We start from the raw sequence: 52,525 nt of genomic DNA, 5'->3' as shown, positions 1-52,525 counted from the left end.
CTGTATGAAAGTAAAAGACATCCGTGTGATCCTCATCCTCATCAATCATTCATTCATTCATTCATTCATTCATTCATTCATTCCTAGTATATAGATCAGTAAGTAAGTAGATGGGGCAACGTTCTCTCATCTCACTTGTTCCAACTTCCAAGTGGTATTTGATGTATTATCAACAGATATTGTTTATTAGAGACTTAGTATACTCAAATATAATATTTGATCTTACCTTTAAAACCAAAATGTCTGTTCCATCCAAATATTTTTTCGTATAATGCATAAGACTGACCAACTCTCTTTTTCTTTTTCTTTTTCTTTTTCTTCTTGGAGTTGATAAGATGACAACTTTGAATTTACATTAATAAAAAGGATTAAACAATAAAGAAACATTTACATTTGAATTTTGGAATGAGATTTCAATTAATAAAACATATATTTAAATAAAGCATGGGTTAAAATGTGATTATTTTAAGCAGTTCTTTTAAAAAATAGAATAGAACAAAATGCAAAACGACCCTCCTTTTAATTAATTTTTACTTTCCTATTTTTCTTATTTATTTGTTTATTTTTGATTGATTTGATTTTTCTTCTTGTTGGTAATAGAATTTGATTTTGCTTCTCTCAATTTACTAATACCTATTCATATTTTATCTTTTCTTTTCCTTGGTCGTAGAAGAATATTGTTGGACAAAATAAAGGAGAGGCTTTCGCTAGAAACTCAACAATCTATAATTAAACATTTCTCTGCCCATGTTGCCTAATTAAAACGTATTAACCAAGTACATTACTCATTAGTACTTTGACAATTAAATATCAATCATATTATAATCACTATCAAATAATAATCAAACTCGTATAGTAATCAAACAACAATCATATGTCAATTGGTATCATTAGCAATAGTATCAAATAGTAATTTGATCTAACTAACAATTAGTATCAAGTAGTAAGTAAACAATAATTAGCAAACCATTAATGTTATTGACAATTAGTATTAATCCGATGACAATTAATATCGGAGTAATTAAACAACCATCTTATAACAATCAATATATTTGACAATTACATAACAATTAGTGTCAAATAACAATCAAATAATAAATTGGTATAACATAGCAATCTGATAACAATCAATATCACTAGACAACAATAAAATAATTAAGAGTATAATTGATGATGGATGACTACTTGCCTTTGTCATGTGATTGATACCTTATTGTGCATTTTTATCAAATAACTAACTAATTAACAAAATAAAAGGCTTTCATATTGGAGTTAGATGAAAATCAAATGACTATGTATTATACTAATTAGTTAGTCGATCTAATAACTAACTAATTGACAAAGATAGAAATAAAACTAATGGTTTACTTGTATACAAGCATTTCATACAAGTATCATAAAATGAAATATTTAAAATTGGACACATTCTTTCAAAGAGTGATGCTTTCCTCCTAATCATAAACACAATTTTGATTCTTAGTCACTTAACTCCCCTCACCTTAGAACGTGTAGATCCTATACTTAGCTTCCTTCTTCGCAACATGTACTCTAGAACGCAAGCTTCAGAGTGGCATGACCTATGTGAAATTAAACACGAACTTAACTTGTCTTTCTTCAACTCGTTGCGTTGAGACCATGCGATAAGTGATGTGCTATGGCCATGACTATGTGAATAAAAAAAATGTGATAGATATAAATATAGAAAACTCAAAATATGGTGTATTAATAGCTTTGTACAAATTAAATCTTATAATTTTTACAACATAACATTAACTTAACAACACTCTTAAGCCCCTAGTTCATGATATGATACAATTGTAACTAAGGACGGGAGGCAACAGGGCAGCAACAGCTTCGTGTAACACCTCGTGGACCTCCTTGCTTCATGGGGAATGAAACTTAAAATGTAAGCCAGATGGTTAGTGAGTGACATTATTTTAGAAGACATTTTAAGTAATACAAGTCAACGCATAAAATTCTTTCAATTCAAAACTAGCAACGTATACACATTATAAAACTAGAAAAAAAAACCACATTAGTTTTGCTCTGTTCCTAAAAGCCTAAATATCACATCCTCCACACTTATGACTACTGAAGTGGTCGGTACATGTACTGCCAACATTCTAGTGGAACCTATGTTCAATATCAGATGCTCCGGTGAACTAGCTTGAATGCATACCTACTCAACATATTCAACTATAGCCAAGAAAACCAACACAACGCTCGGTATGTCCACACTCATATACTCATATGTCCACATATAGTAAGCTTAGTACTAGAAACAATAATAATGGTTTGCAATACAACAAAACTCAGAACAACATACACAACATTTAACATGATCATTTGCTTTCATAAATTGTAACAATCTTGTCACATGCTTCTCACACTTTGAACCTAACATAGATAAATGAAATGCTTAACTCATACAAGAATAATTACAACTTTAACATTGTAAAGAGAAGTCCCTCACAAAAAAAAGTTTATTTCCCTTTTCTTCCCCTTCTAATGCCTACTCAAAACTCTCCAATGTCTTATCCTTCTCAAAACGTCTAACTCTCTTTAGAATGCAACTGTTTTTACTTAATGTCATGCCTTGTCTAAAACCACTTTATGCAACTAGGGAAAGACGTGATCGACGTATAGACATTCTACCTATACCTTTCCGCAAAATGACACATAGAACACCTAGTGAGCGGAATAAATGAACGTCAAAATTTAATGCGAAAGAGTTCAATTGCAAAACACAAAGATATCATTGATAGTGAATCAAAAGTACGTTAACATGAGTACAAGCTTTCTCAAGTTCAAAACAGAAGGTTTTTCAAAATAACAATCTTGACTCCTTCGTCTAACTCTACATGCTATGCAATTTGACAGTAGCCACTACCAAGTGATGCATTCAAAGCGTACGTCAGGCAATCGTAGTGGCAAGTTCGATGTTGGATGTCCTTTCCTACTAGGGGAGAATAAAAAAAAACATTTGATAGGTTCAACGAAAAACATCTAGTGAATGGGATTCTTTATACAAATCAAACGTGATCTTGAAGTGGTGCAATCATTTTTTTCAAAATGTGTGATATAAACATCTTGTGCTTTAATAATACATTAAGTTCAAAGCAACTCCTCCTCGTAGGTTAGGTAGCAATACAATTCAAATTCCTTTAGTAACATTCATAAATTGCATGGAAAGAAGTTTTCCTTTTTACATCAAGTTTAAGGCTCACATCATGTGCAATCACTATGCTCGTTAGTTACATCTTTGTACCATTTCCTCGACTCAAGTGTTTACCACACTCTTTTGCTAAGTTGCAGCTATATAGAGAGGTCTCAAGGCATTTAGCAAGTTTCCATCAATCTCAGTCCACATAATGCGTCTTCCAATGTCATATTACACAACAAGCAAATGACATCCCATACCATAACACACAACAAGTATGAGGTATTCTATTCCAAAACACATAATAAGAATAAAGCATCTTATCTCAAATCACATAGCAAGGATAGAACACACAACAAGTGCAAGGCTTCTCATGCATATGTTACAAAAGTCATCTTAATTCAAGTAAAAACTTACACATTTTAAAATCTATGTATTTGGAAGCATAAGAGAAATATAATTTATATTTGAGGTTTAAAGGGAAACATATTAAAAGAATTAAACAAGTTGGAAATCCCTTTTTATTTTGAAAACATTTTTAAGAGAGAACCACTAACAAATAAGTTGGCTTCATTGCCTACTCCTTAGCCTTGAATCCTTCTATACTTCACTTTGTTTTAAGCTCTCGAGGATGTCTGGAAAACTTGGAAATCCTCTTAATTCTTTCTCAAACGATCGTAAGGTGGAAACAACTTCAAACATCGTCGAGCTTCACCTATTTATAAGCCCTTCTAGTGGCATTTTTCATGCAAAAGTGATAAATTTTGTCTGACGACGAGGGTGGACTTAGATTGGCAGTGAGGTCAAATCAATCGCTGACCTACTGACGCAAAGGCTCTGTCGCCATTTTCAGGTGAAGTGAGCCCAATGCCTAACTACTCATCTCGTCAAATTTTCCAATAAGCCCTATTTTATCGCATAGACCGTCTTTGCCGCATAAAGCATTGCCGCATAAAAGGTAGAACACGTTCAGAGTCTTACATAATAATTATAAGATAATTGATTTTATATAATATCATTCATGTGTTGTTAAATTTTGATTTTAAATACTTTTTCTCACTAATGTTACTTCAAATTTTAACCCAATTATATTATTGGTGCTTTTTCAAGTATATCAAAATATTGAAACTATTTACAAAATATAGTAAAATTCATCCAACTTTCTACATCTCATTTAAAATTTTTGCTATATTTTGTAAATAGTTTCATTTTTTTTTTTATCTATAACAATTTCCTTATTTTTATTTTAGGTTAATTTACATATAGAACAAAATATGAAAATATTTACGACCCATATAACAAAAAAAAAAAAAAAAAAAAAAAAAGCCAATGAAGCCACCATTGTTTTGTCATAGATTCTAGATTTTTCCTTGTTTGTTTTGAATTTTTTTGGCATGAGTATTGAATTTATGTGCATCTTCTTCATATTATTTGTCTCCCTCCACTCCAAATGTCACACCACGTGACCAAATGGAGGGTGTGCCGCCTAGACATTCAACACATGTCTCTCATGAGACAACGCGTTAAATGCCTAATAAGCTAAATAACTCTTCTCCTTGTCTCTTTGCAAAACTCTTTCATTCATCCTTAGAGATCTTCACATCTTTTCCAGCAGAAAACAACTCAAAGAAATATAAAACCACAATGGAATAACTTAACTTCTTCTCTTTGTTAACTTAACAGACTTACATAAGTATAAAATACAATTTACACTTTACTTTACATAAAATAAACCGACTTTGATCATCTCACATTCTTCTTCTTTCCACCAAGTTACAACCTTTCTTGTTGGGCTGGATAAGACTTTGATCCCATTCTTCTTCCCTTTGTCATCCACAGTCTATCTCAAGGACATCTTCTGAGATCCTTCTTTCTCTTCTTTGCCGCTTCAATCGCTACTTTGAGGTGAGGTGCTTAGAGATGTGAAAGCTCTCTTTACCTTCCTTACCTCGTCCACTCAACACCCTCAAGTTAGAAGACAATCTTCAAGGCTTTTTTTTCCTACTTTAGTTCTTAAGCTCTTATGCTCTCTCTTCCTTGTTTAGTTGAGGTTTGGGTGTTAAGGAGTGACAACCTTACCAACTGACTCCTTATAAACGTATGATGAGATGCCATGGCTAGCACGCCATGTAAGACTGTAAAGTAACTATGCCTTTCCTCCTTAATTATGCTACAATGACTCAAAACCAACTTTTGCATGGCCTCAACGCTTGACAACCTAGGGAGGGGAAACACTTGAAAAATAAGTCAAATGGACTTAGTTGAGTGACGTGTTTTAAGAAAACATTTTTGGAGAAAAACTCATAGAATCCACAAATGGACTTAGTGAGTGACAAGTTTTAAGTACGTCGCATCAAACCACAATCAATAACACACATTGCATCATTCACAATAATTCAACAATTACACAGCGAGCGCTACAACGCCATACACTAGAATCATTTTGTAATGTAACAAGCTCAACTCTAAAACCTGGGATTCTCCTATAGCCTAGATCTGGGATTCGCTCTCACCAGTATCACTCGAGTTACTTGGAATTTTCACCAACCTCTAGCGACAACCAATCATTCTCAAACCTAGGAGTCAGACTAAACCAACATCTCATCACCATCTTACTCAGACATTGCACAACGAGTGCTACAACACCATACACTGGATTTATTCCATAACAAGTTCAATTTTGAGACTTGAGATTCTCTCTCCGCTTAGACCTGAGATTCACACTCACTAGTATCATGCAAGTTACCTGGGATTTCCACCAACGTCTCGCCACATTCAATCATTCTCAAATCTGGGAGTCACACTCAACCAACATCTTATCACCCTCTTACATTCATGCGGTAACAACGACTCACAACTTACTCTTAGTACATATTATCACAAATTAGTAAGACTACTTATAAGCATAATCATAGAGGAAAGAATACTCAAAAGATCACGCTTATAGAACTTCTCTTTTTAAAATGAGAGCCAAAGTTTAGAAGTTACATTAAAAAATTTGATTCATCATTCACAACCATTTATATGTATTGTTATATCACCTTTAGAAGAATACTCATATCTATTCACAAAATAACGTTTAATCGTTCACAATCATTCATAAATCAAATCTTATCAATTTTAGCAATAAAACATATAAAACATATTTTATTATTCACAAAAGGGTAACCAATCATCGAAAAACGTTTATAAATTACGTTTATTACTTTCAACCAATACTTGTAAAACAATATTTTGCTCACAAACAAAACGTATAATCTATTTTGTCAATCACAGAAGATATTTAACCTTAACTTCTTTCTTCTCGGCTTTTGTCTTCCTCCTCTCGTTCGACGGTTGAAGGAATATAATCATTAGTTCAACATTCAAAACCTTCTCCTCTCACTTTCATTAGAAAACCTAGAGTCTCTCAAAACAAAACTTCCATTTTTCTTTTGGTTTTCGACTTTATTTATAAAGGTCTTTCACATCCAATGGTTACTTCTGCACTTTACACATGCCACCTTACTAACACGCCATGCTATGCCACCAACTTGAACTCGACATGTAATCTAATCATTAGCGGTGATTTGACTTTCTCTTGAGACGCACACTTTATCTCTTTGGAAAGTCAAACTCTATATTGTCTGATTGTCATTTTCTCTTCCCAAAAAGTCATTGTCGTTTCTTTTCCTATAGCGAGTTGTCAAGTCACCATGCATGACAAGACATTTACTTCCTCATCTCAATCTCTTGGGTGTATATACTTCTTATGGCAATATCATGTTAAATGCCTAACTCTTGGCGCCTAATGTATGCTTCTTTCTCCCCGTCGCTACTATCACGTTCACACTTTCTACGCTTTTCTTTTCTGATCGCCTACTCCCTTTTCGTATTTCTTCTCGCAGAATGTTTCAACACTTATTTGAAACATTCTTCCTTGAAGGGTCCTTCACCATAGGACTTCCTTTTTTTCAGATCATAGTCTCACATTATTACTTCTCCTTCTTCATATTTTCACTTCTTCTCTTTTGTGATTTCTTCATCTCATCTTTCAGAATTTCCTCTTTCTTTCTGTCATCTCTTATCTTCTTTTTTTTTTTTTTTTTCTGTCACTACACGATGTGTATCCAAATCTACACAATCAGTCGTCTATCCCAGACAGGTAGTGATAATGATAGAAAGAGATAAATCACTCTCATTATCTATCCTAAATAGATAAATGATAGACCTAAATGATCGTTTACCAATATCTAAATGATCTTGGTTCAAGTTCGTGTACCAAGAATCTAGATTTGGTACAAGATAGTCTATCAAGATCGTTTAGATTTGGTACATAGTACAAGATCATGTACTAAGATTGAAACTATTGTTTATTTTGACATATAACGACCGTGTATATAGATTCGACGATGGTTTAGATGATTTTATACGACTATTTATGCATGAAGCTTTCTCGTCATTGTTTAGAGTTTATTATTCGATCATTTAAATTTGAGTCATTTTTTTTCTATCAGTTACAATGAATTACATGATCATACGATCATGTATAATGATCTAAACCATTAGTACATTACCGTTTAGAAGAAGATTACTAGTGCACTGATTAATCGCGTGTTGACTAGGATATTTTTGGTATTTGACATTGTGAGTATATAGGCTTTTATCGGTTTGCTATATTTTTTTTAAAAAATCCTTTATTATATTATATAAATGTGGTTGTTATAAAATAAACAAAATTTATATAAGGTAAAATTCTAACTAATTTGAAAATGCAGTAAAAACAATAAATTTAAATTCAAAATAAGATATAAACATACTGTGCAAAACTCAAAATTGAAAATTTATAAAATACTAAAATAAACATATTAAAAATTAAAAATTAAAAATTAAATAATACAAAAAATTAAATTAAATGAAACATATAAACATGTAAATATGTATATATATATATACACACGAAAAAATTAATAAATAAATGTATATAAATAAATATAGCTAAAATTTAAGATTAAATTTTAAATTTGAATCAAATAATACATTGGAAAATTTACATTTCAAAATTAAATTAAACATAAAAAATATGACAAGTTAATAAAGAAAGGAAAAAAATGAAATAAATTAAGAAACATAGAAAATAAAAATAGATAAAACTAAGGGGCATTTTTAAAAATAGTAAAATATATTAAAATATTTATAAGATATAACAAAATTTTGGATTTTATCATTGATAGTCTTCTGTCCATACAGCTTATTAATGACTTATTAATGACAAAATTTATTATAAGTAGTAAATATTTTGTCCTAAACCCTAACTCCTAAATTTGCTATTTTTGAAAAATTATAATAAAAAAAAAAGATTATTTACCATCCAAGAAAAAAAAAACCACTAAAAGGAAATTCTATTAAACTCAATTTTAAAATAAGGAATATGCAAAGAAAGAAAAATAAAATATAAGAAGTAAAATAAAACAAGAATGAAGAAATGAAATAAAAGGATTGTTAGCCGAAGAGTTGAAGTTGGGATGTGAAGGCCACCAAATGAGATAGGCTAAGACCTTTGGTACAAACAAAATGAAACTTTAAAGTACTCTTAAAATTTATCTTTGGCTAACCCAATTTTCAATTTGGAGCTTAATTTTTGTTGGATTTTATTAATTAAACGTAACAATGTGATCAAATGACGATCCATAAATGTAATGTTTTGAATTTGTCATTCAATTATTTATAAAATTTAAATTTTAAAGTGCATATTATTCTGAGGAGATTTATAAAAAATAGAACAAAACGCGAAAAATATTTATATTGAACAGAACAATTTTGAAAAAGGAAAAAGTCTACAAGTCCTCAACGTGAAATAACAAAAATATCTCGATTTTATTCGGTCACACAAGCTGGAATAAAAATGATTTTGTATCAAGTCTAAACAATCTCAACGTGAAATAACATAAATACCTCAATTTTATTCGGTCACACATGTTTGAAAGGAGAATTTTGTACCTAGTCTAAACGATTTTGTATTCTCGTACCTAGTCTAAATGAACTTGGATCTAGTCTAAACGATCTTGCTACACAATCATGTACCATTGTACCCAATCCTAAATAATCTTGTACCAAATCTAAACGAACTATTATTGATAATGGTCTATCTTTGTGTATTTGGGATAAACAACTCGTCGTTTAGATATTGATACACTATGGTTTAGATCTTGTATCAATATCGTTTAGGTTTTATTTCAAGAATAAAGAAATAAGATGGGAGATGGAGAAGAAGAAAGAAATTCAGAAGAGGAAATGAATAAATCACAGACAAGAAGATGAAATAATAATATGAAGAGGAGAAAAATAAATCACAAAGAAGAAAAGAAAGAACTGAACCGAAGTGAAAAATGATCCCGCAAAATTTAAAAACAAGAAATGGCAAAACTGAAGTTTATGAATAAACAATGGTATCTCAATGAACTTTAATTTTTTTTGTTACATGGGTCATAAATATTTTTCGATTTTGTTACATTTATGTAAATTATCCAAAATAATAATGTTATTAAATTTAGGATCAGATAAGAATATAAGTTTAGGATACAACATCGTGTACATAGATCGTTTAGATTATCTACAAAGTCGTTTTTCGCTTTTTTTTTAAAAAAATAAATTATTTCATATGATGTAAATAGTTTTACGTTTTGACCATTCCGTTTTTCTTTTTTTTTAACCCCCCCCCCCCCCCCCCATTATTTTGGTATATAGTGATGTAGCAATTACTTTGAACATCAACCAAATATGGGTGTTTGTATTGTGTAATAGTCATCACTTATTGAACCATTTTGTTTTTATAATAATCGAATTCTCTCACAACTTCATTAATAAATTGACTACTAAAATCACCATCGTCTATTTTATTACTATATTTTCATATATGTACTATCTACCTCTACCATTTTTGTGTCATTTTCTTAATTTGACATATGAAAGAAAGATATAAACATTTGAGAATGGAATGCATCAACTACGTATTTTCAACTATAATCCTAATAAAGATGGTAACTAGAGTTGCTTTTAACAATTTAGAAGTTTAATTAGTTGGATGCTTTATAGATGCCATTATTAGTTAAAAATTTAAATTGATACCACATATTTTTATCGACTCGTGAGTCTCATACTGTGACCGATATCAAAATGATGAGTTAGTAGGAATGTCTCAATCGTAGGAACAATCAATTACACAGGAAAGGGTATGTTTTGTAGACCCCTCCATTATGTTTTGTCTATGTGTTTTTCTGCTTGTCCATTTGTGTATTCTTTTTTCATATATATTAATCTTGATTTCTTCTCTTATATTTCTCCTTTTGCTTTCATGAAAATTTTGTATAGAGTGAAAATGACAAATTTGTTGAGTTGTTGCGTTGTGCATGAAGCTTCCTCCTGTTATCCTTGTGAATTCGTTTTTGGATTCATTTAACTCTGTCATTGAGATGTTAGAGTTGGGAGAAAAAGATTCATTTATTTCTTAATAATCCTCACAAAAGTACTAAACTACTGTTTAGATCATATATTTGATTTTTGGTTTTTAAAGTTCATATGTATCTTTTAAGTTAAGGAATTAAAGGACGAAACCCACCGTTAGAAAAAATTGAAATAAAATAAATCTAATCGTAAAAAGCAAGAGTTAAAAATAAATTTAGAAAACGGCAGTGAGGTGAATTCTCATACTTATAATAAAGTCTAAAATATGATTGCGTATTAACATTCCTTACTTAGGAGGAGCCTAAGTCCCTTCAAGAGGAAGTCTTAAAAACCTATTAAGACCATAAGTGATCATTTATTGAGTTAAGCTATTCATGTGTTATTGTATTTTCCATTTATTTATAGGTAAGTAAAACGTTATAATTGTTTGACTCTTCACGTTAGATAATTTTAAAAGCATCTTTTTAATTTTAACACACTACCGCTAGAGACAAATGGTATAGTGTCGAATTGGGGGTACCAAACCTTGTGCCTTGCCTTTCAAAGTTTATCTATTTGATTTTCTTTTTGTTCTAGCAATATTTGTTGATGCATTAGATGTAATATTGTTATATTGTGTGGTAGATAACATTTGTTCCATAAACTACAAAGCAAAAAACCATAGATCCATAATTAAACTCTTATGCACTTTATGGCAAGTTGTGTCCATTGACATCATCAATATAAACAAAGTCAATCCTTCACGAATTGTTCATAATTACAGTCGGGTAAAATATATGTTTTACACCTCTAATTACCTAGCTACTTTTTTTAAGTACCACTAATTCATCTAATAAACAATTTATTTGTAGTCCAAACATAAACTAAGTCTTTTTCAAGCCAGTAAGAGGGTTGAACCCCTTCTTCAAGTTCCAAAATCACTTAAGAGAACTACTGATAATTTACTTACTCTATAGAAGGAGGAAATTTTGATCGTCTTGTGAAATTAAGTTCCAATCTCCTTAATTAGTGATCAAGTCGTTAAAATGGTAAGCTTTTTAGTTGGTAACTTGTGTGCAAATCAAAGTATGGGATGTCATAGGACAGAGTTCATAATAAGTCACATTGAATTAAGATTGAGGCACACACGATCGATCATGCTATGAAATATTAATCTCATTAATTGAAAGATGTAATACAAAGAATTATTAATTATTTTGCGGTCCGACCTTATAGAAACTCTTTATTGTATAGAATACTCTAATTTACATCCCTTCACATGAACGATTTATATCAAACTATTTGTAACAATTATAATGAGTTGTATCCATAATGTCACTAGAATAGGACACCCAACTTTCTACATATACTATTGACCTTTAGATTATTTCTTAAATACGACCTACTCGTACATCAACTACATATGATTGAAGATTATATATAACGAAATTGGATTTTTACCCATTAATGGATAATTTAATAATGGATTAACCAAGTAAATAGTTACATGACTTTACGCCATAAATTCCTACACATCCATGCCATGATAGACAGGTGCAATGGAGTAGCTCACGTAGGGCATGAAGCTTAGGGGTGGTGGACAGCAAAATATGTTATTGTTATATATTGGGATTGTATCTTCCAAAAAGAGGGAATCAAGTGATTCTTTCTTTCTTTTTCTTTTTCTTTTCCACTTTGAAATGAAAAGTATCAATTGATAGAGTCCCAGAAGAGACGATTTGAAACAAATTTTTTGAAAAGCAATTTAGAAACAGAAAGAAATTAAGTTTTTTGAAAAATAGGAAAGCTCCAATTTTTCATTTACACCAATAAATTAGTCTAATTCTAATTATTAAGAGCTCAACACAACCTATCCATCTTTTCAGATTCAGAGGATCCTGTTTAGTTCTTATGCATTCAAGTTTACAATTACTTAGTTCATTCGATTATTACAGAGACAAACCTAAGTCGAAATATGAATCATAAAGGACAAATACCGACTAAATCAATCACACAAATACAAGCTACAATACTGATTATCCAAAAAGGAATCCTTTCAGTAGTCTCGGCCATTTGTCCCACTTCCCTTCCCATTTCATCGAGGGGTCGTGTTCGAGACAGAAACAATCATAAATAATTATAAGATTCCATAAGAAGTCACTTGCTAGCATATAGTGTGTGTACGAACTCTAATTGAGACGAATTTCTATGTGCTTGCATAAGTCTGGTCGATATGCCTACGCTAGAGTCACTTGCCCAAACCCTCGACAGAAAACCAACTCCAAGGTCATGGCCTAGGGATCCATCTCGCGCCCACTAGGCCACTAAGCTTGTCACTAGCATCACTTGTGACAATAATGTTTGTTTCGTGCTTAGTGTTCAACCTTGCATGCTTATCCACTTATCTCGACGTGTTAGATGTTGCATCCTTCGTACTAAGTCCCATCACATCACTTTTATGGGACCGTCTGTTCTTGCCTTATGTGTTGACTGAAATCGTAGGATAAGAATTTACTTCCATACATTGTAATTACTCTGCAAGCCAAAAATAAAGTGTGTAACATACTATGGTTAGGCTATTAGACTTAGAGGGACTAGCCTTTCGATATATAATAACAGTGTAACCTATATTTAGAGTGATTGATCTCTCGATATCTCTACATGTAATAGAGATACAAACCTCCAAATAAGAGGAATAAATAATTTGGAAAATCCAACATTAGCGCAGCTCATGAACTAACACCTATAAATACTCAAGGATAAGAGGTTCAGGGTTTAAATTCTCACACTCCAAATTGTATTACTATACCTTTTAAAAAAAATTAATAATTTGAAAAAAAACATATAAACTTGGTAAGAAGTTGCAATTAAGTTTATTAAAAGAACTCAATTGATGTAAAAGGATTTGAATTCATTGGACCAGAAGTAGAGTTTGAATTCATGCAATTAACTTTGTTAAATTTTTTAAGTTCTTTAACATATATACAGGAACCATGATTTTTACTACCCTTATCCTTACACACCTCATATAACATATACACATTAGTATATATCATAACATCATGGTAGTCCAAGAAGTGTACAAATGGATATATATGAAATATAAACTTCATTTTAAAAACATATTTACTCATAATAATGAACAATTTACCCACATAATCTTTAGATGAATATTACATGCAAGACAAATAAAATGAGAAACACACCATGTAAGCCTCAATCAAAGCAATTAAAAGTCAACATAAATTGATTTTAGGGTTTAGGGTTTTCAATTTAAGGCTAATTGATTGTACATGCAAAAAGCTTCTCATCAAGTGATTTAAGAGGGAGAGCTCAGTTCGACATGCAGCATCGTTTCATTTGTGACCTCTTACACGAAGGTGTGTTGATGGTAGACACAAATAAAAATGTTTAAATGTTAGAACTTCAATTTATGGTTGTGTTTAAAAATAAAATATTTTAGAATAAACTACTTACATAGGTGATGTCTTTCTAATATATTTTTTTTTTTCCATATGTGCTGTTATATTTAGGTGTTTTTACGAAAATAGCAAAAACATTTATGATAATACATTGCAAAAGTAGCAAATTTAAAAGTAGCAAATTTAAAAGTGATGATCCTCTGATAGCCTTATGATTGTCATCTGAGAGCCGTCTGATATTACTAATTTTGTCATATTCGCAATATGCAAAAAAATTGGTGTCATGTGCTGTTTTTTTCTAAATGTTTTTGTGATCATTTGATGCAACTTCTCTTATATATACTATAACGACCAAACTTTTCAAACTAACCCGAGACCATTATTTTAACACCAAGACACTTCATTTAAAACATAAGAGTTCGTAAAATCTTGTTCAAAATCAAATAGACATCAAGAATATTTATTCGGGCCTTATTTCAAACAATTTTTTTTTCTTAAAAGTACAGTTTACGAAATTACTATCCATAAACTCAGTTCAATCACAAAAATTAAAAACCATAAGCGGAAGCAAGTTTTAAGAAAAAGCTAGGTCCCTATATGGCGACCACGTCTCCTTCTTGTCCCTCGTCGGTCTGCCTCTTGTATTACCTTTGCTTGTAAAAGTTAAACAATAAAGAGTGTGTATAAATATACCCAGTAAGAGACCCACTACTGGTCCCGCTAGGGGTAAAAATTATTAACTTCCTATTGGGAGGTACCCTGCATCATAACAGTCTCGTGATCTCGTGGGATGCACATAATCAGTTGAATCTCCCAAAGGATTCACATATCAGTCTTGTGTTCCCGAACGATGCACATATCAGTATTGTGCTCCCGAAGGATGCATCTATCAGTCTAGTGCTCCAAATGATGCACAATAGGTGGTGATCCAGTGGGACACCTGCAAGGCACACTACCCTATAGATAATGCTAACACTTTTCCACAATCCATTCTAACATTTTAAAACAGTCAATTCAATTTACAATTCAAGCTACCATCATATCATTCTTTCAGTTCAGCACATAAACAATCAATTTAAGCAAACCAGTACCTAGTCAAACATTGGCATAACGGTTTTTCAAACAGCTATACTTATACATAAGCATCACCCATCTCAGTTCAGTCAATTCAATTTATAGTACACTATCTATACATTAACATAACAATCAACGACCCTCAATTAAGTCATTTCAATGCTCTCAGTTCAGTCATTATATCTAAATTCACATGTGAGTAAACTCATCTCAATTCAGTAAAAATCCATACAATCAATACACTCCCAATTCATTATAGAGTCTAGTAGTAAGAACCCCTTACCTTAAGGTTACCTAAACTTCTTGATCGGACTAACCCCAACAAACCAATCCTAAACATAAGCAACAGAAAATCAACATTTTTTTTCAAATAATATCATCTATCTAATTCACCCAAATGTGAATTTGACAATTACCCAAGCAAATGGAGAATCGACTCCAAACGAAGCTTAGTGTGAAACTCAAGGATTCAAGCCAACTTCTCCAAAATCACCTTAAAAAACAAACGAAACCCAATCAATTAATCCAACCTTAATGCTTACGGTAGCTAAGAAACGTCATTACAAAGTCCACAATTTCTTACTATCAAACAAACTTACAACAAGATAGTGGCAGCAACTCTAAATAGATGGAATCGACGCATGCAAAACCAGATCTGAATGACAAATGGAGTGGACGTCAGCTTGCAACCCACGACTGGAAGATGGGGAGTCTTACGACGGTGCTTTGATGGACACAACAGGGCTCAGATCTGGACGATGGCAAGCTTCAACTGGGTTACGACTTAGACGAAAAAGACAGAGACGATGAAGATAGATCGGTCGGCAACACTCCTCAACATCTGGAGGAGAGACACGATGGTGCGAACGTCAGATGAGAAATACGTGAAGGCTCGGCTGGGTTTCGGCTTCGTCAGAAATAAAGACGTGTTGTAAAAATTTCGTTGATGACGATCAAAATAACTTGTTGTGCCGTGTCGAATCACTGCCATGAAAGTAAATTCGATCAGACCATGATGCTAATCTTAATGTCGGTTGCTCCCCAAGGTTAACACACAACTCCCTACTAAAGATGAAGGATTGCTCAAAACTATTGTGAGTATAAAAAATTACATTCTTAATCGACACGAGCGCAATTGCCCAAACAAACAACGACGCGTGGTGACAAAATCATACTATTATCATCAATACAATTTGTATTTCCTTAGTGGCACTTAACTTTTTATACCCATTTACCTCTTCCAACTTTATCAATGTGGGACAAATATAGAGATAACTTTGCATTGCGCCAAAGGCCCAAAGGCCCACATGCTTTTCCAACGGTCGGTAGTGAGGATGTAACTAAATGTTGTCGGCTGCAGGTGGGAGGCGACTGTAAAGTTGATCGAAAAAAGGAAAGGAAAAGAGTAGAGGGGCGACAGTTGTGAGTTGAAGAAGAAGGAAGAAGAATGGAGGAGAAGGGTCACGCGATTTTCTTCACTCTTTTTTCTTTTCTTTTTTTTGGTTTCTAAAAATAAAATAAATATAATAACAATAATAATTATTATTATATCATAATTATCGATACCTTTCCATTTTCTTTTCCATCAAATACATTCTTTTTCACACAAAACTAAAATAAAATAACATCCAAAATTATTAAAACTTAATAAAAGTTAAAAATTAAGTTAAGAGAAATACCTAACATTTGGGGGTGTTACATATACATATATTAAAAAAAATAGAATTATGTAGGATCTTAAATGTCATGTGGACATTATTTTTATTTAATATCCCAACCCTTCAGACGGTTAGTGAGTAAAATAGCGGGGGAGAATTAATTTGGAGACATTTTCGTAAGTATAACAAAACATCAAAATATTTACGATATGTATAACAAAATAAAAAAGCCTATAAAATCGACCATTTTCTAAAAAGGTATTTCAGGTTTGTCATTCCTTTTCATATTTTTTTCTTCACTTCTTTCTTTTACAATTTTTCTTTTCATTTTTATCAACTTTTTCTCTTCTTCTTCTATTTTCTTTAAATTTTCATCGTGTTATTTGGTTCAAGATCGGTACCGAATATAAAAGATCTTGGTATACAATCTTGAACAAAAATAGTTGGATATTGGTACACGTTTAGATTTTTCTACACCAAATCTAACAAATATAAAAGATCTTGAAAAAAAATTGTTGGATATTGGTACACGACCGTTTACATTTTGGTAGACAATCTAAACGATCATGTACCAAAAAATCTTTTTAAAAAATTATTTAGATTTGGCTGTCTTGATACAAGATCGTGTACCAAGTATATATATTATGCGTGCTAATGATCAATTAATCACTGAGGCATTTTTTATATTTCTCATTGTAGACTTGTGGGCTTTTTTCATTTTTGAATTTGTTCTATACAATATAAATATTTTGTCGCTTTGTTATATATATATTTTTAAAAGACCCAATTAATTTATTTTAATATATGATTCAAATAAATTTGCACTCCTAACAATCCTCCCTCCACTTCAAGTCATGAGAACTATCTTATGCCCTGACACCAATATTGATAGAGATAATGAACCTCCACGTACAATCATATTGTTGTCCTCTCTAAGCATAACTTTGGTACTTTTGTTTTTAGTACTACTCTAAAAGGTCTCGTACGAATGAAGATAGTTATTCTCATTTATATGTCCATAATTTCTTTGTTTCCTTGTTAACATGGGTTTTTTTTTTTTTTTTTTTGCCCTCCTAACAAAAATAAAAAATCAATGAAACTATTTCAGTTCATTCTAAATTTAGATTCAAATTTTATAGGCAAAAACTAATTCTTTTAAAAAATATAACAAAGCGGTAAAATATTTAAACTGTATAGAATAATTTCGAATACAAAAAATGTCCCGTGATTAATTGGCACCTAGAGGGCATAATAATATTTGGTAAACGATTATTTAGATTTGACTGTTCTTTCCTACGCGATCCCAAACCTAAACAATTGTTTTTCAAGATTCTTTGTATACAATTGTTTAGATTTAGGTATTCTTGGTATACAATCGTGTAGATTTGATCATTTAGATTTGGGTAGCCAAATCTAAACGATTTTTTTCAAAATATTTTGGTACGCAATCGTGTAGATTTGATCGTTTAAATTTGTGTACAAATTTGAATAACCAAATTTCAATGATTCTTTTGACAGATTTTTTGGTACACACTCAATTAGATTTGATATATGATGGTTTATATTTGGTATACAATTGTTTAGATTTGATCGTTTAAATTTTGCTACTTAAATCTAAACAATTTTTTAAAGATTCTTTGGTGCACGATCGTTTAGATTTGGTTATTTTTTTTACACGATGGTTTAGATTTGACTATCCAATATCCCAACAATTTTTTTTCACGATATTTCATATTTGGTATACAATCTAAAACGATCAAATAATAGTTTGAAAAAAAACTAAAAAAACATATTTTTCTTTATATTTGATACACGATATTGAATCAAATAACAGTTTGAGAAAAATGAAAAAAAATTATAGAAGAAGAAGAGAAAAAGATGATGGAAAGAAAAAAAATCGCAGAAGAAGAGAAGAAAGTTGATGAAAGGGAAGGGCAAACCTATAATATTTAAAAGAATTGCTAGCTTCATGAGTTTTTTCATTTTGTCACACGACCCGTAAATATTTAAACAGTTTGTTATATTTATGAAAATTAACAACAAAAAACATGAAAATGCAATGGTTTATTCTCCCAAATAAAAATAACTGGAATTTACATAAATAGTAGAAAATGAAAAATATTTACATCCTACAGGAAAAAAAATGGATAATTTGGGTGCCCTAAATAAATTGCAAATTCTTCTCCTTTTAAAAGTCCAAAAAATATATATATATATTTCATTTAATTTTCACTAATAAAAAAATAATTTAACATTGATTACTCAAAAAATTATTTATTTATTGTTAATTTAGATCACAAAAATTAGGGAAATTTTAAAAATAGAAAATTTTACAAAATCCTTACAACTTATAACAAATTCTATTATGAATAGTCATTGATATAATATAGTGATAGAAAACTATTATAGATATGATCCAAAATTTTGGTATAACTTATAAATATTTTAATTTATTTTACCATTTTAAAAATTGTTCCCGAAAACTAATCTATGGGCAAGAATATCATGAAAATTAACAAAAGTGAATAGAGTGGAATAAAAGGTTTTGTGTAGTTTACCAATTATATTTTTAATATTTGATATAGTAATTTTAAAAGTTTGAAAAGATAAATAAAAAAAATTAGTTAAGATTTGATGTAAAATTTTGGAATATTTGAAGGGTTGTAGAATCTCGATCTAATGTCTATTGAGATACTGTAGGAAAACCCATAAGAACCGAAACAATCTATAAGGTGAAAATTTTTAATATTATAAAAAAATCTCGATAGTCGATCTGGCTGGTAGTGGATGAAAAAAAGAGGTTTAAAGAATTTTTAAAAAACGGTAACTTGATGACAATGTGAGAATGTAAGAGTATGTGTTGAGGGTAAGGTAGGTGGGTGGTGGATGGCTGCTTTCTTTGATTGAGTCACTTTATACTTTTTCTTTTGGTTTGTCCAAATGTGTTGATAGGTTCCTTTACCATTTGGCATTTTCTCTCGTTTTGTCACTTTATTTTCATGATCAATTACTTCATTGTGTTTGTAATTTGTTATACGCCTTCATGGTGATCTATACCTATCACTTTTTTTTATTATCCTAACAAAATTATTATAATAATATTTACATGCTTTTTTCTTTTGTGAACAAAATTTGAACCCAATTAATAAAAAGCCCTTTTTCTTCTCTCTTTTCATGAATATTTGTGCCTACTTTGTTGCCTCCAAACTTTTATATATAGGCACATTTTTTTAAATAGGGTGGGTTGTGAGTGACTAAAATAGGGCAAATAGGACAAATCTAGCCATGAATCTAGCCAAAAGTTGTGAGTGACTAAAATTATTTTAAAATGAATTTCTAAGCTTGATTTTTGAAAATTATGTTTTAAAACATGCTTTGAGTTTGAGTATTTGAATGTGCTAGATTTATGAAATTTAATTGCAAAGCATGAGTTTCAAGTTTAGAAAAGGAATTATAAGAAATCATAATTAAGTAAGTTCCTAAAGCATTCAAATTGAGACATGTTTTTCTTGAAGAATGAGATTTATGAAAATATGTTTGAATATTACGTTTCTTGAACGTTAAAAAAGAGATTATTAAAGCAAAGCTAGATTTGAGATTTTCTGAGTATGTTTAAGTCTATATCAAGATGTTGTGATCTGATAGAAACCTTACGGGAGAGATTGTCCTTTGCACAGAGGTCGTGTGATGAGGGTATCCAATAGATGCCTAGAGTTTCCATTGCATACACTAGGTAAGAGATTAGGACCTCTACGGATGCCTATATTTTTTATCTCATGATAGTTATAGTGAGATAGGGTGCTACTGACATCTAGAGTTTTGTCTCGCAAGTATGATGTCGAGGGATATAGCTTCCATGCCTAGAGTTTCATCCCATAGACACAAAGAGTTCAAGGTGTAGCAAGAAAGAAAGAAAAGAGGAAGTTAAAAGCTAAAAGTTGAAGAGAAAATGTTCTTTATTAAGTCTATGTATGTTTTGCTCAAAGTTTTTATTATCATGCTTTGTTGTAAAAGGTTGTCACTCACTGGTTTTGACGTCTGTTAAAGCATCCATATACTATACGCTAGAAGTTTAAGTAGATTTTGTATGGCTTACTCCATGCATGCATGATCAATTTGTAATTAAGTTAAGAGAGGACTTAGTTGTCATTGTTTGTAATATACTAGTATTATTTTGTTAATTGAGTTTTATAACAGTGTTGTTCTAGTTGGAACTCTAAACTTCATTTTGTCTACATAAGACTATTGAGCAGGTTGTCCATTGGTTGGGTAAACCTAAGAACATTTTGAAAATATTTAAACAAATATAAACCCTAAGTTCTGTTGCTCATTGGAGGAACGTTTGTTACCTCTTTGGGATTGATCGTGGAGTTTCAAACATTGATCCTTGGTGTGCCATTAGTTTTTGCAATGCTCACATACAAGGATTGGTTTTCCACTATTCTTCTCATTATCGTGGGTCAAGAATCGAGAACTAAGGGCAACAGAGTTAGTTATATAATTTAAAGGTACATTAGGGAGCAAAGTTGTTAGGTTCTTTGAATACATCGATAGATCAGTCGATTTAGAGGGTGCACCAACTTTAAAAATAACTCTGTTATACATTTGGTTAATATCGAGACCACAAATATATGGTAGTCCATAACCGAAGGGTGCCAATGACTCGCTCACTTCAATCCCCAATCTGTTATAGAGTTGGTCAGCCCCGTTTCCACAAAAGAAAGGTTGCTGTAAAGGGTTGACTAATAAATTTGCATTGCTATACAAATTTGATAGTTTTGCAAGTTGCTGTCTAACGGCAATGTGCAGCACGCGTGGCAGCGGATTACCAAAAGGGTGAGACGGTTGGACCGGTGACTATGACTAGAAGAAGATGAGATGGGCGATGAGATGAGCGAACGGTGGTGCATGGGCCCATGCGCATGACAAAGGCAGGATGTGTAGTGGCTTCTGGCCGGACGACAGCGAAGGGTTGGCCCATTGGATAGATCAACAGTTTCTAATTCCTTTGGGGTAGTTTTTTCATGGTGGTGTCCACAGTGGTGGCGACGACTTCTGTTTTAGTTTGGGTGTTATCTAAACTATTTTCTAGGATTTCGTTGTTGCTTCGCTCTGATACCATATGGAAGGAAATAAACCTGAAACCAAGGCTTATGTGAAAACTCGAGAATCGGGAGAAAAACCATGATGTTTATAGCTTTTTTTTTTAAAAAAAAAAACAATACAATAGGTACAAGGGAGAATAGATAGAATATACAATGGAATAAAAAATGAGAAGATTTAGGAATTAGGAAAAACATTTCCATAATCTTTCCATAAATATTCTAAGATTCTAACAGATAGGAATAAGACTAATGGTTTACAACAAACATAACATGTAATACATAACATTCATTTCGTATAAAACTTTACTTTACATAAAAACGCTTTTTTAGAATAATCATTTCTTTCATAAACGTGAGTCTTTCAGAAACAATTTTACAAATGAACAAGAAGCTTTGAAGACACTAAATATTTGTAAATAAAATCACTCACTATACTAAGTTTCTCCTTAGAACGCCTAGATTTAGGTTTCTTCTTCTTGCCTTATACTTCTTCTTTTCAATAGACTAATGTCAAATGATTTTTGCATAATAATTCTTTCACCGTCCCTTTTTTCTCTATTTATACTAATCTTCAAAATAGATTAGGCATCGTTAAGTCCTTAATAACTTGTCAACTCCTACTTAAGACTTCACACATGTAAGCTTAATATTTATCTCAACCACGCTTAAGCTTAATCTTACACATAAACAACTACAAAATCATGATTAGACATTTCTCCACCTAGCATCATCTCGCATTGATCTTTAGAAATGCCTAAACTCTTGAGTTGAATGCATACTTCTCACTAAAATGCCAGTTTCAAAACACATCTTTCCTCTCAAAATGTCTTTTGTTCACACTTAGTTAAAATGACGCTTCTATTCAGATATGCGTCCTACATATAGTTGGCCATTACGTACTTACAACATAGAAACATCGTTCTTATTCATATTAACAAAATGACTTATGATGATTGTTCTGATCATAACACACAAAGTATATGTAATAATAAGAAACTCAAAGTATCACTTATTTGTTATCCATAACTCCTTAAAATCTACAAACAAAATGAGAATAACATTAAAACTAAGAACTTTGATAATAGAATTATGTCCTTGAAATAGAAACAAAATATAGTATCTCTATGTATTTTCATTTCAAACTAAGCAAGAAGTATAAACAAGTGACTTGCCATGCTCTTTGTGCCATTTTGAAATGTTAGAAGGCATGCAAAACTGCAAATAAATTACCCATAATTAAGCTACCTATATAATATGGTTACTTGTAATGGAAAAACAATAATTACCTATAGATCATTGTTATTAATGCTAACTACAGTCATGGAGAAAATATTACTCTTTCTCACTCCGTGAGAGAGGAAGGGACCCTTTTCCATTACTTAGCTTGGCCTTCATTGATTAGGTTGAGAACTCAAAATCAAAACATAAACTTTAGAAAGAAAAAAAGACTTTGTTTTAAATAAAATCAATAACTTGTTTAAGAGAACATAGACTAAATCACATACAAAATAAATAAACACAAATAGAAGGAACCAAAATGAGCATAAGAATCAATCAATGTTATAATGCTAAAATGGAATGAATTAAGCAACTCCAATGGGATGTGATATAGTTCTTTAGATGCCTTTTCTTTAAAAAGCATCACAATGGAGGTCGGTCTTATAACAGAAGATACACATCATATAACTTTTTAGTGCTTTCACACACAACATAAATATATCAACTTCGAATTCTAACTCAAAATTGAAAGAACATGTTGATAATTTTTACTCAAAACAACCTTAACACTTTATTTGAAGAGTGACTTTATCAATTAATTCTCACCTAAAAGAGAGCTTGTATCTTTGCTGGAGCAAGCCTGAGCATCCAACTAAAAGCTTTCTAGAGTCAAAGATCAACTAAACTACTTTAACTATGTTTGAAAAGACTGAAATATAACTTTATGTACCAAAACTTAACATCAGGACAAAAACTAATCTCAATCCATACTTCTAAAATGTGAATGTGTCATCTCTTTTGGCATGGAGAAATTGAACATGTCAACCTGAGAATGTACCTATCAAAATTAAGAGAAGAGTATTAAAATTAAACCAAGAACTTTTTAATTCTAAATTAAACAAAACAATGCCTTCAAGAAACTAAAACTAATTCATAGTCTAAACTTGCCAATTAAGTATTCCCTAATGTGATAGTCTTATATCCCTCAAACTTAACCCAAACAACTAGTCAAACTAACACAAAAAAACCATTAGTTATATTCTACTCTTATTTTACCTTTAGTCATTTGTAAGATCAAATCAACTATGAAAGAGAACACAAACTTGAAACTGAAAATAATTCAAAATTTAGAAAATGGACTTATAATTAAGTACATTTGAATTGAATTGTATCAGCACTATTACAAAAATTTGATTTACATGAGGTTGATGCACTATCAATTAATTCTATACTTGATGTTTAAAAAAGCGTCAAGTAATTAACTGTCAAGTATAGTCTGATTACTTAACATCAAAACACCGTCAAGTTATATATTTTCTAACATAATTTTCGTGTTAATTAAGATAGTGTACTTGACTTTTTTTATACGTCAAGTAAGATTGTATATTTGACTCTTTTTTACCTGTCAAGTAAGATAGTATACTTAACTCTATTTACATCTCTCGTTTTTCATTTCATGTATTACATCCATTCCAATAAAGACAGATTCATCAACAAAATAAACTTTCAAAAACAATAATTTCATTCTCCAACAATAAGTGATATGGACATAATTTACAATAATCTACCGAATTTACAATAATATTATACAACAATAAATAGCATAATATTTGTATACACGTCACCTCATCAACTTTCAATAAACACAACAATTAACTATTTCGGACCAACAAGATTAATATGACTATTCATGACTCTTCACAAACGTACGACTCTCAATTTACAAAGATATAAATAAAGTTACTAACTATAAGACTCTAAAACGTTAAATTTATGCTTTTGACCCTCAATAATTAAGTGTTTTCGAGTGTTAAAAGACTTTACCAAGCTTCACCAAATAATTCTTGTAGCAACAAACTACACTAAAGTTTATTAAGCTTTAACAAAAAAAAAAAAAAAAAGAAAGCTAAAAAGCTCAAATTAAAATATCACCAAAGTTGGCACCACAAAGTAAATTAATACACTGAACCAGATACCTGACCATACACAATTTCATTCAAATCACTGAATGATGAAGTCCTCATCTCCATCAAATGAGTCTGCGTTATTAGAGTTAGTGTGTGAAGTTATGTTATACTTGTAAGTTGTAAGGATACATAACCATAAAATAGGACGAATTAAAAAAACCATGTAAATAGTAAACATTTATGATTATTCATAAGGTGATGTCATTGAGAAGTTAAAAGCACCATAAATGTAAACTACTTACTAATGCACAATAATCCAAAAAATAAACAGTGAGAAAGATGATAGCTTAAAGAAAGTATTGATTTACTTTAATAAATCCCCAAAGGAAAATTTGTTATCAACTTGTCGAAGCAAGATGCCAAAAATAAACATGAAACAAGATATCCTCTAGGTCCAATGGGTGTGCAAGACCATCCCAAATTTTATGCAAGTAAATTTGCTTAAGCAAACTAAACTTTTAGTATTCATAAACAAAACGAAAATGAAGCTTCTCAGATCCCTATCCTTCATGGATATAAAAAAGTGACAGTGAATTAACTCACTACTACATGTTGGATCATTCTACAATACAAATAGAATAGTTGTAACGAACTACCAATCCAAATAAAGAGTTAAGCTGAGGTTCCAACAGGGGAACTGATGGCCTTCTATGCTTTACCATTCGAATTTCTATCATCTTTGTAACTCCCATTTTTTCCTTTTAGCAAATGCATCCTCCATAACCTCAAGGTTAATATCCGAATGGAGCCAAGAAATAATATGAAATGTTCAAAGAGAGAGGTGGGCTTTTGATGTTACGCCCCGGCTCGTACGCGTCCTTAACCTGCCTTAAACAAACATGATTCAAAACTTAACAGAAATAGCAGACCACAACAACATTAATAATGCAAACCATAGCTCTTATTAACTTAAACTCATGAGTTCTATATCAGCACAAGATTCAATCTTGACTGAACTTGTGTCCAAGATTGTCGAGATCTCCTTAGACTTGCTTCTCTATGTCTAATCTCGACTCAACAAGTGTCGAGATTGTCACGAGATGAACCTTTAATTTGTCTTCAGTCCTGCCCAGGATTCCTCGTGATAGCCCGAGATTCCTTAATAATTTCCTTTCTGCTTCCAGTCCTGTAGAGATGGCCCGAGACCTATCTCTAAAACCCTTCTGTTCTTTATCTTGGTAGTCTTGCACTAAGATGTCCCTATAATAGCACTGGGATTTGTTCTTTAATTTCTCATCTTGCCCGAGATTACTCCAAGTTGTCTTGGGATTCCCTTTCTTTCTTAGGCTTTGGGTTCACATCTGAAACACACAATCCTATAAAATATGAACATATTAAAATTCAATGTATAAAATCCTTTTCTTCTTTCCTAACTATGGTAGATTTATTAGACTTCTTTGTCCTGCTTCCCTACCCTATTCTGATTCTTTTAATTTTTTTCTTGCACACCTCCAATCCTCCAGAGGACTTGCTTTACTCCAAATCCCCTAAACAAAAAAGAAGGGTGTGACCTTATAAATATTAACAAGTTTAGTTTGAAGAGATCAGGTTAGAAAAAGAACATATGAACACCATATCTAGTAGTCTTCAAGCTGGAAGGATTCTAGAATATTAAGTTAGTTTTAATAGAACATAGTTTATTTCTAAGAAGCACATACACGAACACGGGACACGGACACGAATATGATAGGATATGCCGATACGTCAATTTCTAAAATAATAGGACACACGTTGGGGATACATTATTTTTTAAAATTATTTTTTTATATTATATATAAATTTGTCACAAAATACTAAATGTTCTTCATTTCCTCAACAAAAAAAAATATACTATATGTTCTTCACTAAAAAAAGCATAAAATGTTAAGTTAACATTTAACCATTGTAGTTTGTAGGAGTACAAAACATATTAGATATATTCAACATGGAAAATGATTTTTCATACAAAAGAATAAAATATTAAAGACTAATAAAAAAATCTATGCTCTCAGATCTCAATGACATCTCTACCCTTATCAATATCATCATCCTTAGTAATTTCAGCCTCCAACTCTGGATCATCTAAAGATAAATTAGTTACTTCAAGCATGCCCAAATCTTCAAATGAATCAAAAGCATCTCCCGCAATAACCCATGCCTTGGTTTCTTCTTTTGAATATTTTGAAGTTTTTCTAGACAAAAGACGAAGTTTACTATGGATAAATATCAAATCCTCTACACGTTGAAGCGTCATTTGGTTCCTCTTGATGGAGCCAATAAAAGAATATGTGCTCCAATTTCTTTCACGACATGACGAGGATGATGGTTGTCCTAAAACTTTAAAGGCAACCTTTTGAAGCATTGGTGCATAAGTCCCATGAGTTGTCCACCAACTTATAGGATCTATAGTGTATCTCTCACATATGAAATCATAATCATCAAAACCTCCAGTTTTAGTAGAAATTTGAGCAAATTCTACATTCACTTTTGCACGATCGTCGAAGCTACTAAAATACCTCTTCATACACTTCATTCTCTCTCTAGTTAGTTCGACATCTTGATGTGGAGCAACTCGATTAGGATCTTATATAAGTCATTCTTCACTACAGTATCTATATAAAAGTTTTAAGAAAATGTTAAACTTGAAAAAAGTAATTAAAAATCAACTTAGAATGTAATGTCCTATACTAAAGTTAATTAAATACATTGGATTCAAAGAATGTGCTAAACAATGAAGTGGAGTACTATTCTTGTTCCAACGATCAAAGAGAATGTTATACACCACGTCATAAAAAGAAGAGAATTCAGTTGGTCGCAATCATTCGTGTTTATATATGGGCATCTTCACATTTTCAATCATTGTATCCCACATGTGCCATACACCAAATGTAACAAGGGGTATTTGTATCACAATCTCTTAGCATGTCGTATATGGGTGAAGTGAATGATAAAATATAATTAACTTTGTCCCACCAAATGTCATCGAGCACAACTCCTTTACATGCCTTGCTTTGACCACATCTTCTTCTCTATAATTTTTCAATTTATCACTAATGACCATAGCTTGTAAGTCTCCTTTAATAAGCTTAAACCTCTTGAGCATAATAATAACATATACAAAACGAGTTTAAACTATTGAAAGCAATTTAAGAGGCACAAATTCATTAAACATGGTGAGCCTCAGGAATGGTTTATGATAAAAAAAAATTCACTACCATGACATCCCCAACAGTATTAGAAATCCAGCTGCACTCTCCATAAACAGTTTGATTATTTTCAATATTCTTGGTAGCACAAATATTTTTCAAGGCAATATTTAGTGTATGAACTATGCATGGTGTCCATATAATCATGAGAAATTGTGCTTCAATAAGTTATCCTGCCCTTTTGCAATTGGGAGCATTATATGTTATCACTTGAACAACATTCTCATGATCGACTTCATTAATCACTTCCTTTGTCAAATTTGCAATGAAGTACTTATCCTTAATCTCACCAGAACAATTGATAGATTTTAGAAACATTGGCTTACCATTAGAAATGGCCATGAAGTTTATCAATGACCTTCTTTGTGAGTCACTCCAACCATCACTCACAATGCTCAATCCCTTTTTCCACCATTCACCTTTAATAGGCACTAGTAGTCTTTCAATATTAGCTTTCTCCATTTGAAGTACTAGTCCTCAACTTATTATATCCTAGAGGCTTGTATTCCAATAAATGGATTATTTGTGGCATAAGTAAAGGCACCAATAAAATGGGGGTTCCTCGCCAAATGAAATGACAAGACCGGAGGATAAAACATTCCAGCAATAAGCACATCCAATTGGTTTCGTGATGTCTTGTTGAATGATTTTTCTAGTGCACTTGTAATATTGCCCTTCATTTTCTTGTTGTCAATCTCAAACCTGCTTGAATTGGTCACATTCACTCCCCCAATTAATATGGATGAAGATGTCATTGGCAACGAAACATTTTTTGGAGCTTTTCTTTCCATTTGAGGTTTTGCCTCATCCTCTAACCTTTGCATATCTACTAGAGAGGGTAGGGCCCTTTGTTCAAGTCCCAAAAACACAATTTAAGGGAACACTCATCTACTTACCTTAAAGTCGATTATGAGTGAATTCCATCTCGTGTGATTATGTTCTGAGCTCCTCACTCGGTCTTGTCTCCAAAATGATAAGCATGTTGACTCAACAATTTGGTCACTCTCACCCATACAAATCAAAAGACAATCCCTCGCGAACTGAAGTTTATAATATACTCAGAATTAAGACTAAGTAATCTAGGTCATCCTAATGAAATAGAAACTCAACTAGTTAACGGAGTTACCTTTTGTCGTATGGTCTTATGCAAACTCATTGCACAAGATACCCTCACTCGCATGTCACCTACATGAACGCTTTGGATCATTGTGTTAGTATCAAATACAAAGTGAGTCGTATACATAGTGTTATCAAGATAAGGTACCCAACTTTATCCCTATACTATAGACCCCTTAAGTTGATCTTGAACATTGATCTCTATATGTCTCTACATACTGTTCAAGACTCATCAAACAACTTAGGATGTTAGTTTATTGGATTTAGGTTATTAAGACAAAACTAATAATGTAATCAGTAACATTTTATTAATAATAGTCAATAGATTATATTTACTATCTACGAGTTTTAAGACATAAAATCCGACAGTATATTCATAAAGTTGGCTACATTTAAAAGCAATTAGTATTGAATTTGTTGATCTTAAAAAATACTTGTTGGACATTGCAACGGTTGAAGAAGGTTCGTATCTATAAAGCATTCTTTCTAATTTGTATACTTCAAAACTCAAATATATTGATTATGTTATTAATATGTTAATAAGAATAATCTTTTTAGAATTCAAAGCAGGTATAGAGGCAAAAATCAAGGAAAGGAACGAGAAGATAAGAACGTGAAGGAGAAGTTGTCTTAACGAAGTTCGTATGACTGTAATCTTCATTTTCTCAAGTTCTTCTGTTAAGTCGAAGAAGATGTTGTGATACAATAGAGTTCCAAAGTATCACAAAGAGTACGTATAAGTTATCCCTTTAATTTAAATTAAATTAATTAATATTTTATTTAACATATTTAAATAAATATTTCTGTTTTATAGTTTCAGTTCAATTTATTTAATTAAATTAAAAAATTAATTAATTATTAAAGTGAATATCTTATATGTAAATACTTCATATTTGAATAACATTCAACTAAACATTTCTATCCTAACCTATATTTTGAATGGGTATTTATAGTTTCGATCGTTGGCAAAAGTAGCAAAAAAAAATTATGATAATAGAGCTCATATTACTATATTTTCTAAATTGCAAAAATATCAAATTTAAAAGTGAAAAGCCCTCTTATAGGCCTTTGATAGTCGTATGATAGACATTTGATATACCTAATTACTTGACATATTTGTCGTATTTGCAATATGCAAAAAAATGGTGCTATGAACTGTTTTTTCTAAATATTTTTATCATCTGATGCAATTTCCCTTACAATTTTAATATAAATCGAATTCACATTAAATTAATATTTGAACTCAATCTAATATTTTATTAATTTTAAATCAAATTTAAATTCAATTTATATTCTAAAGTATAATTGAAATATAAACTTTATATTATAATGTATCATAATATGTAATATCATTTTTCTAAATGAATGTAAATCTATCCAAGATATAACATCATCATTACCCTTAACGAGCTAAGAAGGGAACCTAATGGACATATAGATCAGAAGCTACAATGATATAAGATTAATTGACTAAACTAATTAATCACTTAATCAATATTCATTAATTGTGTACACTCAACTAAAGACTCACAGTTGCACTCTTTTCACTGCAGATATATTTTTATGCCTAAAGATATAAGTCAATAACAACAAATTAGTCCTTCACGAGTGTTTGTAACATCGACTAGGTCAAATTTTTGTTTTACCCCTAAGTTACTCTTAATTCTTAAATTCTCGTGCAACTCCAATGAACAACCTGTTTATGACCCAACCAATAAACAAAATCCGCTCTTATGCAAAAAAAAAGGGTAGGAACACTCATCTACTTACCCTAAAGATGAAAATGAGTGAATTTCATCTTGTGTAATTATGTTTCTAGCTCCCTATTCGATCTTGTTCCAAAAAAATACTATAAGAACTTAAATTTGAATCCATTTACTCTGAACCAAAGACTGGATAATTTTTTTTGTTGACAAACTCGCATTTGTTCTTAAAAAACAAAACAGGTTGTTTTAAAGAAGAAAAAAACAGTTTTCAGGTTATTTTCTTGAAATAAGAAAACAGAAAACTAAGTTGTAAATCAAAGCTACCAAATTTTTTCAAGGTTTTTTACCAATAAGTTATGAAATGGTTCTAAACTTTCATAATTAGTTTTTCTCAACTTCTAGTGTTGTTTGAAATTGAGCTTTTCTTTCAACTGAATTTCAAAACCATGTTGTTTAAATGTCTAATGCCTCTATTTAGATTCAACTTTTTAATTAATTCTTCATTTTCAATTAATAAGATAATTATGAATTTTAATTAACCTTTATTATCAATATTATCTATTATATGTGTGACTATGAACGGGCCTCTTCTATGAGAATTTTAAGACGAATTCTCTAAAACACTCATGAGACCGGACGGTGTTCAAGGCCAAAACAAATACAATCTTGAGAACAAACTTTGTTATAATGAGAAGATGTGTGATATCTATTGTTTTAGTTTACTCTAGAACGGTTGACAGTTCAAGGCATCATGTCTACTGATTAACCAAGTAAATTCAATTGATGTTCACTAGAGAAAGTTTAAAGTTTATATTACTTATCTTCACGCAGGTTCTTCATTGGAAAATACTTAACTCTTATTTTCTTCCATTTGTCAACTTACCATTTATGCGGGGATTATTGGAATAAATGGTAATTGTTTGGGTTTCTTCATGAATTGATGCATCACTTCATGAAAATTAATAACTAAATTATATAAAAAGGTCTGACTTTTCGAATGGCTATGAATAAGTCTATAAATAAGTCTTTTTTTTATTTGGTTAAAGAAAAAACAAATCTTTTCTATTATCCATAATCTTGACGTCCGATTGATCGACAAAGTTTCGTTCGTTCATCTTCTAGACGAGGTGCTACTCTTAGAAAAAAAAAAAAATTGATCTATTCTATCTTGGAAGACAATTACTCAAAACTCAAGCACTAGAGTGAGTAAACCTGTTTTAAGGAGACAACGTGAATTTATTGAACTCAGATCTATAATGCATATATGAGTTTTTTTGTAAAATTATATAAAAATGTAAACTTTTTTAGGGTGAGAAAAAGTATAAAGTGATTAGGAAATCAGGAGATTATATACAAATAAAGGAAGCATATTAAAAATTTATGTGATTTTACATTTTGAACGTAAGGTTAGAATAATGAATAGATATTTAAAATATTAGTTAATAAGATATATGTGTGAAACTAAGGTGAAACACTTTAGCATGTAATTAGACCCTCTCAACAAAGATAGTATATAAAGACAAACATAAAGGCAAAAGGGGACTTAAGAAGTGAGTAGTAAACTCAATCATTTATTCCTCAAATTGATATTACTTTTGAGAGTGTCGTGGGGTTTAGTTTAGACTTTATACTCCTCTCTCCCTTTCAAATCTCATTTGTCCATTAGTAACATACCCTTTTTTATGTCTACTTCTGCCCACTCTTTTTGTTTTTCTTCTGATTTTTTATTCCACCCCGTTTATCAAAATAAACCAATATATTTACGAATATACGAAAATTTTGTAATTCATCAATCATAAAACACTAATAGACTTTCATCGGTACAAATTTATCAGTGTCTATCAATATCTATTCTTGATAAAAAAAAATTGAGATTTTTGCTATATTTGTAAATATCTTCACCAATTTTACGTCTTGAAATATGTTCTCCTAATTAATTTGAATTCAGTTATATTATAAATTTTCACGTTTATTTGTTTATTTTTCAATATTTTAATTAATGTGAAGTCTTTGTGCATTTTTTAGACTGAGTTAAAAGTAACTTAATTAGTTAGAGTGAAAATAAACGGGGCAAGTTTTCTTTTCCTTTTTTGGTAGATTTGCTTGACTGAACATTTGTCCCTTTTAAGCTAAGCAAGTTTGGAAATTTGTTAATTTTAAACTCTAAAAAATTACAAATGTGACACAGTTGGGTATTTAAACTATTTTAGTTTAACTGAAAAATACTAAACAATGTAACAAATAGGAAAAGAGAAAATGAGTAGAAAATAGTAAATAATGTAGGAAAGAAGAATTTGAAATAATAATATTATAGTTGAGTATATCTTATATAATAGTTTGAAATATCAACTACTATAATTTGAATCGTAAATATGGAGTGGGCTCTACTAAAGTTGGGGGGCCAAACACCGCTTAGCCAAATACATGTGTTGCCAAAGAAAAGGAAGAAGAAGATGAAGAGAGAAGATGTGAAACCCAAAATTTCTTTAATCTTTGGATTTGCTAAGATTAGTCAAGGAGAAGAGAATGAAATTTATGGGAAAATGAGGTAAAAATATTTGGAATTTAAGTTTAAGTTTTAGAACAAAGAGAAAAGTTGGAAAAGTTTGCCTAAGTGTCCAAAATAAATGATTTTGTCTTTAAAGGTTAGCATGTGAGGCAACAAAGTTCAAAATTACCTCCAAGTCAGTGTCATGGGCGGCAAAGAAGAGTTTGAGAACCTCCAAGGATGGACGTTTGGACATGATGTAGAAGGCCAAGGAGAAAAGAACCTTCAAAGAAGTGTCACTAGGCAAGGAACTTGTCTTTAGAGGTTATTTGGCTACGTGTTGGCATTGGAAATGGTCGATCAAGTAGGACATGAAGGAGTTGTTGAGGTGTTAATACATGCTTAAGAGGTGAGTCTAATCAACGATTAAGTGTCACCTTAATCGCATGCAAAGAACTCTATAAATATGTCAGCTTCAATAATCAATTTCTTACAACTCACTCGTGCAAAATCACTCAAACTAGTTTTGAAATTTCAAAAATTGAGTCTAGTTTGTGAGTGCGTTTTAAATTTAAGGAAGATTGTGTTTTGATCAAGGGCAAGAAGGTCATTTCGCAAGTGAATCTAAGCAAGGTGCATTTCAAATGAGCTACAGGACTCATCTTTTGGAACTTGATTATGAAATTATGAGGTAAGAAAGATAACTCATTTTAGACGAACTTTGTACAATGAAATTCTATGAAAAGAGTTGTGTATTTTAAGTTATAATTTTTTAAAGATGAGTCATATTTCTGAAAGTTTTTCAGCATTCTGGGTAGTGGTCGTGAGTCATGCATGTGTGGGCGATATGCGAGTGCTTTTCCTTTATAGTGGTTATTTTGGGTCAGGTTGCATGCACATGACAAGTTATGGCACAGCCGAGCAGCAAGGCACGCACTCAGATTGCACGCATGACACTGTTGTAAAAGGTTAGCACGGCGCACAGGGGGCGGAGAGCATCAACGCGTGTGTTAGGCATGCAAGGGGCACTCGGTAGGTAGAAAGCACCTGCATGGAAACCCCTTGCAAGGTAAGCACGCAGCGTACGACCATCATTGTGAGGTTAGCATGAACAAGGCCCCTAGGCCACGCGGGTTGGGCCAGCCCTTTGCACCATGTCTTTACGCTTCGATAGGCTATTTTTGAATTATTTTGGGCTATCTTATGATTGTATATAGCACAATTGCAATACGTCACTAAGTCAGGTCATTGCGCGTAATATGCTCACCGTAGCTCTCTGTATACCATGCTTCAATTCTATGTGATGACTCATGGGTCATGATCATAACATGTAAAATGCTCACTTTGTGCCTCTTCATCACGTGATGCATAAGTTCTCATTGAGTACAAGTTTTCCTACTACTTGCCCAAGTGCAAGTGAAATAGCAAGTTTACCTAGGTGATCTAGGGTCGAACTCAGAGAATTGTTTACAGACATTAGTTCTAGGATTCACTTATCATTTAGACGAATTGAAACAATTAAAGAATAACAAATGTAAGACTTGCTACCTATACAACGAGAGTCTATAAAGCGAGACTCAGAAGGTGTAATGATGAAAACTAACTTGTCTAAAAGAAATGAATGAAGGAATGTCTACGTATTATCGTGCAACTAAATAATGTGATAAACTTAATGTGACATAACTCACTAAACCATATTTATGATTAAGGCATGCTTCTCTCGAAGTCATTATATGCCCCACATGGTCTCTTTTGGAGATCCATATGACTAAGTACGAATTTGTGGGTTATATCTAGAAGGATTTACTTATAACCCATATAGGCTTCTGCAATTAAGGATTGCTACCTCTTTGTACCACAATCCACACTTTAGCTCCTTTTGGGATGTAAATGTTAGGTGTAACCTCGCGAGGAGAGGTAGAAATATTCCTCGCTTGCATTAATTAGGTTCCAGCTACTTTTCCTTTAGGGTAGTTTGCAACTAACATTGGCCCGCAATGCAATTAGCTCAACTAATGTGATATAGCTTATAAGCAATTCTTCTTATCATCTAACCAAGCTACAACGAATACACTAACATTGGAAAGTATAGAGATGTTGGATTGAGATTTTATGTGTTTTTAAGAAAATACAAAGAATGTAGATCGTAGACCAATATACAATATGTACAACACACGATATAAAGAATGTAAACTTAAATGGAGCACAAGGGCATAGAACAATAATGTTACAAGTTAGGAGATTGAAAGCAGTAGCCTTCTTCTTCTCTATCCCAGCTACAAGCTCTCTAAACGAACCCATACAGGCCATTAATGGTCCATTCAGACCTTCTCTTCTCTTGGTGAGGACGAAGTGCTTGTACATGTTACTTTTCAGCAGAAAACTTCTATTCTTCTAAGTGTGTTAGCGCTGACATCTGACCCTGTGAAGTTATTCAAATTTTACTTCCTTATTCAAATTAGAAATGGGTCTCACAGTTGCATATAAAAAAAAAAAATTGCATCAACTGATAAAAACATTTAGAAAAAAAAAAAACAACTCGTAGCACCTATTTTTTGCATATTGCGAATATGAAAAAATTAGTGATATCATATGACTATTAGACGATAATAATAGGCCTATCAGAGGGCTATCAGGTGTTAATCATAGGGTTATCGAGTTTTGGATTTGTTATTTTTGCAATTTTGAAAATGTAGTGACATGGGTCATATAATCATAGATTGTTTTTGCTATTTTTACAATGGCTGCATTTAAGATCACATGCTTTTCTTTTTTTTTTTTCCCCTACAATAATTGGTTTTTGCTCATATTTTTAATTGCAATATTTGAATTAACCCTTCCTTTCTTCTAATATTTATTATATTTTACATTTATTTTCAATTTTTTTAAATCTATTCTTTTGAGTTTTGTTTAAAAATAACAATAATAATTAACAAAAAAAATTATTTATTTTTCTTTTAGGGAAAAATGGGTGGATTTCAAAATGAGTGGAAAAATGTATAGAACAATTTTGAAAAAAGAAAAAACCCACAGGCCCACAATATAAAGTACCAAAATTACTCCAATCAACACATAATAAATCGACTACACGCGTGACGCGTGCGATACACATTCGTGTAGATTTTGATACACGATCTTGGACATACCATGCCTCGAGATGTCTTAGGATGAAAGAATTTTGTCTTTAATTTATTCAGTCTCGGGCATACAATTCACCAAGATGGCCCGAGATAAAAGATGTAAGTGCAAATCTACACAATTTTGTATTTCATTTAAAACGATAGCTTTCAAACTTAAACGGTCGTGTAGATCATTATACACTATCTCAAACCTTAATGACACTAAATTGGTCTGAGATGAAAGGATTCTGCCTTTATTTATTCAATCTCAAGCATGAACTAGTCTACCATGCCACATATCAACAAATTCAACTATGTAAGTAGAACTAGAAGCACTTGCATTCATTGAAACAGTATTGAGTACAAAAAGACCATTAAACAGATACCCCTTACCAACAAAGTCTCCATTTTTTATGAGAATAACCTTGTCACTTTCTAGTACTATCTTAAGACTAGCTCAATTCAACAGACTCCCAAACACGAGATTCCTATGTAAGGAAGGTACATACGAAACATTACTTAAATATAATGTTTTTCTAGAAGTTAATTTTAAAATAACCTTCCATTTTTCAAGTATTCTTGTAGTAGCTGAGTTTTCCATGAACACATATTCTCCATTGGTAGTGTCCTCGTAGTCATGGAGAATTTCTCAATTAGTGCTGAAGTATCTCGAAGCTCTAGTATCGAGAATCCAATCTGTTTTATTTTCAATCATGTTGACCTCCACAACAGTTGCTATGACATTGTCACCATGTTTAGTAAGATTGGCTTATGGTATAGGTTTCTGGTTTGGCCTTCCTTTGCTTTGATTGCATTGATAAGATTTGTGACCCTCCTTTCCACAGAAATAGCATATCAGCTTCTTCTTCTTGATTTCTTTTCTAGCAGTCTTGAATTGTCCCTTTTTTTGTGAGTTTTTCCCATTCTGTCTTTTAAACTGTTTGGACCTATCTCTGTTAACAGCAGAAGATTCAAAGAGGTTAGCATTAAAAAAATTTAGATTTGTAGAAACGAACTTAATCTTTCAATCTAATGGCTTCTTCTGTACCCATATGGCTTATCAGTTCCTAAAGTTTCAAGTCCTTTTTATGCTTTAGGTGATTTCGGTAGTTGTTCCATGACTGAGGAAATTTCTCAAGCAGTACATTCGCTTGGAGTATTTCACACATCTTCATACCTTCAGATAGAACATTTTTCACCAAATTTACATATACATGAGTCTATTCCACAATAGATGTGATGTCCGTCATCTGAAACTGCAGTCATTTTCCAACAATACTTTTTTTGGCCTGCATCATCACCACGATACTAAGATTCCAAAGTGCTCTAGATAGCCTAGGCAGATTTTTGGGCCACGAACAAATCGAACATTGGATCTAACATATGGTTCAATAGATGCTCACGAACTGTTTTGTTGTCCTTTGCGTATTTCTCAAGATCGATTGTAGATACTGTTGGAATTTTTTGTCCTAAAACTCGTAGTTTGTAATCATATTCTGTTCAATAAAGTTGTTATTGAGAAATTAAATATTATAATCTTAAATCCAATAATTCAAGTTCCAAGGCTATTTTTTAATAAACTTGAACTTTATGTGTAAACATAAACGTGGATCAAGTTCGAGTATATAGCCTAAATAGTCTATAGTATATGAATAAAGGTTGGGCGCCTTATTTAGAGAAACTATGGATGCGGCCCACTTTGTAGTACAAACGAGGTGATCCTGAATCGTTCATGTAGAGACATGAAAGTGGGGGCATCCTATGTAAAATGTTTACATAAGACTGAACCATGAATTAGTCTTTTTTACGTTATAACACCGTTTACTGTTTAAAACTGACTATCTCAATTATTGATGACCTAGGTAACTTAGTCTTAATCCTGAGTTAACTATGAACTCCTGTTCACACGAGATTATCCTTAGATCTGCATAGGTGAGGGCAGCTCATCAGCGTTGGCCCAATAAGCCTCCCATTTCAGGGGTAAGATCGGGTGGATAGCTGGGAACATAGGGTACAAGATGGAATTCACTCCTACCCGCTTTAGGGTTAGTAGATAGGTTGTTCTCTTAAGCACTGAATCCAAGTCTTGAACAAGGGGCCCCACCCTCTCATTGGGCCGAGAGGGATTAAGTTTATAGGTTGAACCTTAAACCAATTGTTCAATAGTGGATTAGTGGGACTTAAGGAGCAAGATGTAATCTTGGGGGTAAAACGGTATTTTGTTGACCCAGCCAAGGTTACGAGCAACCTGTGAAGGATTAACTTACTGATTATGGTTTTATCAAATGGACACAAATATATCTATACTGAGGGGAGTGTAACTACGAGACTTTAGTGAAATGACCTGTTAGTTAACGAATGTTGATTAACTCGTTCTAAAAAAGTTTAGCTAGTTAATCTTGAATCGTTGGAGCCCATGATCTATAGGTCCATTAGATTCCCCCACTAGCTCATATGGATTAAACTTAGAACAGTGTGATGAAATAAGTCGAATTGTTCGAATTGGGAGAAGAAAGAGAAACCGACAAATATAGTGATATAGTCGTCGATCTTCTAATTAGAAATAGAGCTTTATGTTTTACATACTATAAGTATGAATGCGGATTCGTACTAAGAAGTTCGAAATTGATGGAATTGGTCAAAAATTGTAAAAAGTCAAAATATTGATTTTTGACTTTGAAAAGTCAAACTTTGACCGGCTTTATATTCAAATGTGATTTGAATTTTGAAAAAATGAATGCGGATTCATGCTCGAGAGGTTGGAATTAGTCCAGACGGACAAAATGGTAAAAAGTCAAAATATTGACTTTTGACTTAGAAAAGTCAAAGTTTGATTGTTGACTTGAAATATCTAATGACCATTTTACCCTTGGACTAAGTTAGTGGAAAAATCCAACATTTTGTTGGATAATCCCACTAACTCTTAGTGGGATATGTGGCTATATGCGATGTAGACACCTAGCCCACTAAGTTCCACTTTGTTAGTGGAACATTAGGTGTTGAGATTTTGCAAATTAATTACATGCATTTTTGCATGTAATTAGGTTATAAATAGGAGTGTTTTCAAATAGTTAAATTTTTTTGTCTTTTTTATCATTCTCCAATATCTCAACCAAGAAAAAAATTTCTACCTTCCAATCCATTTTTATCTCCATTGCTTTCTACACTAAATTGGGTCTCACAACCCGGTTCTTTGTCCAGAGGATAGTAGTTGAGTACTAGTGGTGGTCTCGGTTTGAATTGGTAAGGAGATATCGAAGTTTTTTGAAAGCTTCAAAGGTAATATTTCCTAAAACCCTAATTTGATTAGTTTAGGGTTACATGTTAATTATGACAATTAGGGTAGAAATTCGATTCTTTTTCCGATGTGCATGTCTTAGTTCTATCAGATACTTGCTTCAAGTGGTCAACGGTAGGAAGACCTCTGGATGATTCTAGATCAGAAGTAGGTGTTGGAATGGTTACTACTAAATTGAACGATGGATTACTGGTAAGAACATAGTCAACTTCTAGCTGCTAGAAAAAGATTAGCAATTTATGGGACCATCTACAGTAATTTGTTCGATCAAGTGGTTCAAGTTTGGATAGATCTGGAAGAAGTGTTGGAATTCTTGGTCGACTTTGTTATAATTGCTTTCAAATTATTGGAAAAGAATATCAAAATATCGAACTAAAATAAATTGCTATGTTGTGACAAACGACTATGCTGAAAGCAATTACGACAGATCGAGGTGTTAATCGTGTTGTCGGTTGCTCCCCAAGGTTAACACGGCTCCCTTATTTAAAATTTAAAACTTAAAATTAAATTTTCAAATTTCAATTCTTTTATTTTAAACCTATTCTTGAAATTCAATAACCAAAATGGTGAATTTAAAACATTATATAATAAATGCACTTATTCTCTTTAAAATGGGATGACCAAAAAAAAGGTATTTTTCTACTTTGAAAAAAAAAGAAAAGAAAAGAAAAAAGTGTATCACACCTTCATTCACTTGTTATCATAAAAATAGTATTTATTTAAGAAGAAGTATATTAGTATTTTTTAGGATTAGTATTGTTAGAGTTTTTATCAACAAAAACTTTGTAATTTAATTTAAATTAAAAACATTTTAATAAAAAGCAAAATAAAATAAAATAAAATTTGACAATATATATATATATATATATATACGAAGAAAGAAAGAACCTCAAAATTTCTCACCACATTCATTTCCATTTTCCACAGAGAACAAAAACAGAGAGCTTTGAATTTGCATCCATGGAGTCCGAAGCTTCAACGTAATTCATTCAACTTTTTCTCTTTTTCTTTTCTACTTTCAATTCTTTCAACTCTTTTTCCAATCTCCCCATAATTTCTCTTTCTTTTCTTTCCAGATTCGAGAGTTGTCATGTTATGGCTGCTCTTTTGGGTTCAACTCCTCTGCTTCTGCAGTCCTGGGAATTCTGCGCCGCCGCCAACGCCGCCTCCCCAGAAAGTTTCACAACTGTGGTAATTGATGATGTGGCTTATGTTGGCTTCTCCGGCGTCCAAGTTCTTCCTAGATGCGGCGGGGGGGGAAGAGAGTTGGTGGCGTTGGACGGAGAGGGAGTTGAGGCAGAGTTGTTTTGGCCGTTGAACCGCCACCGTGAGGAGCTCCAGGAACCGGCCATGGCGGATTCCGGCATCCTCAAGATGTTTGTTGATATTTATACTCATAAGAATCTTGTTGAAACGGTCAGTATTCAAATCTCTCCCTAATTCTTTAAATCTTTAAACAAAGTATTTATGACTCAAAAATATTGAAAACTCAATCCAAACAAATTCCTAATTTTCTACTTCAAATTGCATTCACTAATCATTTCATTTTTTTCATTTCTACTCTTTCATTTTTAAATTTAAATCTTAAAATCATTTATCCTACTTCTAATTTTTTTTTCTTTCTATTATTTACTTTTTGTTCTCTTAATGTTTTCTCAAATCAACAGCAATTTTAAAATCTTAAAAAATAGTGTTCATTTTGTCTTTGTTTTTTTTTTTTTCTTTTTTCTTTTGTTTACATATTTTGATAATTATTTCAAACGATAGTGTTTGTAGTTTCAGAACCATATATGATTAATATATTTACCCAAGTATATGTGTATACTAAAGAGTTTAACATCAAATTAAGGACTAATTGGATAATATATCATTGATAGTTTGTATAAATAGCCTTAAAATATAAAAATATATCATCAATTTATCACCAATATAACCATACAAATTTTAATACTACTTAAATGTACAATTTATTTAGAGACTACAAATAATGATAATTATTACGTTCGGTTCATTCTCTCGTAGTAGTAGTCGTATTCATAGTTGCATTCAAAATAATAATTTAAGTCAAGGTAATTTGGTAATCATTTGAGATTGTTTTTAGTTAGGACTATAAACAATTATCCCAACTTTCAATTTCTTGTTTCGTTATATACTTTTTTTCTTTTTTTATGAGCATTCTAAATTTTCACAGAGCTGATATATGGACTACCACGTTTGTTTTGCAATACTATAAGATGCTCGGTTATTTGGAGATTCCATGCATCTCAAAAGTTTTTTATTTTTTTTTTATTGAAACATGAGTTTTTCACATTTTCGAGCTGAGTGCATTTTCAAGTTTATGTTTTTGCCCTTCTCTTTTCCGTATGTATATATAACTATCCATTTGCATTATATAATTAAAATAAATGTTGTCAACTATCTATTATCATCTCTTTTTTTTTTTTTTTTATATCGTAGTACATATAATTTTTAAATCAAAGATGTTTAAATTTAAATTATTATACATTTTATAAAAAAAATCTTAAAATTATGATATATATAAACAGGTTTGTCAAGAAATACAAAATTAATTGAAAACAAGTAATCTTATATAAGTTTTAATTATATAAAATTAGTTTTGAATGAATAAATAGTCATAATATTATTGAAAAAATTTAAGATATATTTGGAGGAGAAATCTTTATAGAAACAGTTTAGTTATCAAAGTATTTTAAGATATTGTAAAAACATTCCTACAAAATAAACATGTTCGTCTAAAGATGTTGACGGATATCTAAAATTTTTGCTATTTACCCTTTAAGAAGAAAACAAGGATTGTCGCGTAAATGTAATGACGAGTTTCTTTGTTTAAAATCTAATTATTATTAATAGAAAGTAAAATTTATGTTTATTCGTGAATATTTTTTATTTTACTAAATTGGAAAAACAAACTCTCTTTTTATTTGTTTATTTTTCACAGTTAGTAAGCTTGATTTTTTTAGCCTTCGAATGTTCAATATAACTTAGAAGGAAAAAAGAAAAGAAATATTATTTACATTTATAACAAACATTTGAATTTATGAAATTTTTGGGCGTTTTGTGATCTTGTTGACAAAAGTCTTGGAAAGGGACTTTGGAAGTCTACCATTAATTCACCAAATAATACTTTCAAGTTTGAATGCAGAAATGAACATCATTTAAATTCATTATTATAGTAATTGTAATTTATTTTTAATTTCGTATGAGATTTTTTATAAGATTTTTTTTTTCATTGATGACATCTTGTCTAATAATCTACTCTTTTTTTCGAACATCTTAACCAAATATTAAAAATTTGTCTTTGACCCTTGACTTCAAAAGCAGTTTTTATATGAAGGGTTGATGAATTCTTAAAAAGAAAAATAAAGGCAAACAAAGGAGTTTTGAGCCTCTTCTTAAATATACTTTCGTAAGAACTTATCAAATGAGACTTATTTTGACGAAAACAAAAACAATACTAATACTCATTTACTAAGTAGAATGATACATGTATGATATTAGAAAAGGTCAATAGAAACTTTTGATATTGATTGAGATGGAGATAAATAACGTGGGAGTTTCTTTCTAACCACCTTTTTCTCTACCAACAATTGCCCAAATGTCAATATAATTAATGAAATGTTATTTCTTCTCTTTCCTTTTTCTGTTAACTTGGGATATGTTTATATTAAAGTTGCATTGGAAAAGAAATTAATGATTGATTGGAAAAGATAGTGTGAAAAGTGAAGCTTCTTTGAACCAAAAATATAATTGGAAATTTAAAGGAAATTACACATTAAAAACTTAGATGTGTACATTTGGACCATTCTTTACTAATCATTTTTTAATGATTATACAAATTCAATATTTTGGTTTCTTATCTTTAAAAGTTGATCCTACAACCACTCATCCCATCTTTTGCTTTCTATACTTATTTATTTATATATATATAGTTTTCATAAGACTTATCTTTGCTTTTAGAAATTAAACATGCAAGGTTTTCAAAAACAAAAAATAAGAGCCATTAGCACGAAATGGTACAAATGTATATAATTATTTCACTTTGACCCCTAAAATAATTTAACCTCAAATTTTCACAAATCTTAGAACTTATGGACTAAATTAAAAAACAAAATTCAAAACTCACATTTTAAAACTTTAGAACCAAAAACCATTGGGGACCAAAAGGGGAAAGTAAAAAGACATATTTTTGGTTCCAATGGTTTACTTTAAACCTTTCCCCTTCCTGTGTATAAATTACAAATCAGTGTGTCAATTCATTACTTTCGTTTGAACTTTGACTTAGAAAGGCCTAAAGACTTTCAACGAGAGGCCTATGCTATAAGTACATATTTGTTTTGATGAAAAGTATTATTGGTATATACCATTCCTAATGTCACATATGTTGCAGATAACAAAGGTAATGGAAAGAAGCAAGTCAATAGTAATTACAGGTCATTCACTTGGAGGAGCAGCAGCCACTCTATGTACACTTTGGCTGCTTTCTTTCCTCCATACCAAAACCCATCACCACCCAATTCTATGCATCACCTTTGGCTCCCCATTGATAGGCAATGAGTCACTTTCCAGAGCCATTCAAAGAGAACGATGGTGTGGCAAGTTCTGCCATGTCGTGTCAAACCACGACATTATGCCAAGGCTTCTCTCTACTCCACTTTCCTCTCTCTCCCCTAAGCTTCACATCCTCCTTAGATATTGGCATTTGTCAATGGCCTCTCCAACGTTTGGGAAGCTTGCTACCCAATTGACAGAAAGAGAGAAAGAAGAGCTCTTCCACATCGTGTTGGCTCACTCCAATAGGATATCCGACCTAGGAGAGGGGACGGTACAAAGTCAGTTTTGGCCATTTGGAAACTTCTTCTTTTGCTCGGAACACGGTGCAATTTGTTTGGATAATGCCATATCAGTTCTGAAGATGCTCTATCTGATGCTCAAAACAAGTGCTCCAAACTTGAGCATTGAGGATCATCTCAACTATGGATATCATGTGAAAAAAGTTGGAGTTCAATACATGGAGAGGAAGAACTTCAACTCATCGTGTCCTCCTAATTCAAGCTATGAAGCTGGGCTTGCTCTAGCATTGCAGTCAGCAGGAATACCTTTCCAAGTAATAAACCTTAAGAACTTTTCTTAAAACAAAACCTACAACTTAGATTTTCGAACTAACTAGAGCTTATTTCGAAATTGCAGGATGAAGTTGCTCAAATAGCCGAACATTGCTTGAGAACAGCAAGCAGAATAGGACAAACACCAAACATGAATGCCGCAAAACTAGCTATAAGCTTATCGAAGATTACACCTTACAGAGCTGAGATAGAATGGTACAAAGCCTCTTGTGAGGAAGCAGATAACCAATTGGGTTACTACGATTGCTTCAAGAAAGAAGATGCTTCGGTAAGACATGACCGAGTAAATATGAACAGGCACAAGCTCGCAACATTCTGGAACAGAGTGATCAACATGTGGGAGAACAATGAGCTTCCTCCAGATTTTAACACGAGGGCAAAGTGGGTCAATGCTTCACAATTCTACAAACTCCTGGTAGAGCCATTGGACATTGCGGAATATTACCATCGTGATATGCACATTGTCCATGGTCATTATTTGAAATGCGGAAGAGAGAGAAGATATGAGATTTTTGACAAATGGTGGAGAGGAAGAGAAGTCACAGAGGAAGGGAATACTCAGAGGATGAAATATGCAAGCTTGACCCAAGATTCATGCTTTTGGGCAAGGTTGGAGGAAGCCAAAGACCTACTGGAAATCATTAAAAGAGATGGAGATGTCAGAAAGTTGGCTCCAATATGGAAAAGTCTTGAAAACTTTGAAAGATATGCCAGAGGATTGATTGAAAGAAAGGAGGTTTCTAAAGATGTCATAGCAAAGAATTCAAGCTACACTTTGTGGGCTCAAGAACTGAGGGCATTGAAGCTAAATATGTAATAAGAGTTTCAAAGTAGTTAGAAACTTGGACTCTCTTAGAATTGCTGTAACCTAATCAGACTACTGGTTAAAATGTCCACTGGATACCCAATTATCCACTAATTGAGAGTAGTAATATTTTCTGTTAGCCCATACTATATTATAATAATATAATGTCTCTGGTCTACAACTCAAAATATTGATCCAGTGATAATGTATACATAAATGCTAATATGCCTGCTCTCTAGTGTTCATTTCCACCAAAAACAAGCCCATTGGCTGTACAAAAGGTCACAGTTTCGTCCTTAACCCTACGGAGCAATACACTTGCTACACATATCAACAAAAGATGCATGTTCTAATCTCCTGACGAGTTTTCATTAACAGCCTTGTCAATTTCTTCTACGTGATTTAGAAGAACGTTCCACTGCAGAAGACCGCCATTACAGAAAGCAGAAGATTATTCTTTTTTTCTAAAACAAAAAAGGAAAAGGAAAAAAATTAAAATAATATAGGTGCAAACCTGATCCAAGGATAGCGAGATGCCTGGAAACAAAGAAATCAAAAGGCCACTCAGCTTCTGAATCTTCTATATTTATATATATTTATTATTATAAAAAAGGCCCAACTGTGGTACATCAAAGTTAGACTATAATTACAAAAAGAATTTTGAACTAGAGGACCAAGTACAGCAAAAAGTTTGAATAAATCCCAAAAAACATCCATGTTAGTTTCTTGACTATGAAAAACGCTAGCATTTCCTAAAGTCTCCAAAGGAGGGAGAACTATTTTTCCTTGAATGCATTTGTATTCGTTGATTGTTTTTTTCAATAAGCTTGGCCACTCATCAAAGAAAAATGAAAAAGGCCTACTTTGATCGAGAACAAATAAAATAATATACATGACAATAAAGAAGACAAATGGCCCAAAAAATGGAAAAAAATATCAATTTAGCAGAATAAGAAATCATGCATAAACACTAGAGTCCTTAACCACAGAAGTTCAAACTTGAACTTATACTCAAGTATCCTACCAAAATTGTAAATGCCTTACCCATGACCCTCTAATAGCAAATTAATTCCCCTTTTGCACCTTCTTGGAAAGACATTACAATAAAGCAGTGTTTTTATTGCTTAAATCTTTCATTAGGAGAAACACTTTTCAGCTCAAATTTACTTCACCTTTAAATACGAGATCCAAAGTATTTTGCGTTTTAATATCTTATTTTATGATAAGCTTGGCTACAGAACAAACTGAATATATTTATATATGACTACATAATATAGCATGTATGGTGTTGTAATCCGGAAGGGTATAGGAATTAGAACTTATGATTGTTACAATGCATCAGGGACTGATCGAGAAATCTTGTGGTCCTCCCTGTTAGTAAATAGACCATCTTTTAAACAATGATCCATTTAAAAGTTTCCAGGATAAACAAGAAATGAAAATTTTACCCTCCACAAATGATTTCTTCCGATCTTGGACCAACCTCACTCTTTGCTAGATATACTCTCCCTTTCACTTTTTACTTTAATTACCTATCTCCTTCTCCATCGTGCCAGTGTTATTTAAAACTCAAGGTAAAATAAAGCATAATAGTCTTATGGGGCTTAAGCACCCGGTTTTTTATGAGGCGCACCATACATAAAAGTACTACAATAGAAAGAAAAAACATGGTTGAAGTGGAAATATGAAAAAACAGACCTCTAAACGCAAGAAATTTTGCATTTTGGCTTATTAAAATTGGTTTTTTTAGTTAATAAAGTAAACCCTAATTATTTCTATTTTATAAAGAATAAAAAAGCCCCAAGATGCAGGGCTTTGAGCCTTGGGGAATCACAAGAGGCACGCACTTGAGTCACGCCTTATTTTGAGAACCTCGCAAAGGTGAGGTGCCAAACTTGCACCTTGAGCCTAGGCTTGCGCCCGGGAGGGCTTTTTAAAGCACTGCATACTAGTTATAGTTCTAGTATGCTTCTCTTTCCATTAACAAAAGAGTGCTCACATGTATGCTTGGGTCTTTGTGACATCTCAGCATTTCCAGATTAAAATTTAAAAAAAAGTTTGCACCATTTTGAAATGTTATAGTTCATATACACATACTAGGAAGGATAAAAATGGAATTAATCTATAAAGCACTCACATTTCCAAACTGGCTAAGTGTCAACATCGAAAAAGTGTTGGACACCGACACACTCCGACTGCCTCCAACATGCTAGTTGGCATGTCCATTATTTTTTATAATTATTTGGCTTTCCAAAACGTCAGGACTCAGGACACTCCAAGACATGCCTAGAACACCCCAGCGATACACCAAGGTCACTCCTTATGCAAATTTCTTTCTGAAAAAATAGTGAAACAAGACCCACCATCGATACCCCATTAAGGGGCCATTTTTAGCCAATTTAAATTAACTGTTTAACCCAAGTTATCCAAAATCTAGAGTTTGTACACACTGTCTCCATATAAACACACTTCACCCTCAAGACTTATCCCAAAATCTGCCTATAAAGAAGAATTAAGAAGCCAATATGCTACCAGATTGTTCTTAACTAACTTTTCTAAGAAACTGCAAGCTGTTAATAGCTAGGAAATCGCTGAGCAATGTCTACAGTTGTTAATGTAGTTAAATTGGCTACTTTTATTCTAGGTAACTTGTGAGGAAAAATGTTTTGTATCTAGTCATTTATGAAAGGTATAGCCCCCATCCCTTTGAAAGATTGTCCAAAGGTGTCAAGCGTTCATTCTGAAACCTGTGGAAAGACATTTCTCTTGAGCTCCTTTCCTTCTCCCTTCATGTTTTTGTTGCGGTAGGCGAAGGACAAGGATACTTAGTTGTGGGAAGATCAGTAGGTGGGGATTAGACCTCTCTAATCTGTGTTTCCTCATTTATATCATCTTTCTTCATATAAGAACCATTCTGTTTCTGACTTCTTATTTTAGTCAAGAAGCTCAATGTCTTTTTCTTTGGGTTCCGTATTTCTTTGTTCAGTAGGGAAACAATAAAGGTTGACTCTTTGTTATCTTTACTTGATGATTTCAGTTTGAGACTTGCGAGAATGGATGTTGGTGTTTGAAATCCTAACCCTCTTTAACGTTTTCTTGTAATTCCCATTTTGGTGTTATTGGATCCTTCTCTCGTTAACTAGTCAATCTTAGATCTGCTTTGGAGGATTAAGATCCCTAATACTTGGTATTAATATAATTAGATTATTCTTAGGAGATATTATTCTGGAGATATTATTTGATATTATTTCCTTAAGTGTATTTCTCTATGGTTATATATAGGCTTGTATCTCTATTAAATAATAAATAAAATATAGATTTATTCCATAAAATCAACACTTGGCAAGTTTAACTTGGACATTGGAACACTTTGAATAGGCTTCTGCAGAAGAAATCTTCACTTATGGCACCTTTTTGTTGATTCTTCGTTGAAAGGCACAGAGGAAGATCTAAATCGCCTGGTCTATAGTTGTTAATTCACAAGATCAATGTAGAAGAGGCTGGTGATGTTTGCTCCTTGGTGAGGTTACCGTTACTTGGGCTTCAATCTCAAAGATTTCTTGTAATTATATCCTCTAAGTAGCATTTTACAAAGTTGGTAACCCTTTCTTCAAAGGGATTTTGTGGGCTTGTTTTATTGTTGTGCTTGTACTCTTTCATTTTTTTTTTCCCTTAATGAAAGAGATTATGTTTGATGAAAAAAAAAAAATCACTGCAACCAGTGCAATGTTGAACAACTATTTTCCTTCCTGGTTGCATAAAAAATTTTATTCTGTTTTGGAAGATCTCCTCAAGGCAGCACCATATATATATGGTGTGGGATTGTGCTTGAAAGGGTTGCATGTTTTTTGCACACGACCATTGTCACGCCTTGTGGTGAGTACTTCTGTAGAGAGCTTTGTGATATACTGCAATAATTGTTGTGAACTTCGCTGTTGAGCTATGAAGCACGGACACTTCACAAAGGTCGTATCAATGTCAAACACCTATCGGACACGGATTTGGCTGGAAACGTGTCCGACACGTCAATTTGCATGTCCTATTCTTTATTTTTAGTTTTGAATTTTGACACACTTGGAAGGCACTTCATGGACACACTAGAAGAAATTAAAGGAGAATTTTAAGTTCGAACCCAAATTTAAAGGCCATCAACTTCCTTTTTAAAAATATATAAATGTCATAAAACCTAAAACCTAAATAGAATATCATAAACATTTGATTTCAACTCCCAGACTTGTCGTGCACATTAAGGATCGAGGATTCAAGTATGCTTTATTTTTTTACAGCTATCGCTTCTTGGCGTTTACCCATCCAATCTCAAATGTTTTATCAATTTTACGTTAAAGTTAACTAGATTCTAGAAAAAATAGTGTATGTGTATCCCCGACACCCCAACACGTCAGTTTCCTAATATTTTGGAAATCTGCATATCATCGTGTCTATGCTTCAAAGCCGTTGAGGATGTTGTCGATTGTCATTTAAATTAGACTAAGTGGATTCACTTGGGTCTTTCACTGTAAGTAAAATAGCAATAGAGTCTATTCCATACTTAGAAGGAGCCCAAGTATGTATGTTTGAGGGAATCTTAGACAAAGCTTGGAAGCATGTGTGGAAGTAAGGGGATATCTAACATAGGTAGCCTAAGTTGAAATTAAAAGGTGAGTTGTTAGTGAGTAAGTACTACATTTAAAATCACTCAACTATCCCTAAAGGATCATTTGGCAATTCAAAACTACAACAAAGGCAAATGCAACACACAAAAGTGAAACAAAAACCCTAAAAAGAAAGGAAAGAGAAAAAAAAATAAAAAAACCCAATTCATCCATCCACAGGGAGATAGCGAAAAAGAAAAGAATAGGGATGAGGAGATGAACCTTTCTTTCCAGGCATCTGCTTGCCATCTTTGACATAAAACTCGCGAATATCGACAACAATCTTTCCTTGCCAGTTCCTGACCATAACCCTACGGTTCTTTGAAAGCTAGAGGAAGAAAAAAGAGGCATTAAAGAGTTTGAAAGGAGGATAGGTAAAGGCGGTAAAGAAAATGGGGGAAGGAGAAAGGAAGTGAAAGAAAGACCTCGCAAACAACGATTTCATCGGTATCGTCAGAATCTTTCTTGAATGTTTTGGAAGGAGGAGCATCTCCTTCGGATACGTCATCTTCATCGCCCTTTCGCTTTCCACTTGCAGACATTTTTCTTCCTCCTTTTTTTTGCTTGCTTTCTTTTCTTCGACTTCTACTTCTTCACAAACTCTTTGCTCCTCAAAACACTTACCAACTCAATGCCGCGGAATTCCCGTAATATACAAAAACGCATCACAAACGCAACAATTACCAACTAAATTTCTAATAAATTTCACATGTCTTTAAATTCGTTTATATATTAATTATTAATTGATTTAAAACAAAAATATAAATGAAAAATTTATTGGTTTGAAAATAGGTGGAAACCATTTAATATTTTTCTTGTGTGAAAACGGTGGTCTACTCCTTCCATTATACTAGTCGAAGCTAACGTGGGTTATGGTTGGTACTAAGAAATTTGAGAGATTTCGACAACGGTGGTCTACTCCTTCCATTATACTAGTAGAAGCTAATGTGGGTTATGGTTGGTACTAAGAAATTTGAGAGATTTCGACAGTGAGGAAGAATACTTTCGACGGCGGATAAATATAGAACTTTCTTCTTTCGATGGCGGACAAATATAGAACTTTTCCTACAGAACCTAAATCTAAATCGAAATTTCGAGGTTAGTACTTTATATATCCAAAACATTAGGTATATCGGGTATATTTTAGATATTCGATTAAATAGGCAAACAAACAAAAATATAGTTTTGAATGTGATACATTCTAGGGTTTATTGAGTTTCAAAGTAACCAAAATTCTTGATACATTTTAGGATGTAATGAAAATTATTTAACTTACATTGTTATTTACATATGTAACAAAAACTTGTTGTGTTAATTTAAAATGCAATATGGTTTACATATGTTAAATAATAGTTAATTTTGTAAAATTTTATTTAATTGCAGTGCCGAAAATGGTTAGAAGCATTGAAAGATGTCTTGGGTCGAATAGTAGGAAGATTAGATCAAACGAACATGATCCAATCATTATTGATGATATAGAGGTATATTTAGTACTAATTATTGTAATATGCTACTGTATTGATGTTTTATATGTATATTACTTGTTCCATAGGTATATATATATAATCATAATCAGCAAAAAGGAGTTGGAAAAAATAATTCAATTAATGTATGTATAACATAAATGTTTTAAATATATAACATAATATATTTCTTATATACCATTATAAGATTGACATGAATAACTAGGCAAGAGAAAGATAATTCTTTTGCTTACAAACAAGCTGTGAGAAGAAGTCTACGTAGAGGAAATCAACCATCAAAGATAATGAGGTCACCCTTCACAACGAAATTTGGATCTGCATAGCCAAAGAATGAAAAATTAGAGCTCAATAGTCAACCATTCAAATTATTAAGTTTCAAATTGTTATCACAACGACTTTAGGAATTTGAATTTGAATATGAAATTTAATGTTGAAGACATGGTTTTGAAAAATTTATGTGTAATTTATGTTATGATGAATTGTTCTATTGCTAGTATTATAG

At 32.0% G+C, this 52,525-nt stretch overlaps 2 protein-coding genes and 1 long non-coding RNA gene across 8 annotated transcripts; 1 reads left to right on the top strand and 2 right to left on the bottom strand.

Annotated features, from left to right (window-relative positions):
• Positions 1-14,556: 14,556 nt before the first annotated feature.
• Positions 14,557-16,307, bottom strand: LOC105435268. Of its 5 annotated transcripts, XR_969302.2 has the most exons (4): positions 15,678-16,307; positions 15,495-15,571; positions 15,362-15,410; positions 14,557-14,944 (listed from the first exon to the last, which is right to left on the bottom strand). It is a non-coding gene; the product is annotated as an uncharacterized LOC105435268 (long non-coding RNA). The 5 variants fall into 5 exon arrangements; XR_969301.2 differs by having other exon boundaries at positions 14,557-14,956; positions 15,495-16,307; XR_969300.2 differs by having other exon boundaries at positions 15,495-16,307.
• A 24,513-nt stretch (positions 16,308-40,820) lies between these two features.
• On the top strand, positions 40,821-46,026 carry LOC101222098 (lipase-like PAD4). The gene is made up of 4 exons (XM_011655595.2): positions 40,821-40,918; positions 41,015-41,354; positions 44,347-45,063; positions 45,147-46,026. The coding sequence occupies exons 1-4, from the start codon at positions 40,899-40,901 to the stop codon at positions 45,897-45,899; spliced, it is 1,830 nt and encodes a 609-aa protein (XP_011653897.1). The 5' UTR covers positions 40,821-40,898; the 3' UTR covers positions 45,900-46,026.
• LOC101218394 (RNA polymerase II transcriptional coactivator KIWI) lies at positions 46,002-51,215 on the bottom strand. 2 transcript variants are annotated; one of them, XM_004146347.3, is made up of 4 exons: positions 50,965-51,207; positions 50,762-50,867; positions 46,402-46,424; positions 46,002-46,305 (listed from the first exon to the last, which is right to left on the bottom strand). In XM_004146347.3, the coding sequence occupies exons 1-4, from the start codon at positions 51,079-51,081 to the stop codon at positions 46,237-46,239; spliced, it is 315 nt and encodes a 104-aa protein (XP_004146395.1). In that variant the 5' UTR covers positions 51,082-51,207; the 3' UTR covers positions 46,002-46,236. The 2 variants fall into 2 exon arrangements, with proteins under 2 accessions (XP_004146395.1, XP_011653896.1); XM_011655594.2 differs by lacking the exon at positions 46,402-46,424 and having other exon boundaries at positions 46,002-46,351; positions 50,965-51,215.
• Positions 51,216-52,525: the final 1,310 nt, after the last annotated feature.

This window comes from Cucumis sativus, chromosome 4 (assembly GCF_000004075.3).
Source record: "Cucumis sativus cultivar 9930 chromosome 4, Cucumber_9930_V3, whole genome shotgun sequence".
Taxonomy (NCBI): domain Eukaryota; kingdom Viridiplantae; phylum Streptophyta; class Magnoliopsida; order Cucurbitales; family Cucurbitaceae; genus Cucumis; species Cucumis sativus.
The sequence above is the reverse complement of the archived record's forward strand: the minus strand, read 5'-3'. Positions and strand labels throughout refer to the sequence as shown.

Bases quoted from the DNA above. Each gene is read 5' to 3' on its own strand.
- LOC101222098 (XM_011655595.2), top strand. From the start codon at position 40,899: ATGGAGTCCGAAGCTTCAAC. The intron at 41,355-44,346 runs GTCAGTATTCAA...CATATGTTGCAG, and splicing joins ATAAGAATCTTGTTGAAACG to ATAACAAAGGTAATGGAAAG. The intron at 45,064-45,146 runs GTAATAAACCTT...TCGAAATTGCAG, and splicing joins CAGCAGGAATACCTTTCCAA to GATGAAGTTGCTCAAATAGC.
- LOC101218394 (XM_004146347.3), bottom strand. From the start codon at position 51,081: ATGTCTGCAAGTGGAAAGCGAAAGGGCGATGAAGATGACGTATCCGAA. The intron at 50,868-50,964 runs GTCTTTCTTTCA...TTCTTCCTCTAG, and splicing joins ATGAAATCGTTGTTTGCGAG to CTTTCAAAGAACCGTAGGGT. The intron at 46,425-50,761 runs GTTCATCTCCTC...CTTTGTTTCCAG, and splicing joins GCAGATGCCTGGAAAGAAAG to GCATCTCGCTATCCTTGGAT.